This window comes from Beta vulgaris, chromosome 1 (assembly GCF_026745355.1).
Source record: "Beta vulgaris subsp. vulgaris cultivar EL10 chromosome 1, EL10.2, whole genome shotgun sequence".
Classification (NCBI taxonomy): domain Eukaryota; kingdom Viridiplantae; phylum Streptophyta; class Magnoliopsida; order Caryophyllales; family Amaranthaceae; genus Beta; species Beta vulgaris.
In genome coordinates, this window is record NC_079202.1 from 50,678,571 (window position 1) to 50,750,659 (window position 72,089).

Genomic DNA, 72,089 nt, shown 5'->3' on the forward strand with positions numbered 1-72,089 from the left:
CGTTTCGGATTGGGTCATCGTTCGGACTATTATTTCGGATCGGAATCGGACCGGACCAATTCAGATCCGACCGTTTTCGGATCAAGTTACATTCGGACCTGAACGGATCGTTTCAGATTGGGTTATCGTTCGGACTATTATTTCGGATCGGAATCGGAATATGGTGGAATGAATGGAATACTTATGCCAATGATATTTTTTTTATATAAAAAAACGGGTAAGTTTCGGGTATTTCGGATCAAAGCCAAATCGAAACCAATAATTTCGGATCGGTTTACCTTTGGGTCGGATCGGGTAAGATTATATCGGACCATTCGGATTTCGGATGCGTTTCGGATCGGGATTCGGACCGGATCGGGACCGTTTCGGATTCGGATCAAGGTTCAGACCGTCTCGTTCGGACCCAGATCGGACCACGGATCGGATATTTCGGACCGGATTTTCGGATCAGGACCAACTTTGACAGGTCTACGTGGGACATTAATTAACTTAAGAAATCTCAACATTTTCACACATCCATATCCACTTATGCATCTGTCATTGATGGTATAATATGCTATATATATATCTAAAACTCAAGGTAAAGAATGGTCATGATTTCACATGTACACCCCTCTTAAACAAATGACACATAGCAAAAATTAAGATAAGTGTGGAAAGACTCGGATCCATAGCCTTTCATTTGAATACAAAAACACTAACCAAACTAATGTACAATCTCATATTGGTCTTTGTAGGAAAAAAAAGTATTTGAAGACAGAATAACATACACCGCACATTTATTGTATTCAATAACTAATGAACAAATAGAAAACTCACAATTACATCACATTATCCCAAAATAACAATTTCATAACTTAAAACATTAAACCAGATAGTTTGAATACACATAAATTTAAGATGATTTTTTTTTAAAAAAAAAGTGTAATGACTCCTAATATTACTTGCATGAATATTGTTCTTTGACTATCAATCTTATATTTAGCTTTCATTATCATGTTTGATTGAAATTCAAATTGTATTTGCTAGATCGGTAATAACAAATGGATATAGTTTACGCTACAGTTGAGTTTTTAGTACTTTATCCTAGAGTTGGCAAAATGTTATCCAATTCGCCAATCCGATCCGAACCCAACCCATTAATAATGGGTTGGGTCAAAAATTTGAACCTGTTTAATTAAATGGGTCGACCTGACCCAACCCGTTTCATTAAATGGGTTGGATCGGGTTGAAAATTCCAACCTGATTTTGACCCACCTAACCCATTTATAAAAAAAAACAAGTTAAAAAAATTCCTAAAAAAATTGGAGTCAGTACACTAAGGTCGAACAATTGCTTACGAAGTTGTAATGATGTTAATTTTGAACAAAACTTATGTTGATTTTGAACAATATTATCATATGGTTATTTAATGACTTAATTTTAATTTGTTGCCTACTGTTATTTTCAAATAAATTATGTTGTTTTTATTTTATTTTTTCTAGAAAAAACACGAAAAAAAATTAAACGGGTCGACCTGAAGGTTGACCCGTTTATCATAAGGTTGGGTTGGGGTTGGTTGTAAATTTCAACCCGTTTAGGTTAACAGGTCGGGTTGGGTCAAGGGGTTCTCAACCCGCCAACCCAACCTGATCTTGACCAAACCCGACCCATTGCCAGCCCTACACTATCCGTCGCATAATATAATGTTTTGTTTCCTTTTTGCACGACCTCTAAAATATACACTTGACCTTCAATATATTCAATTCAGTATTAATAAAACAATATAAAAAGTTGGTATTATGAAAGTACACATAGGAGGAAAAGCTAACAGGATCCTACATGGGTATGTTTTTTTGTATATATTAATGAGAATAATTGGTCAATGATTCTAAAATTTGACTTCAAGAGAGAGAAACAATCATTATATTATGGGACGGAGGGAGTACAATTCTACAAGTGTGTATCAAATTGACTTATCGTTATTTTTATGTTATTGAAAGGTTTTAGTTTGGCTTTAACTATAAATAAATTAACAAAGGTTTTAGTTTGGTGATTGTCCCATAAAATCAGGATCCGATTTTTCTTAGTAAGAAGATAACTAATTGGTTCAAGTTAATCTATTACACTGCTATAATATTTAAGGATTCTTTTATAACGATGTAAATCTAATCTCACACATTAGTAAATAAAATGACCCAAGACATTGCCCAGGTTAATAATCAGTTGTATTATAACTATTAAAATTTACAAATGTATTACTTCCTCCATTTCATTTTAAATGCAATAAATGAATATTTTATATCTCATAGATAATACCCTTTTGTTGCATTTAAAACGAAATGGAGGAAGTATATGTTTTGGTAACGAGCCTGCTTATTGCCTTCCATATCCATGTGGGCCTGTAATTCTTGGAGGTTTACACGTCGGGCCCAAGTAACGAAGAAGAGAATTGTACGTAAATTGGTGTCGTCATGAGGGAGTTGGGCTTCAAGTATGCACTGTGTCACAAAGGCTTACATCAATAGTGGGCTTTATTATCCATTCAAACATTGATAAAAAGGAGATGGACAAAAATCTTATAATCATATTGTCATACCCCTCTACTACAGAAACAGCTGTAAGACCCAAAGTATAGCAACATATTTGACTTAAGAGTATATTTAATGGTTGTCCCAAAATAATTTATCATCAAATTTTCCTTTTCTTTTAGCATTTTTTTTTATCATGTTTTAAATTAATATGAACCCGGTGCACACTAATTAGTGTGCACTCGATCCATATCACGTGAGTTTAGGATAGTGTATATTGATATGATATAGTGTATGTTAAAATGATATAATGTATGTTAAGATGATATAGTGTACCTATGTATAATATAGTATATCTATTTTTGATATAGTGTATGTTTCTGTAATACGTTTAAGTAAATATTTTCCTATAGGATATAGTGTACCTAGTTATGATATAGTGTTCCTATAGGATATAGTGTACCTAGTTATGATATAGTGTACATCTGTATGATATAGTGTACGTAGTTATGATATAGTGTACGTAGTTATGATATAGTGTACCTATGTATCATATAGTTTATCTATTTTTGATATAGTGTATCTATTTTTTATATAGTGTATAAGTGAGTATTTCTTAACTGGTCACGTGCCTGGGCCTGGTCCACACTATTTTTAGTGTGAACCGGGTCCATGCAAGACGGATTGTTATCTCAATTCTTTACTTGATTCAGTTTTCTCTTTCTTTTATCGACGATCGTACACTTCAGCCTTGTTCTCTTCATTTTGGTCCATAACTATGCCCAACCGATCACACACTCTCCATATTTTGTTCTCTCTCCTCGATTTTTTTTTGATAAGTTTATGTTACCTTTTTCCATACCCATGATATGTGGGCAACGAGTCAACGGCTGGTCATGCTTTTACTAAGGTGTTTTAGAAGTTCCAACTTCTAAGAAAACGAGTCATGAACTATTTAAGTATCATTAAGATAGGAAACATTAAATCAAAGGTATAATGTTTTTTCCTTAACTTTTTAGTGTATAAAGAGTCTCAAAAGTTATTGTTTATGAATTTGATCCAAGTTCTTAGATATTACTATATTACAATAAGGGTATTATCAATTACACTAGTTGGTGTCTATTAGGTATTTTTTAACCAACAAAATTTAAAACATCAATCTAAAAAGACAAGATTACAAAAAATGAATTGTTTTCTCCAGCAATGTAGTTAATGAAAATCCCAACAATTATGACGTGAAAATAGGGATGAGCTCTTGTAATAGATACTCATGTAGTCATGTTTCTATCAGTTTATGTATTAGAGACCATAATTCCCTTTATCTGGTAGAGATTTATCTTTTCTCCGGATTCAAAATCTCAAAATTAACACAAACCAAAAAAAGTTATTTTTTTCGAAGAAAAAACTAAGTCAAATTTTATTTCTTCCTCACTAATATCCAAATTTTTGGTTGAAAATACCAAACAACTCATAACAATGTTCTATGAGGGGAAAGTAGTAATAAATCTCTAACAAGTAACAATAAGATGATAAGATTGTCTCTAACGCATAAATATATGCGGTGTTTATGGTTTGGTGTATCATATTTATGTTGATAATCTATAAGTATTTTAAAGTAGGGAAATACGAGAAGAATAATAAACACTATGAAAGTGTTGGAACATTTGTAGTTATATAGGGATGTGTAAATACTAGATATGGATGTGTCATATGTGTTATAAAGGTGGGAAACCATTTCCACGGTACTTGCTTCTAATTTTCCTAAACAAGATCAAACTACAAACTCTTGTTGTGATTGTTTCTTGTTAACAATCCAGATTTAATGGTTTCTTCTTCGTATCTCATAAGTATTACTGTGATGCTCCGTTGTTCTTAGTGGGTCAGTCAATAACTTATAAAAAGGCATATTAGTACGTGCTTGGGAGATCATTAATTTGGTTACTTACTATTATATACATCTTGATGAAGTACAACACATTATCAACAGAAGCACTGTAATCTATCAAAGCATAAACAAACTGATCTGCTCTAAACCTTAATTCTTCACCAAGAGCAATTATTGCAAACTTCAACTGTAAAAGCAATGGCATGTTGTTAGTTTCATGAAAATAGTACGTAATAGTTCAGTAGTTCTTTTTGAAAAATAAAAAGTGTCTCATAAAGAATAATGGAAAATATTGTACTGTTGATTATTCATGGCCCATCATTGATGAGGAAAATCAGTTGGCCATTAACATTTTGGAGTATCTTCATAAGGTCATACGTTTTATAATTCTATTGGCCTGCTACAATGCTCCATGAACATAGGACACATGTAAATACAGTGGGCTAGGACTTCACCAACCACTCTTAAGTGACCATAAAAACTTGGTAAATTCGCCAAAATAATAAGAGACTCTTCAACAACGGTTTTTTTTTCCGATGAAACAAATATCAGTTGCTAATAAATGACTGTCCATGTCCACACGTTAGTCCCTCATTAGCTACCCACAACCCTTTAATAAGTTTTTTACATCAACAAAATATGCAATAATTAAAATCTTAATTACAAACTAAAAAAAGACCACATAAACGATAAACTGAAATGGACCAAATGTTGAATATATGATGTATAACCATAACACATGTGAATGTCTCACATTAATAAAAGAAGAGAGATAAGTTCATTTTATAATACAAGGATTTACTGCTCTTATTTTCATATGGTTTTAAGTCATGGACCCTCTCTTTTTATGATGGGTGTTGCTCAAGCTCATATCTAACATGGTCAGCGTGTGCTGCATCCACACCTTAAATCCAAAGGGCTATTGCATTATAGGGTATAATACTATTTTTTGAGCCTCAATCATCAACTTAAGTTGATGGTTGAGTTGGTCATTTGACATGATATCAGAGTTGGGACCGTTAATTTACTTTGGGCCAATTTTGTAGAGAAACCATCCTACATTAAAAGGGTGTATCATACTTGATGGAAGTGGTGGAAGAAGCAGATTCTATTTATGATCCAGGCAACTAAACTAAGAGCGAAATCTGCATCTCATCGCATGAGCAATTCTAATGATCATCTGTCACGTGGAATTCTTGACTCAAGATTCTTTGAAGAGTCACATTCCTTTTGGCTCAATACTTTGTTGAGAGAGTATTCCTGGTTTGACCTTTTGGTAGGAGAATCACATTTGAGTTGACGCCATGTTGATGGGTTTTAAAATATACCACAAGTGCACGGTCTCTGTTTAGCAGAAACTGACAAATATGGGTCGAGCCACAGGGAGAGGAGTTCTATAGATTATGGTCAATTATTTAACTACTTCAAGAGAGAAAATCGATTGAAGAATTAATAACTAAACTAGAGTAAACTAGAACACCAAATGATATAAATTTATCAAATAATTAAAAACCTAGGGCAATTGATCGGTCCACCATGCTTATACCAATCTAATCACTATAATATAGTTCAACAATACTTGGATTGAGGTTCGAATAAATAAAGTATTTTGTTAATCCTTTATTAGGTATTAACAACTCTTAGATTAACCTATGTCAGTACGGTCACTCAACATAATCAAACTACATATTGTAACAAGCCTCTAATGAATACGATCTTTCGATTCTAATTCTTATTAGCTAAACATAACTCATGATATTGCGCCATTACATGAATTAAACAAGCATAGCAAATCAACAGGAATTATTCTAATTCAATCCAAATGAAGAATATCAAACTACAATAAAAAAAGTATAAACATGGCTTCCCTCTCTAAGCCCTAGAAATATACTACTCACTCATGATAATAATAAACTCAATAAACATAATCAACGAAAAAGAATTCATTAAATTAAAGAAAGTAAAGAGGAATACCGAATGATTGAAGAACAATGAAAAGGAAATCAACGATCTCTATAATCTTCAAAGGTAAAAGTTCATACAAAATTAGAGAGAGAAAAACTAAGTTTAGCCCTAAAAACGTAGAAAATAAGATAGTCTAATCGAAAATACTAAAAATTTATTTATACTTTTTACAAAACCGGCTAAAAAAGGCGAAAAAAACCGTCCCGAGAAACCGCCTGGTCGGGCGACGATGATTGACAAGTTACAACGAATCAGCAAATCCTCCTGGTCGAGCGACGATGATTCAACTTCTGCGACAAAAAGAAAAATCTGCCCGGTCGGGCGCGCAAGCGATTTTGGCTCCTTTCTGGCCTGGTTGACCGTGCTAATATGCCTTGCATCCTGGTGAAAATTTCATTTCACCCGGTCGGGCGAAACCGCCCGGTCGACCGGGCGAGAAAACTGCGATATTTGCATCAACTTGCGAAGGTTGTATCTCTCAAACCAGAAGTGGATTGGGGCGTGTGACCTATCATTGGAAATCCCTTGAAGTCTAGTTTCCAACATAGGTTGCATTTTTTTATTATCAATTTTCTATAAAAAGTTATGATCAAAATAGTGAACAGGTGTCAGTTTTGGCACATCTTTCACTAACTCTTTGCTTCATTCTAACTCGAAATTATCTCGAACGGATGCATTGTGATCCTTGTGCATGTTATCTTCATCTTCAATGATTAATAGGCTCGATCTTAGATAATCATAATCAATTTGCATCAAAGTAACATGAAAATCATCAAAACACGCAAACAAGGAGTAGTAGAGCACAACTTACGTAATTCATGCCATTATGCACCTAAATGCTCTAAAGGGAGTCTAAATGCAATCAAAATGCATCTAAAAACTATGTATAAATGTGAGATATCAAACTCCCCCAAGTTAAACCTTTGCTTGTCCTCAAGCAAACAAGACATGAACACATGGAAACAATTGCCTTACCCCTCAGATAGGAAAATCACAGTTCAAGATATTTTCGTGACTAAGAACCATTCAAGCAGACAAAATTCAAGTTCACCTATTCAGATTACTCTAACTACCAATCGCTGAAGCAAGCAATCAAATGCGGCTGCCTTATATGACATGCAAAATCTTGAAAGGGCACTCACTAGGGTGTCACTCCTCTCAACATTTTTGTGGCAAACAATAGATGTGCCCGATCACTCACCATCTCAACCATAAAAACCCTTCCCACTCACACTCTCATGTGTTTAGAAAGGTAATTATAATTAATGCTACTCATCCTAATCATGTCGACTCAAGTAGCGAACGTGCTCTTTAACCTTGACAAACTGACTCCACATCAATCCAATAAACAATGTAAACACAAGCTCAAGAGGAATTTTTCAGGGTTTTAATGGAGCTTAGGTAAGGGTAGGGAATATGTATAGGAAATGTGGTGGGAAAACCTAGAGTGGGGGAGCAAAAGTCACTAGAAGCACCAACTAAAACACAGCCAATAACAATGTCCCAATTCTATGAATCAACAAATTTCAATAAATCTATCCTTGAAGCAATATAATAGTGGAAAAAAAAAACGGAAGGGTTACGGTTAAAACAGGCCTAAGGGCTGCGTTTTTGGCCAGCAGCCCTTTCAGTAGCAGCCCTTCACTAAAACTGAACGGCTGCGTTTTTAAACCACAGCCCTTCACAACGAAGGGTTGCGGTTGAGGCCCAATAACGCAGCCCTTCCACTTTGGAAGGGCTGCGGTTTTGGGCCTCAACTGCAGCCCTTCTTTGTATAAAGGGTTGCGATTTTAACCATAACCGCAGCCCTTTTGACCCAAAAAAAAAAAAAATTGTTTGCCTTTTTTTTAAATCATTCGTGTTATTGTTGATATCCCTCAAACCACTTTCATTCGAAAAAGGAACAGATGAAACAGGACTAACAGATTCCAATAAACCAAAAACACTATAAACTCAAATAAAAAGAATCTGCATTACAAAAAATAGAACTTTCCACAAACTCCCATTTCACTATCTCCAAAAACACTATACTTACCCTAAACTCAAATAAAAAAAACTTTCCACAAATCTGCATTCACGAACGAAAATGAAAAAAAAAAGGGGAACGAAAATGAAAAAAAAATGAATGAAAATGAATAAAAATGAACAAAAATGAAAAAAAAACGAACGAAAATACAAAAGAGAAAAATTATAGATCTGAAATTACATGAATTCATCAAAACAAAGATCAAGAAATTATAGATCTGCAAAACGAAAAATCTATCACTTGTTGTTGTCGTTGCCGGAGTTCGACCCGGAGAAGACGAACGGAGAAGGGCGTTGTTTCTGTAAAGGCCCAAAAACCTACCCCTTTCATATCTACAAGCAATTCAATGAAAGTATGTATACTTTTTGCTAAGAGTTTCAGATTCTTGAGAATTAGGGTTAGAATCCATTGACAAATTAGTGACAGATTTTGCAGCATCATCGGCAGAATTCTACATGTTTGATGGAGAAAAAGAAGAAGAAGAAAGAGAGCGGAGGAGAGAGAAAGAATGTTGTTGACGAAGAAGAACGACGTTGAGAGTGGTGGAGTGAGACAGAGAAGGTGTTAGGGGTTTGGGTCATCATCACTGTTGACGCCCTAAACCCACCGCTCATCTTCACAAACCCCTCTTCCAACGATGAGAGAACGAACGAACAAGCAACTGCGCTAATTCAATGGAATCAAGCGACGAAAATCAATCTTAGGGTTAGAATAAAGTCGGCGAAGCTAAGTGAAGGGCTGGGCTGCGGCGTGGTGTTGAGAGAAGGGAGGATGGTGAGAGAGAAGAGGGATAACGTGAGATTGAGTTTTTTGTTAGAAACCCTTAAAGCCCTAGCAATTCCTTTTAAATTAAAGTTATTTAAAAAAAAAACAATAAAGGGCTGCGTTTTTTTGACAAGCACAACCCTTCACTTTAAAGGGTTGCGCTTGTCAAAAAAACGCAGCCCTTCTTACAGTAAGAAGGGCTGCGTTTTTTAGTCAAGCGCAGCCCTAAAAAACGCCGCCCTTTATATGTAAGAAGGGCTGCGTTTTTTAGTCAAGAGCATCCCTTCTTGTAAAGGACTGCGGTTTTCTGTAAAACTACAACCCTACAAGAAAGAAGGGTTGCGCTTTGAAGAAAACGCAATCTTTCCAGCGTAGCCCTTCCGATCCTTTTTTTCCCCCTAGTGTAATGAATTTTTCTTTGCAAGCAAATGTGAAGGAAAGAATTTTGAACCCTTTGTTTATTTTATTATTTTCAATCTTTCTTTTCTTTTTCTGTGCATCTTCTCGATCCAACAATCACATTTATTTCACTTTGTTTATTCTTTTCTTTTTCTCAAACTTTGAACCTTACAAAATACAATCATCTCCATCCAAAGCAATTCATAAAAACCATCTCAGATAATAACTTAGACCGATGCTCCCCCAAGCTAGGCTTGGGATTAATATCAAAATAAGGGTCATGGGCATATAATGAGGTTTAGTAACATGAAATAGTCATTAGGCTCAACGGGGCTAAGGAGGATAATAGCATATAAAAAAATTCACTTTGAGTCTCAAATATCAGACAAAAGGACGCCTCTATCATAGCAATTGCCACAAGTCATCAGATATCAATAAGTACGTTGTCAAACTCAAGATCAGTCAGCTAATGAGGAATTAACACACAAGAAACAGAATGGTTATAAAAATAAATTCATTGGCCAGAATGAATCCTCACAGTCTAACCAATTCAAGTATGAAGTCAAGATAAGCGCGTTACCATCAAAACTCACTTGAGGTTAAAGTATTTAAAGTTCACATTCCAGCATCACCATCTCAAGTGCCCAACTATCAAGATAAAAAGCCCAAATACACTTTCAAAGAACATCATGGGGAAAAGGGAATCAATCACACCAATCCGGTCAATATTTGGTTTTTTTAAAAGCAAATAATTCTAGCCTAAGAAAAAAAAATCTACACTAAAAGGCAATAAAAGAGAGAGAAAATACATTAAAAAAAAATCCTCTCCCAAGCTAAATGTGGCAATGTCCTCAGTGCCGCAAGATGAACTATAGGACGATGCTCAGAGGAAAAATTAATGTTAGTACGCTACTGCCCTCTCACTCTCTAAAAGAGAAAAAATAAAAATAAATAAAAAAAGAGATAAGAAAAAAAAACTATGGGTTTGCCTCCCGCTTAGCGCTGGTTTATAAAGGTCCCACACAACCATATTACCTCCTTAATCTCATATTGGAGGGGCTTGGCAATGGGTGCCCCCCTCATCAAACATTTTCCTCCTTATAAGACTGCAACTCTGGCTTGCAGTCAGGCAAGTTACCTCAGGTGCATAGGTAGAATGCACATTTTTCATAACCACCGATCTTTTTCCCTTTTCAACCTGAGATCCCTCCAAATCGATAACGCGGGCATCGACTTCAGCATCGATGCCTGGGGAAACATCCATAGTAAGTGCAACCTCTAGAGGGTCAGCAGAAAGCATGTGGGGTTTTGCAGATAGAACGGTCTCCTCAAGAATATCCATCCTGCAACAAGTTTGCTCAAACATAGGAGACTTAACAACATTAGTTAGTTTAAAAGTGACATTATCATCACCAACACTCAAAGTTGTATAGCAAATTAGCCAAGCAACATATGTTTTTGTTTTTGTTTAGATGAGCGACTAAGCGCAGTAATATAGACGGGATTCGATTTCAACAACATATATGAGTATTCCACATTGATAAAAAAAGAGAGATGATCTCTTTGTAAAGCTAAAGGGCTACCCCCTTATTTCCATATGATTTTAAAATGAAACCTCATTTGGTCTTGTAGAGTAGAATGTCTCTTCAACTGATGAGTATATAGTCCATGTCTATATTTAACAAGTCTTTTTTCACCTTTTTATAATTTTAAGGATCTTGCTAATGTACGTTGCGAATGTTAGATAAGCACTAAATATATTTTTATGATTGATATAAATCTTGAAATGAATTTCAAAATCAAACGTCAATTGATATAATTAATGTTTAAATTCATATAATATTTTTTTTTTAATTAACTTATCTAACGTCCACTTGTTAAATTTTTTTTTTCTCTTTTTATATGTTTCTAGGGGTTGCATGATTTTTAGCTTTTCACTCTATTCCTTTACATCCTTTTATTTTCGGCACGTGCATGACAACATTACAAGTTTACAACCCCTCCAAACTCATTATAAATACAACTACTTTCTGCCCTCAAAATACCAAGGCAGTTGCTACAACTACCTTAACTTCTCCTCTGTCTCTTTCCCTCATTTCACTTTGCATTTATTCATATTTGTTTTTGCTAAATGTTGTTGCTAGATAAGTTCTATAATTGTCTCTTCTCCTAAATATTCCACTTGCCAATTGCATTATTTCTAAAATACATAAACATTAAGTAACTAAAAAACTGAAAATGAATTCTGACATGATCAACCATAATGGTTACAATGGCTACCACAACCTCACACAAGCAACATCTCTAGACAAAGATGAACAATTAGCCGGTTTCGCAGTGACTTTAGCAAATGCTGCTGCTTTACCAATGATCCTCAAATCTGCCTTTGAGCTTAAAATTCTTGACATAATTTTAGATGCAGGAGAAGGCGCGTGGATCTCAACTCGCGAAATCGCGAAGGAAATTGGGGCTAAGAACCCTAATGCCCCGATCTTGTTGGACCGGATGCTCAGGCTCCTAGCAAGCCACTCAGTCTTAACTTGCAAGCTTCAAAAGGGTGAAAATGGTGTATTTCAAAGGGTTTATGGACCAGCACCCCTTTGTAAGTACCTTGCTAGTAATGATGGTGAAGGCTCTCTTGGCCCATTGCTTGTTTTACACCATGACAAGGTCATGATGGAAAGTTGGTATGATAAATCTCTTATTTTCTTCATTTTGTAACTATTTTTTGCCTTTCATTTTGTTAGATTAGCCCAATGGAATATTTTTGATTTGTATGTTTTCAGGTCATCGAGGAAATAAGCAAGCATGGCTCATATATTGGCTCATAATGCATGAATGAATAACGTAGAAAGGGACATAAATAATGATGGACCTTTGTCTCTTTTTTGAATCATTTCTAAATTACCACAACTCTAGAAGCAGCTTATACTATTGGCCTATTAGGAAATGAAAAGTTAGTCCATCATCATCAACTTTTATCTCCAAGTATAAAATAACTAAAATTGGAATATACGAATGGACTATTATGTAAATTCATTGGATCAGATTTAGAACTCATTATATTTTCTATTTCATATTTAGATATCTAATAATATGATGTTTAGTCTTTCTCGAGTTTTAAATACATGAACTTGTCACTAGATTACTTTTAATCAAAGTAATGTGGACGTAGTGAGTTATATAAGTTATATACTTCCTCCGTTTCTTTTTACTCGCTACACTTTCTATTATGGGAAGTTTCATATTACTTGCTACACTTTTTTTTTGGGCAATAAACTCTCTCTATCTCTCTCCTCCCACATGGGTTCCTTTTCTTTTTACACTCTACATCTCTCTTCTCCAAAAATTGCCTAAGAGTCCGTGAAATGAGAAGTGTAGCGAGTAAAAAGAAACGGAGGAAGTAATCACTAAGTCGCTAGCTGCACGTGCACTACTAGCTTCCACCACATCACCTCAATTAATTTGAGGCTGCTCAACAGAGGCAACTTTTATGGTATACATTAAAGGCTAATTTTCTATCCATTGCTAATTTTAGACGGTGTAAAATTACCAAAAAATAGTAAGTACAAATGTGGATAATGAGCCAAGAAAAAATAAAGGTGACTAAGAAAGACAATGTTTATTATACCTGAGGACTAAGTGTGCGGTGGATATTTTAGCTAAGAAATGTTTCATAATCAAATTTATGTGCCTTTTCTTGTATGCTGTAAAAAAGATTCATTAATCAATTAGTTAGGAAGGTCAGATCAGATCAAAATAATGAGCTAATCTATTATGAATTTAATATTCTTTAATTGGAATCAAATATATTGAAGAACACTCTAAAGGGAAAGAAAGATAAAATTAGTGATTGGGACAACTTTAAACTTACAATTTTTATTTGAAGGGTAAATATTAACATTGTCAATTTCCCACCTCCTACGTGAGGATATTGTTGGAATGACTTCTGCTAGACTTGTTACCTAGGTATTTTTTGTTTTTATTTGAATAAAATGGGTACCTCCCTTCATTTGCACCAAAAAAAAATTTAACTTAGAAAATTTGCTAAATTATATTTTAGAAAAACTGCATCAGTATGACACTTTCGATGCCAAGAGTATAACGTTCCTACTAACGTTTTCTCAATGTTTTTGTGACTAACTTAAAATGTTTTAGTTTCTTGCCTTATACTCGTCTAATTTAGTTCTTTCCAATAGTGAAATTTGAGGTGGTGAATTAGATCTTGCATTTAGTTGGTAGTTTGCATTTAGTTTACTTTTACATTTTGGCAATTGGCCTTGCGCCTAGTGCAAAGGATACAATTTGTATTGCTAAATGCTAACTAATAATGTGTAATATGTAGGTTTCACTTGAATGATTACATAAAAGAAGGTGGTGTTCCATTTAAAAGGGCTCATGGGTTGATCCAATTTGACTACACTGGAACAGATGCAAGGTTCAACCATGTCTTCAACCAAGGAATGGCACATCACACCATCTTAGTCATGAAAAAACTCCTTCAAAAGTACAAGGGCTTTGATGATGTTAAGGTTTTGGTTGATGTGGGTGGTAATATTGGGGTTAATGTCAGTATAATTGTTGCTAAGCACCCTCACATTAAGGGCCTTAACTATGATTTGCCTCATGTTATTGCTGATGCTCCTTCATATCCTGGTAACATTCATTATTTACTCTAATTAATTATATCTCTCCCTTAATCATGGAAATTGAAAATAGAAAATAGAAATTGATGTTTTATTTGGTGTATTTTTTGTGTTCTTAATAGGTGTGGAGCATGTTGGTGGTGACATGTTTGAGAGTGTTCCACATGCGGACGCTATCTTCATGAAGGTAGTAGAAGAGACCTCATAATCGTACAATTTGTATTATTATATAGTCGGGTGTACTTCTATATGATGATGTGATGTATTGATTGTATAAATTAAAGAGATCAATAATCACTGAAAGTCAAAAGACTTAAAGTTAAAAGAAGGTACAAAAGTACTTTTAGTAACATGATCGCATGAATATACTCTAATACATGATTTTAATATTTTGTTAGGATCAGAACACATGACAAATAAGATAACTTCATTAGTTGAGAACGCTAACATGACATCAAACTATCATATTATCGTAATATAAAATAATTTGAAGTAACATCATCCAACCCAATTTTTTTGAAACACTAATTGAGAAATTTTGTTGATGGGTGACTTTTTTTCTATGACAGTGGGTGTTACACGATTGGAGCGACGAGCATTGCTTAAAAATACTCAAGAATTGTTACCAAGCTCTACCAAAGGGAGGGAAAATCATCCTTGTGGAATCACTAATACCAGTAATTCCAGAAGACAATCTAGAATCACACATGGTATTTAGCTTGGATTCACACACTTTGGTGCATAACCAAGGTGGTAAAGAAAGATCCAAAGAAGATTTTGAGTCTTTGTTTACTCAAACTGGCTTTTCTGAGATTAATGTCATTTGCTGTGCTTACGACACTTGGGTTATGGAGATCTTCAAGAATTAATCTTCAATTAATTACCAATCTTAATTCCTGTATTAGCTAGCAAATATATAGTAATTGAAGTTTGTTGGTTGATATTTTGAGTTTGTATTATGTTTCTTTTGCTAGCTAGCTTCACTTAGCTAGCTAAGTCAGTGGATTGCCAATTCGTCCAGGATGATAATAGCTACAATTTTTTGTGGCTAGAATTACCAAGTGATGTATAATGTTTGTGGTTTGTATAAATAAGGCATCCAATTGTATTTCTTCAATCCTTGCTATGTGAATTGTCTTTTGTTTTCCTTTATTAACTTTTGATCACTGAAGTTTGAGGATTTTAATGTTAAGTTAAAAGCCAAAATAGAAATAAGGCATGCAGATAACAAGGGAGTTTTGTAATCAAACTAAATCAATACCATATGATACAAGTTTCACCCAGAGTTAGACAAAAATTGACATGACACGACAACACGACACGACCAGATATGAGAGTAATGGGTTGGTGCTAAGGATTTCCAAACCTTTTAGTTAAACAAGCCGGGCAATCGACACGACACGGCATGTTTTACTAAATGGCTTGGGTTAGTATTGAGGTTTTCACCATGAACTGTCACGCTTGAACCCAATTCACACATTTACTACACAAATATAGGATATTAATATAGAAAACTCATTAAAAATTACCAATTAGTAGCTTAACACGATAACATGATACGAACCAGCTATGAAATAGTGGGCTAGTGCTGAGATATCTCAACATGCTTAATTAAACCGGTCAACACGACATATCACATTTTTTAAATGGGTTGGATTAGTGTCAAGGGTTTTCGAACTCGTTTATATGTGATAGGAACATGGATACGACATAAGCACGACCTTTCACCAACTCTAATTCTGTTTCTTTTCAAAATTGATTTAAACGTATGTGATATTTTTGCATGCATAAGCCATTATTGAAGATAGTAGAAAAAAGTATTGAACGATCACTTAAAACTAACTTATTCAGAGACAAGTACCTAGCTACAAATTAATAAATACAAACATCTCTAAAATATATATGATCACCTCAATATGACAATATCACAATTAGAGACTTTGTGTTGAAGGTGTAGCACTTCCAACTTGAGCTAACTACGCCTCTAGGCCGTAAGTCATTAGTTCGTACCATCACGGTGACGACAGTGTGGTAGCTAGACAAATTTGGGGGAGGATGCATGGAGATTAAAGAAGAAACAAGATGGAATATTCTTAATAGAAAGAGAGAGGTTAAGCACTTAAGAATTCATCTGGCAAGGGTAATTATTTTTTAGTGTTCGTAATATTGCAAGAGAAGTCTTATTTTAGTATTCGGGGTAATCAAAGGTTATATCTTATCATTTGTTTTTTATTAAGAAAAATTCAGAATAGTAATAGAAGGTAATGAACTTCCGTAAGATATAAGAGATGTTTGGAGATGGATAAATATTACTATGGACATTGGCATGGAATAAGTATTTCTAAGCATCCTCTAAAAAGAAGTGGAATGAGTAAAGATGAAAAGGAAAGGCGTATATAGGTTTCTAAAGTGGAAAGAGTCGATGTTTATAGTTTGAGTGCTTCTTCGATGTATAACATGTTACATCATAAATTATTGTGTACCATGCATAAGGACATGGACTTTAACAAGAACAAGATGGGTTATACAAATAATGACATGAATCTCATGTCATTTTATTATTTATTTTACATGTAGTTTGAGTTTTAGCTTATTGTTTATGTTCATCATTTCTCCATATTTATAGGCAGATTTGTTAATTAAGGTTTTTAAAGCTTGGAGTTCATGAAATATGAAAGATCATTCTATGCGCTTCAAAGTTGATTCAATCCTAGATTAGACTCATAAGAGACAGTGTGACAAAAGAAAGTGAAAAAGACATTATACCAAAGGAATCTTTATACCACAAATCATGGTCTAGTTACAATGATCTTTCAAAGACTTTTATAGTTATAACAAAACAAAAGTAATTAATAAACCTATGGTTGCACGATTTCTGTGTACATCATTTATTTGCCCTATAAAAAAATCTTAACAAATTTTGGACAAAATTTTAATATAATTAGTTTTTAGGTCCAGGTTATGTCCTGGATAATTATAATATTTATTTATTAACATTTTACTTTATAAGTTTAACACCAAACATTATTTGGTTTGGTGGTTGAGACTTTAGTATATAAGTTTGAGGTCATGAGATCAAATTTTATAAGATGCATTTTCTATTTTTTTTATTATATGCTAAGGGATAGCACCATGTGGCATAGTTCCTTGCTTACGAACGTCTTTTAATATATTAGTATAGATGAAAAATTGCGCAATTTTACATAACTTTATCTTGGATCTTTAATTTTAAAAAATCCCAACATTTAGCTTTTGTGATATGTGACTTCATCAATAGAATATTTAACAATATTGTTATATGTTATTGTTCTAAAATAAACTGTTGAAATACGACTTGAGATATCTAGTGCTAAGATAAACCAAGCATGTGGTCTAGCTTAGGTTAATTAGAAGGATAGGAGTACTATATAAACCTTCTAATTATCTCTTGTCCCCATTATTCTGTAATTCGTACAATCTCTCATAAAGATAATATAAATCGTTTTTCCTATGTCTTTGGACAACTAACATATTGTAAGTGAACCGTGTTAAATCTTTGTGTTGTTCTTCATTAATTATTATTTGTTCGTTAATTGCATCTGTGACAACATAGACATTAACTAGCTATTAGTGGTTACATCTTTTTCTACCAACAGAAAAAAGAACATAAATGATCTCAAACAAAATCAAAATGAATTTTTTAATTTTATAACAAAAATTAACAATAATAATTGAACTTGCTCACTTAGTTAAGGATGTATTCTATATTCCTAAACTTCTATTGACTTATTTGAACTCATTTAAAACTTATTTTTACGCTTATATTATGTTGTTAATTAGTCTCAACTTATTATGGAAACCTATAATTAAAACCTCTTCTAAGGCTTATACTAAAGTCCTAAACTCAAGTTATATATAAAGTCAAAAGAAGCTAAAAATAACACTAACTTATTATACTTCCTATACCTTAATTATTAGTTTGTTACCGACATCATTTTATAGTATACGACATTGAACAAGAAGATTCTAATTTGACAAAAAGATTCAAGTCTAACCACCCATGCATCAACAACTTTAAGTAGAATATATCAACAAAACTGTCAATTAAAAAATTCCAATCAATGAAAGTTTGAACCAAAGCCATATTAACCAAACATGTCTTGTCAATTGTTATAATGTTATCTCCCTTGAATGTACTATCTGTTTTGTGTCTCCACGTGTACCTATAAAATCAGTAACACATTAAGGTAATAGACTAATAGTACTTTTTTGTGCTTTTTGTGGGTAGTTGGGAGGTAATTAGGACATGACAAGTGGGGGTAATATTTTCAATTTATCATGTGCTTGCTTGTGTCGTCTACTTTTCATTGTGTCTTGTTGTCCATATATTGATCAATCGTACTCTTTCAATTGTTATCCTTGCATTAACTTAATGGCTTTTAACATGTGAGAAGTCTCGAGAAATAAAAGGACTTGCAAAGAACAAAGATCAATCATATTCATTTTAGTGATGTTGAGGGTGATTGCTTTCTCAAATCAAGAAGGGAAGATGAACAACATATGTTGATATACATAAATTATTATAATAGACAGTCTAATTTTAATATAAAATTAAATAATTTAATCTTATATTTTTCTAATAAATCAATTCCATTTCTTTCTAATCCAACACTATTTCTAAGTATCATGCATCATTTTAGTCGTCTATTTTATTCTCTCCTTCCTTTATTTCTTTTTGAATCTTGAATTACAACAAACAATTTTTAAAAATAGTCGGGCCGTCTTACGAAATGGATTAAACTAGCTAGTCACTAAATGAATTAAAGAATGTGATTACTGAATAAATTAAATTGGTCACTGAATAGATTAAAATGATCACTAAGTTGATTAAACTAGTCACTATGTTCAGAAAGGTGGTCCATTCTCTTCTTAATATTGAACTTGGACTGCGCATACTTTTAAGTTAAAAGTAGATGGTCTTTTACAATACTATACTGATATACACAAAGCATTAATCCTTAGTCTTTATAACAAGTAAATCTACTAAGCTAATAAATGCTTTCTTGCTAAAAAAACCTCTAAACACAACTGTACATTATGATAATGACGTTGGTGCATGGCTAGGTATTGTAAAATATCTTGACATATATTTTTTTGGGTTTTTTTAAACGCAATTTACCTTTTTGGTTAGACTATTGGAAAAATTGTTGCGTCTTAAAAAAAATTATTATCAATTTTTTTATACATGTCGTTCCATATTACATATAATCAACTTATTTGTCTTCTTGATGAGTACAATAGCATTATTCATTATATATCATTTTCCATTGATAGTACTCATTCAAATTATATCTTTGCTAATGGTGCGTGCCTAATAGCTTACAAAATGTGAAGGTCCCAACAGAAATTTTTTTTTAAAATGGAATGAATTTAAAATTTTCGAGCATGTTAGGTCTTGTTCATTATCGTTTTTTGTTTTCAGTTTTTAGTTTTTTTGAAAACTAAAAACCAAAAACAGGAAACCAGAAAAAGTGATTTTCACTTTTTAGTTGTCAGTTTTCAAAATCATCATGTTCGCAATAAGTTTGACTAATTTTTTGTTTATTATAGGCCGTATATCATATGACTTTGAAAATCAAAAAATCAAAAAAACAGAAAACCACAGTAATACCGAACGGGCCCTTAGCTAATAGCTGGTGATGTGATTTATCATGTTGGCTTTACATTTTTAGAGTGTTAATGCCATAGGAAATCATATGATTAATGTGGTAGAAAATCACATAGATGAGTAACTTTAAGGTTGATGAACGAAGTTATGTCGCTACTTTAATTTGCTTTGATCTCTAAGCGACTTTAATTATTAAACTTGCAAATGGTATGTGTAAATATAGAACATTTTATACATCCTTTATGCAAACATATCAGAAGTTTCCTGATATGAACTGATAATCTCTACTATATAAGAAAAAGAGAGAGAGTTATAGTGTCTCCGTTTGAAGAGATTGTTTTACCCTCATTTTCTTTCTAAATTACAAAATCAATTTCTACTAAAATGAGACTTCAAAAAAAACTGCCGGAAATACAATTATAACAATCAATGACAAGTTAACTCAAAACAATAAAATTGCATAATTCACGTTACAAATCACTCAAATGAGTAAACTTTACAAAGACAGGATAATTTAATTACAAACTATAACCCATTAGTAATTACATACTCCCTCAATAAGCCATTAGTAATTACATACTCCCTCTGTTTTTTTTATCATTCTCACTTTCCTATGCATGTCTTCCGATGCACGCACGTTTTAAACTTATATATCTTTCATTATATATTAGCAAAAATTATAACGATTGAATATTAATAAAGTACTAATTGAGACAAATCAAACTAGACCCCACATGACTATATTTTTCTTATAAATTGAGAACATCTGAGAAGATTCTTTCTAAGCGTGAATAGTATCAAGATTCCAAGTGAGAAAGATTAAAAAAAAAAAAAACAGAGGGAGTAGTCCGTTCCCAAGAACCATTTACAATTACACTACAATGTCAATACAAATTACAGACTAAGAAAAACATACGATTTCAAATGGGAGTTCACATTTATCCATTGACGATTTGCGAACTTCTAAAAAAATGCATAATTCTTTTCAATCTTGCGAGTTATTTCAAATTAGTTGAAAAAAAAGATTACAACTCTCATACATGAATAATTTAACTCTGTATTGTATGGTATAAATTTCAAAATAATTATTTAAAAAATCAGTACATGTTTGTAACAAAAAAAGACACTATAAAATATAAATCAATTTTGAATACAATAAAAATGACACAAAAATCAAACTAAAAATAAAATTGCACTTATTTGTCAAAACAAATAAGTAGTGAAATAAAAAACCGATGAAAATGATTGATTTTATTGGAATTTCTTATGAATAATTTAAAACCCAGAAAAAGGAATAGAAGAAGTATGAACAAATAAAAACCCAAAAGAAAGATTAGCAGAAGTATGAATAACTAAAAACTCGGAAAAAGAAGTAGAAGAAGTCTTGAAAAAACAAAAGAAAAGAAAAAGGAAAAGCGGATGATCAAAAACTTTGGCGACAAATTCCTTTAAAAAATCATCTTCAGAAATACAATTCTACTGGCCTACGCTACTTCAAGTCTCCATTTAAGCCAATTGATTTTGAAATGAAATTCAATTACTCTTGTACATAGTCACACTTTTCTGTGAAGTTCACCTATGAGGTTGCTATGAGTGTAAGCCATAATTGTTAGGACTTAGGAGAATGAACTTAAGCATACTTATTGGTGCTCTGGACCATATTATTAGAGTTAAATAAGCTTGCCATGTTTTTATAAGGATTTTTTAACAAGAGTAATACTTTCTCCGTTCTGTTTTAAATGAAACGTTTGCTTTTTCACGCAACCCAATACGCTTCTTTAATCATTAATATCTTGAGAACGTATTGTGTCGGACGACTTTCAGGTGGTTCCAATTTTTTTTCAGGTAGTCTTCATTTTTTTTCAGGTGGTTCCAATTTTTTTTCAGGTAGTCTTCATTTTGTTTTCAGTTAGTCTTCTTTGTTTTTCAGTGGGTTTTTGTGCTTCAGTAAGATTTACTTGGGTTTCAGTTGGTCTTTATTCTTTTTCAGGTAGTCTATATTTTTCTTCAGGTAGTCTTCATTTTGTTTCAGTTAGTCCATTATTTCTTTCAGTTGGCCCATTATTTCTTTCAGTTGGTCCAACTGAAAGAAAAGAAAGTCTAACTGAAAGAAAAGAAAGTCTAACTGAAAGAAAAGAAAGTCCAACTGAAAGAAAAGAAAGTCCAACTGAAAGAACACAAAGTCTAACTGAAAGAAAACGAAGTCCAACTGAAAGAAAAGAAAGTCCAACTGAAAAGAAAACTAACCTGAAAACAATCATCCTTCGAATTGATAAAAACAACCATGGCATTGTTATAAGCAAGGAATCACCACTCACCACATTCTCACAATCTCACCATCCTTCGAATTGAAAGTAAACCAAATTCGAATTGTCTGATATCAACATTCTTCTCCTAAGTCGGGTGCTTTTCAAGTAATAATGCGGCAAAATTTCATCAACTTCAATCAAATTTCTAGGACCTCCACCCTTTTTTCTTCTTGCTGCACCTTTCTTTCCTTTACCACCTGCTGTATCCATTGTTGTTTTTTCTCTCTCCTAAATGAAGTTTATATTTTCTGGAAAAATTGTATGTATGTATGTGTAAGAATTTTGAGTGTGATGGAAGATGAATGAAAATGGATGATGATGAATGGTTGTGCTCAGTTTTGGTTTTTCACCGGCGGCAACGGAGGAAGAAGATGAAGAAGGAGAAGCGGTGCCGTTCTCGCGGCTTCGTCCGATGGAAAATGTTAGGTCAGACGGTCTGACCCAATACTTTCACTAATATCTTTAGTTGTGCACACGTAAAAAATACTTCCTCCGTTTCAAAATAGATGGTACATTGTGATTAAAACGGACTCCTAGGCAAAATTTCATAAGTATGTTTAAGTAGTATAAAGGGAGGTAGATTAATTCTAGTGGTCCCATGTGAAAAGGAGGGAGAAAGAAAAAATTGGGGACCACATGAATTAATTAAGTAAAATGGTAAAAGTGTAAGGCAAAAGTTACTAAATAAGGAAAAAAAAAAAACAATGTATCATCTATTTTGAAACACCCATAAATAGACAATGTATCATCTATTTTGAAACGGAGGAAGTATAAAAAAACTATAATTTGATAGTATGCATCGAGACGAATCTAACAAGATCCCACTTGACTATGTTTTTCTTTATATAATGGCGATAAATTGGAGTCAAAATTGATCAAGGAATAGTGTCATTTTGCACAATGTTTCATTTAAAACAGAACGGATGAAGTATAAACTTTTACCCGTTCTTTCGTAATAATACAAACTTTTGATTAATTTTTAATAATACAAACTTTTGATCAAAATTCCTCCAGTAGGGCAATATCGTTGTTAGCTTGTTGTAGGAGGTAACAAGGTGAGGTGGTTCAGGTGGGTCCGGGGTTGGGGGAGGAGAAAGAAAGAAGAAAGATCATTTTGTAATTTTTTTTGACCTGTTTTACCCATTACAAGTCAACTTGACCAACTGGAGGAATTTTGATTCAAAGTTTGTATTATTAATTATTAAAAAAAAATAAAAAATTTATACTATTATGAGAAAACGGGCAAAAGTTTATATTATTATAGTTAAAAAATCCTTTTTATAATTGCACAGTGGACATATACAGTAATCAATCATGCATTTGTCTGAAATCGAATAACTCGAAATTAAAATACAGGATATTTTAAAAGGGGGTTGCTAAATGCAACATTTATTTACCATGTACAACCCATCTAAATTCCAAAATTACCCTTATTCACTCACAACTCATTTCTCCCTCTTCCTCTCCTCTCTCATCACCCTCTTCCTCTTCGAAGATTTTTGGTTCACGAAATTTCACAAATTCGTCCACCATTATACCCCAAATTCGTTTCCAAGCTCTTCAATCTTTTAGAAAATGCTGGAAAATTGATAAATGACTAGATCTTATACACATTTCGGGTTCAATATCAAGCGAATAAGTTTTTTGAATTTCGTCCAACTTTCTTTCAGAATTTCGAAGGGAATACTGGTATTTCGTGCAAGGTGCACGAAACGGATCCAATTGTTTCGTGCAGATTGCACGAAACAGAATCATCTGTTTCGTGTAGTCCACACGAAACAGAATCAATTGTTTCGTGTAATCTACACGAAACGGAATCATCTGTTTCGTGTAGTCTACACGAAACAGACATTACGAAAAAAAAATTACAACTTGAATCTGCGAAAAAAAATTCACAACCTGCATCATAATTACGAAAAAAAATTCACAACTTACATCAGATTGAAATTCGATTGGGTCAAAATTATGGTCCATTGAATATCAAATTAAAATTTGTAGATCTTCGATGAAGTTTTTTATATCTAACAGTTAGAGAGGAGGAGAGAATATTTTTAGAGAGAAAAAGGGTTTTTTAGAAAGAATATGATAATAAGGGTTTTTTGGGGTTTTTTTAAGGCTGCGTTAGTAAAGTAAGGCTGCGTTTAGCAACCATGTTTTAAAAAGTTCACAATGAACCACATCGGCCCAAGTGCTTGAGCCCTCATAAGCCCAAACACAACTACTGAAAAACAAAGAAATAGGGCTTCAAATCTGGTATCATATGTACCTCTTAACAAAGATCCGGCCCATTACTGGAATGATCTATGCACGTCAATTTATAGGCCCATAATGCTAGTCCTCAAAGGATCAAAATGTTTTGTAATTTTCTAACAATATGAATTTGTCGCCATATCTATTCATAATTGCAACTAAAGGGAAAAGGGCAAAAAGAACTAATATTGAAAATGCGTATATACTACTATATTTTGAATTTCATATGCATTGCTAATCTTTCTAGCTAACTACCTGTAAAACTCCTAGCAAATTCATTATAACAAACTTCATTTGGTTTCCTTTTGGTGACAAGAAGTTAGATTTAGTACGGAATTTAGACTCCTACATAAATAAAATAAAGTTTTTGTGAGTTCATTAGTACAAGATAACTAGCCATTTCCATGAGAATAAAATTTGTGTGTTGCAAATGATTTTTTGAAACTTTACGTTTTTCAACAACTACTTTTAAAATAGTGTTTAGCAGTTGGACCAACACAATACTCTGCTATAAAAGGTAAAAATAGTGCTAAGTTATGGAGTAGTGTTTTTGCTTAATTTTTAGTGATGATGTGTAGTGTTTTGAAAAAAAAAAAAAAACAATTAGCTTATCAAGTAGAGACTGCTTTCAATGTAAGTTTAAAAAGTAGAATGTAGGTTTTTCTTTATTTATTAGTATACAAATTACTAGTTTTACCAAACTCTTATTGTTTCAAAAACTATTTTAACACTAACAGATATTCTTACTTCCTTCTAATATCAAGCACAACAACCAAATTGTATTGTGGCGTGGAAAGATTACTATTGTGAAGAGAAAATAAGAAATTCCTTGGAAGATCACATAAGTTCTAACCTTTTGCACCAGAAGTTGGAAGTAACACTGGCACGATGCACGAGCTAATTTTGGTTGGCAAAAAACAGATGGTTAAGTGTGTTCATGCAAGCTAAGACATGATCAGAAAGATGGGATAATTTCCTGAAGCATAGACCATGCATCTGGTTTATTAGTGAAGAATATAATATATACTCCATATATATCCCATAATTCATAGGGTGCTCAACTATCAGTATGACAATATATATATATATATATATATAGGGAGCAGGATCTAGACAGAGAAGCAATAAGCCAATTAGCTTAGAAAGGGTGTGATGTTGTTCTCCCATGTACTTGGAAGATGTCATCAAAAATACAGAATCTTACTCATCTATGAGTAGGATTGGGACCCATTTTGTGGTGTTTGGATAATACTTCAAACCATTTTTTTTTCTTCAAAATCTTTAACCCTTTTTCCATTTTGTATCTAATTGTGTACTCTCGACGGAAATGGTTGGCAAGCGACTAGTGGCGGATCTTGAAATTTTTTTTATCAGGGGTCAATTACTTACTTTAGATTTATCAGTTGATATCTATACTACATGGACAAAGTTACAAGTACATAATATGGGCATGAATCCGAGTACCGATGCGACAAATCTAAAAATTACATATATGGAAACATCGTTCTAAAGTTGGATACGAATACAGTGTGTAGTGTTTTTCTTTTTAGATATATGATATTCATTTAATTATTAAATAATTTTTCAGATTTCTAAAAAGATGAAATAGGAAATCTAAAAGTCTAAAACTTTTAATAACATAAAATAAAATACATATATAAGAAAAAATTGATGAAGTAAAAGAAATCAATAATAAATAAGAAAGGCTTACAGAAAAACAAAAAAATGAGTCACAATTCACAACACGTGAGTACAAGGAGAATGGAAAAAACATCATCATTACATTACTGACACTTCAGTTTGTGGTCCCTATTTTCTCCTTATAACTCACGTCTCATGGAGACACAAACTAGGTAATACTGAATTGCGCTTTTTTTTTGGGCGAAGTTAAACAATAAAGCGGTAGAACTTTCCCAAAATCTTTTAAGGGACCCCATCCCGCCCCTTAAAAGATCCGCCTCTAGATGTGACTTAGAATTTAAGGGTTGAAAGTACATGGTCTCTCAAGTAGTTCATGTGTGTTAGTCTATGTATTAATTATTCATTAGTGATTTGTTATTTTATTTCATGTAATTTGTTGCAGCTTAAAAGAAGTTAATCCCTTGTGTGGTTCCTTTAATTTGGTGGTATGTTTCCAGCTTTAAGTGTATCACTTGCTAACAATTGACAAGTTTTTATCATGAGTGGTAATCATATTTTTCTCAGAGTTTATTTAGGATTGTAGTTTATACTACCTCCGTACTTTTTTAGTTGCACCATTTGGTTTGGTGACACTATTCATCAATCAACTTTGTTAAGTTATCTCGCATTATTATATAAGAAAAAACATAGTCAAGTGGGGTCTTGTTAGATTCGTCTCAATGCGAGGATTCCAAATATCAAATTTTTATATTTTTTACTTGCACCCAATAAGAGATATTAACGTTCAAAGAATCGTCTCGGCAAATGTGAAAAAGCAAATGGTGCAACTAAAAAAATACAGAGGTAGTATATAACAAGTTTAAAATCAAGTGAAAGTATTGTGTCAGACCGTCTGACCTTAAGAATTGGTCTGATGGCCTGCCACTTCAATTTTTTCACAAAGCTAATACAAAGTATCTGATGCTGCTCATCTCCAGTTCGTATACTCTGTTTGACACATCATTATATATTTATCATTATCCATTCATTATCGACATCTCGTTCTCTTCTAGATTCTCCTCGTCACCGGATTTCGTCGGCGACACCGTCCTCAGCGCGGCAACCGGAGGCGCGCAGCCACCGTAACAGGTGTCGGCGTAAATGAAAGGATATACTAGTACTACTATGTAACAAAAATCCCACATTATAATCATCTGAATATAGAATATATATGTAGAAATATATGTAGTAATCCAAATTATTTCCGACTCTTCTTTAGTTGGTTGATCATTTCGCATTTGGGATGGCACAACATCCTGTAGAAGTCCATCATCTCTAACCTGGTTCATGGAGGAAGAACGAGGAGGACGCGACATGTTTCTCTGAAGAGCAATCGTGTTAGGTTGTTGGCCGCCACCATTAGTACCATCACCACCGCTAGTAAGATGAAGAGTAATTCTATTAAATGAAGTAAGTTATTTTCATTTAGAGGTAAGTTGCTTTCATTTAGAGGTAAGTTGCTTTCATTTACTTAAGTTTTGTTTTCAGTGAATAAAACACGTAAATGAAACAATAAGATAAGTAACTGAACTTAAAAGACATCCAACTGAAAAAAATTTCAAACCAACTGAACAAAAATTGAAACCAACTGAAAAAAAGTTGGAACCAACTGAACAAAAATTGAAACCAACTAAAATTTTTTTGAAACCAACTGAAAAAAATTGAAACCAACTGAAAGTCGTCCGACCAAATATTATAGTCGGACGGTCTGACACAATACCTTCTCTAAAATCAATTACATAATTCTACATACTAACAATACTTAGTATCACAAGTTCTATTTATAAAATTTGAAAATTGATTCCCCAATCAAAAACCTATATTAATTTGAAAATTGAACAATTAGCTTAAACCTCAATATCTTACATATGTTATTTAGAAGTTTAGAGAGGTGAATTTTTATTAAAGAGATCTTTGGAATTCAAAGAACATCTTGGAGAATTATGAAATATTAAAAAAGGAGATGAAATTTAATAAGGAAAATAGAGGAGTGAGGCCCTCCGACGTAATTTAATGTATGAACGATAATCCTTAGCTGGTAATGCTAGTAGCATAAGTCAATGCCATCTTTAGTTAGTACTCCCTCCGTCCCATAATATAAGTCCTGATTCTGTTTTTACGCGGGAATTAAGGTTAAATGGAATCTTGTTTTATTTGAATAAAAAAAATTATTTTTATTGAGAAACACTTACATTGCTTTTTTCTTTTTAACAAAAAATAAAAACTGTCATTTAATGTTGCATGGTTTGATGTGTAGAGGAGTTTAATGAGGTAAAAGATTCCATTTTGTCATTAATAAGGTGCATTGGAAGTTGAAATTATGATGACATTTTGGGAATTAAACTATTTTCATGAGGGTATTTTGGGTATAATTATTGATTGAAAATAGAAATAAGACTTATATTTTGGGACACCTTATAAGGAAACAGGACTTATATTATGGGACGGAGGGAGTATTAAAAGTTGATATTATATACTTCATCCGTTTCATAATAAGTGAAATATAGGGATTGGGCACAAGATTTGATAAACATCACTTTCAAAAGCCAAAAAGTCATAAAATACCCTTCTTATTATCAAAAGGAGGAGAGAGAAAAGCAAACCACACTAGTTTGTGATGGTTATTCTTGTCATTTTATAACTTTCTTTTTTCCATTTAAGGTATGTTTCACTTATTTTGAAAAGTTCTAAAATAGTAAGTGTTTGCTTTTTATTGAACGGAGGAAGTATGTACATATTGTGGTGAATCCAATAAGACTGCATATGAGCATGTAATTTTATACTTCATCCGTTTAAAAATAGTTGCACCGTCTCATGTTTTCACGCTTGTCGATGTATGATTTGAATGTTAATATCGTCAATTATTAATTAGTAAAATTATAAAAAGTTAATAATAAAAAATTATATATACATCGAGACGAATCTAACAAAATTTCATATGGCTCTGTTTTTTCCTAAAGTATAAATCACCAAAGATAATTAAAGTATAAGATGAATATATATATTAGTGACCGTATTAATCAAAATTATTAAAGTTTGACTGTCAAAATAAAAACATAAACTAGCTTTTGGAACGAATAAAGTATAAAATGAAAAGCTTGTTTTATAGACCAGTAATATTAAGCCGGACATAAAATGGTATAGAAAAGTGCAAAATTTGAACTCATGACAATGGTATTTTTGTAAATTCTATAAAGTATCTAGAGTCAAACTTTTCTAAACAAGCTTATTTTTGTGCATATTTTTTGCAGCCGCATAATATATATATATATATATATATGTATATATATATATATATATATATGTATGTATATATATATATATATATGTATATGTATATATGTATATATATATGTATATATGTATGTATATATGTATATATATATGTATATATGTATGTATATATGTATATATATGTATATATATATATGTATATGTATATATGTATATATGTATATATGTATATATGTATATGTATATATATATATGTATATATGTATATATATATATGTATATATGTATATATATATGTATATGTATATATGTATATATATATGTATATGTACATATACATATATATATGTATATATGTATATTTTTTTTTTTTTGAAAGAGAAATTTCATTAATTGAAGGCCAAACGGCATCTACAATAGGTATTAAAGTAAAACAAGATACAATTAAACAAGACTAAATCAAATTCGTCTTCGAAGAAACTACAATGAACCAGATCGAACAATACAGCACTGCCCTCTTGTATTTGCTGAATCAAGCAGCTATTGATGAGGAAGTCTATCATTCTGATATAGTTTGGGAAGAACATTCTTGATTGAATCAGGTTGACCGCATCTGAGATTCCAATACCTTCATGTTGAGTCTCGAACTTCAACGAATGAGAATATATATATGTACATATGTATATGTACATATGTACATATGTATATATATATATATATATATATATATATATATATATATATATATATATAACTTTTATATTTTTTAGTTACATCATTTGATTTTGTGACACTATTAATTAGTCAATTTTATTAAATTATTTCGTATTATTATATAAAAAAACATAGGTAAGTACAGTCATATTAGACTCGTCTCGATGCGAGGATTTTAAATATTAAATTTTTATAAATGTACTTATACTTCCTTGTATTTTTTTTTTTTTTTATTTTTCTCACTTATAATCTTGACACTATTCACTATTAGAGAGAATCTTTAGATTTTTCTCAACATAGAAGAAAAAAATATAGTCATGTGAGGTATTGTTTGATTCATCTCAATGAGTATTTTATTAATATTGAATTATTATAATTCTTACTAATATGTAATGAAAGATATTTAATGTAGAATAAATGCATTGGTAAACGTGCAAAGTCAAAGTAGGAAAGATAAAAATAAATACAGAGCGAGTACTCAATAAAAGATCTTAATATTCAAAGTATAATTTCGACAAATGTGAAAAAATAAATGTTGCAACTAATAGAATATATACTCCATCCGCTTTTATTTATTTGCTACGTTTTGGTTTACACAAGAATTTACGAGATGTCATTTTCATTCTTTTTTAGTGTACTTTTTGACTTTTTTAACATTAAATTGAGTGGGAAAAGGGAAAAAAAGTAGTACTTTTTGGTAGAAAAAGTGAGAAACAAATATAATACTATTACTTTTGGTGGTCCAAGTCTCCTAATAAGAAAATATAGCAAATAAAAAAAAACACAACCCTTTTTGGAAAATGTAACAAATAAATAAAAGCAAAGAGAGTATATAATAAGGCCTTGTTTGGTTGACAAAATAAATCATGAGAAGTGCAAATTCCTAGGAAGTAGAAGTATATGAAGTTGTTTGGTTGGCAAAATCATGGGAATTTGCACTTCCTAGGAAATTCTACTTCCCACACAATGGGGGAAGTTGCTTACCTAGTTCTCCTAGGTAAGTGCCACTTCCCATGGGAATTCTATCTTCCCATAGCCTAGCAAACAATTTTCTTTACTTCCTAGGAAGTGAAATTTCATGGGAAGTAAAAAATCAAGGGAAGATCAACTTCCCAAGTGCAACTAAACGATACCTAAGAATAATAATCTCATGCCACAATAACTAATTTTTTATTTAAAAATAAAAATTAGGTAAATTGATTTCAGTGAAAGAAGTGGGAGAAAAATATGACCATAAAGATTTTCTTACCTGAGTAATATACCAGAATTGCTTTTTAATATTTCATGTTGTATGGTTTTTATGATAATAGTTCTATAAAGTTGTATGTATGACATGTGCAGGTATGCAATAATGAACTATATAGCAAAAATGAAGAAATTGGCGGTGCGAGTGTTGGAAATGATGGCGGAAGGGCTAAATGTGAAAGGAGAAGACAAGAATGTGCTAAGTAAGTTAATAAAGAAGGATGAAAGCGACTCATATTTCAGGCTAAATCATTATCCACCAAAGCCTGATGCATTTGAAGCGTTAAGTGGTACAAATTTGGTTGGTTTTGGAGAGCACACAGATCCTCAGATAATCTCTGTACTCCGATCAAATAATACAGCTGGCTTTCAAATTTCTCTCAAAAATGGAAATTGGGTTTCTGTTCCACCGATGATAACTCCTTTTTCATACTTGTTGGTGACTCTTTGCAGGTAAACCTTCCCTTTTTTTTTTCTGATTTTAAGTAATAATTGATTGAAGTGAGACTGAATTTTTCTAATGGTTACAAGTAACACACTAAAACATTACATATTTCTCATATTTTCGAAAACCAATTGAGTGACTTATGGGTTGCTAATATCAAAGATGTCTTGGTCTAGTGGTTAAAATTGAGATATCGTGGATAATAGATCACAAGTTTGAATCATCCTTTCATTTCTTTGTATTTTGTATTGCAACCGTGATTCATATGGATAAAAAAAACTAAAGGTTGTCAATCCTTATAGACACGATTGTAATAGAATATTGTAATATATATGTAATAAATTAGAGAGAAAATTATCACTAAACTAAAATTTTAATGTATGCGTGGCCAATGAAATTTCAATAATTAAAGGGTTGGTTAACTTTCGAAATAGAAGAAATAGAGGGTGAACCAATAAAAGACAACTTGAAAAGAAAAGTGAAACCAACATATTCAATGCGGTCATATATTTGCCAAAGTTAAATTAAATTCTAAATTTTTTGTTTGAAGCTGGGAGCTCTGAAAAAACAAAAAACAAAACATTTATTGATTATTTTTCATTAATTTCCAAATTTAAACCGATTCAAAGAATTAGACTTTGGATTTATGATAAATTTCTTGATTTGACAACTACTCCCTCCGTTCCATAATATAAGTCCTGATTCTATTTTTACGCGAGAATTAAGGTAAAGTGGAATCTTGTTTTATTTTGGATAAAAATATTCATTTTTATTGGGAAACACTTACATTATTATATCTTTGTAACAAAAATAAAAACTGAACATTAATGTTGCATGGTTTAATGTGTAGAGGAGTTTAATAGGGTAGAAGATTCCAATTTGTCATTAATTATAGTGTATTGGAAGCTCAAATTATGAGGGCATTTTGAGAATAAAATTATTTTCATGAGGGTATTTTGGGCATAATTATTGATTGAAAATAGAAATAGGACTTATATTTTGGGACACCTTATAAGGAAACATGACTTATATTATGGGACGGAGGGAGTAGAATCTTATGAGTGCGGTATATAAGAGCAGGGATGAAATCTCATACAGTTGGTCTTGTAAGAGACCATCTACTTTTAATTTAAAAGTAGGCGCGGCCCAAACCCAATATTAAGAAGAGAATAGATCATATTTCTTAATATAGTGACTACTTTAATCTATTTAGTGACCATTTTAATCTATTTAATGACCAGTTTAATCTATTAATTAATAACATTCTTTAATTCATTTAGTGACTGATTTAATCCATTGACTAGCTTAATCCATTTTGTAAGACTGACGGACTATTTTTAAAAATTGTTTGTTCTGATTCGAAATTTAGAAGGGAAATAAAAGAAGGAGAAGAGAATGGACGACTAGGATGGTGCAAGATACCTAAAAATAGTGTTAGGTTAGAGAGAAATTGAATGGACTTCTTAGGAGAACGTAAGTTTGCATTGTCTAATTTTATATTAAAATTAGACCGTCTATTATAATAATTTGTGAATCTCATATAGTATATAAATGCATTTAGTCGCTCTCTAGAAAAAAAAAGGTTGCTAGTCGGACAAAGGGCTTGTGCATCAATAGTTTTGAAATAGTTTTTAGTGTGCAAACTAAGTCAAAATTCTAATAATGCTAAAAAATAGTGTTTGGTAAAGTAGTTTGAAGGTAACTTTTTAAGAATTTTTTTTTTAAAGAGAAATCTCATTGATTGAAGGTCAAACGACATCTACAATAGATATTAAAGAAAAACAAGATACAATTAAACAAGGTTAAATCAAATTCGTCTTTGAAGAAACTATAATGAACCAGGTCGAGCAATACAAGGCAACTCCCTTGTATTTGCTGAATCAAACAGCTATTGATGAGGAAGTCTATCATTCTGACATAGTTTGGGAAGAACATTCTTGATCGAGCCAGGTTAACCGCATCCAAGATTCCAATACTTTCATGTTGTGTCTTGAACTTCAACCAATAAGAACAATTTCTCATACCTAAAAAAAAACCACACTCGCACCTCCCATAGGCGGAATGAGATCTCCACAACAGATACTAAAAACCCCTTAACAGGGTTTGAAGAATTTAAATCTCATAAAGAGATACTAATTTATTCAACAAAACAAAAAAATAAACAAATAACTGAAAATAAAAGGGAAAAGGGGGCTTACCATAGATGAAATCATCTATGGCAGCCCCCTAACTAATGAAGGAGTAGGGGAGGCTAGGGGTTTAGAGAGAAAAAAGAGAGAGGGAGAGGCTAGGGTTTTTTTTAGAAGAGTTTCATAGGTAGCTTTTGAAGATTAAATTTTGTTTAATTTTGTTATTTTTCTGAACTTACATCTAGTTTTATCGAACACTAATTATCCTAAAAGCAACTTTATATTTAAACTCTAATAGCTAATAGCTAATATCTAATAGCTGGCAACTACTGCTAGTCTGTTACAACTAACCACTACTGCAACATCAACTTTTACCAAGCATGGCCAAAAACTCGTAAACAGATAAGGTGCTTTTGAAAGAAAAAAAAAATCATTATTTCTAAAACTCGATAACAAAGTAAAAAAAAAAAAAAAACTTATATGGACTTGGTTTACACTGAATGAATATGGACCTAATGCAAATACAGGTAATTTATGAAAAAAAGATCACTATATATATAAAAAAAAAGATATAAAAAAGGAGTAAATATAAATTGTAAAGAATGTCATAAAGTGAAACATTTGTCATGGAAAACTAATGTAAGAGAAGGTGACAAGTTCCAAAAAAAAATTGTCGCTATGTTAGATAATAACAAATTAATGTAATTTATGATTTTAAAAGATTACCATATAAAAAGGAGGGTCACTATATCATTTAAGTGAATTTGATCCACAATAATATCAGTGGAGACCAGGTAGAACCGTACTAACTCGATAACAAATAGGTAGTTATTTACTAAATTTCTTACAAAATTCTATTACAAATACAGTGAGAATTTCAGCTAAAAAAAAAATTAAAATTAGCTAGTACGAAAATTGGAATGCAATATAATGAAATTTTTTCCTGCAAAATAGGAGTAATAAAAAACTCAGGTGGATTTTATGTTTGGCGGCGTAGCATCAAATATGAACCGAGTATAGAGCAAAATGGTGAATTTACAACCCCCTAAAACACCTTATCTTCTTCCTTTCCTTTTTCTCCTAAAAATTTCCCACATCAAGGGAAAAATATATCGATCAACCCCAAGTTTTAAATTAAACAAAAAAGCATGGCTTCAGGTATGAATTTCCTCTTCCCTTTCATTTCATTATTTTCATTGCAATTTTGTTCCTTTAAGAACAATCATTTTTTTTCATTAATTAAAAAAAAACCCTCTTTTTTTTTTGGTTCTAATTCATCATGAATTTGATCATATTAATTAATTCCTCCATATGGGTATCTCTCAGAAAACATAATTACCTCAGATTTGTAAACTTTGAGCTTAATATTTTAGTCAATTACAATCAAAATTGGAAATACAAATTGTAAATTGATGGGGTTTTTTTGTGTATTTGCAGATTTAAATTCGACAGTTGTGGCAGAATTAGAGGCTGCTTACCATTGGAGGACTTCCCAATTCTTCATTACTCAAAGACCCTGGCTTGGTAATAGATTCGGTTATTAGTAGTTAGTACTTGAATATAATTAGGTGTTGATGATGTTAGACTCTCATTGTTTGAGTTGTTTGTTTTAATGTGTTCATCATATAGATCTTTATGGGGTCAGGATTAATCCAGTGGCAGCATATGGAAGTGTTAGTAACACGCCTTCTAATGATCCTGCACTTATTCACCGTATGTTGCCTGACGAGTTGCTTCATGAGGTAACAAGTCGAATTTGCCAATTCGTGTTGTCAATGACTCAATGTGTCATGTTCCTGTTTAAATCCATGTTGGTTTCTATCTTGATTATATATTTATATGACCATTGATCGAACCACCCTGGACCAAGATTGTTCAACTAACTTAGCGAATCGCCATTGCCATGTCTTGGTTGAGTTTCAAAGAACAGCATTAGCTTGCGTATGTTGAGTATGCCTTAGACTGAGATTATTCGCCCCAACTTAGTAAATCTTTATAGCCATGTCTTGAGTTTCAAAGAACGATATTAGCTTGTGTATGTTGAGCATGTCAGGCTAGTTTTAATTCTGATTATTAGTGGAAAATAAGGCACCCTATTTTCTATGAACCTTCATCATGTTTTATTTCTATGGAGCCATCTGGTGATATTGTCTACTTGTCTAGTTGGGGAGTTTCTGGCTGGTTTCTGAGTTTTTGACAATACTAGGCTCTTTGTATAGTGAAGAAGTTTCACTGGTTCAGTTTATGAAAAATCTTAATATGTCGAGTCATATGGTATGCTGGAATAAGCTTTTGCTGAGCCTCGTATGTTAAGTGCACATGTAAGTTGTCCAACATTGGAAGGGGAGAGGATATAACCACGTCATCTTTGGAGGTTATTGTTAGTTATGCAAGCCCATTTAATCCAACTAAGTGGCCCAAAAACATGTGTTAAAGAGAAGAGCTATGTTTCTAATAATTTTCTACACGAGAGGTATTTTTGTATTTTTATGTGGAAACTTTAGAATCGACCTACAGTAATATTAAGTGAACCAACACAACCATACCTTTCAAGGTCTGCAAAGTTTGAAAGTAGAAGTCAATATTACATGTCCAGAACTTGGCTGAACAGTTTTGCATCAGAATATAGATGTTATCTTGCATAGAAACATTTTACCCAGTTATCATTTGGTGCCTTTATCTCCCTCCTTTTTCTAAAGTTCTACTCACTTGGAATCTCTAGTCTCTAATGCACTTCCTTTGACATTTTTAGTTGCAATGCTTTGATTTTGCACTATTTTTTTAGTAACTTTCACCGGAAATTTTTGGGTGATCTATAAATTGAATTTTACTATGTAAGATGATGTTGAGTTCATCTCAATTTATATTTGCAAAATATCTGAAGGAGATTTCTAATCATATAATAGTGTATAATACCATGTAACTCCATGAAACATATATGGTGAAATTGCCTAAAAACGTACCTTGAGTTTCCATAGCAGTCAAGAGAGAAATTCTGATTCTACCTTTGCAAATACCCATACAGTGCCCAGAAAAACCTTCCAGTGCAGTGATTTCTTTATTTGTGTTTGAATTTGCGTGTTTCACCTCGAGTCTCCAATGATGGGATATAAAGACCCAAGAATGCCCCCATTTCCATTTTTCCCTTTCCCCATCCCTCCCAAAACAGAAACAAGAAAAATGAAATTGAAAATTGGATTTTTGGCAGATCTTTGCAAGAATGCCTTCTTATTACTTGGGAAGAGCATCTTGCGTTTGTCGCAAATGGAGATACACCGTCCGTAATCCTGTATTTTGGCGCAATGCATGCTTGAAAGCTTGGCAGGTTCAGTTCCTTGATTTTGTTCTCTCTACTCAAGTTTGACTTGTTCATATTTACATCATTTGAGACTGCTTTTCTTGCTGAAGCTTTTTGGAGTGGTGGACAATTACAAACTTTTGCATTCAAAATATGAAGGGTCATGGAGGAAGATGTGGCTCTTGAGACCAAGAGCGCGAACTGATGGTAAACATCTTTACTTAATCTATTTCTTTTAGACAAGAAAATTTTCAATACTAGTTTTTCCTTCTCTTAAGAAAATAATAGTGAAGAAATGAGACAAGGGGGGACCTGAAGTTCTCTAAAGGTGAGAATGTATAGGACTGAAACAATACATTCCTCATCTTAATTTTTTGAACACTAGGGAGAGGTTGGCAATCAATAATTTTGTTTGTGGATATTGCTATGACTAACCAGCAAAAAGTAAGGGTTGATCCCACAAATTTACAGTGAAATGTGTTGCTCTTAACTCATTTGAAGTTTCGATGTACTTGACCATGTCAAATAGATAAGCAGAAGATATGTTTTGTATGAGAAGGTGGTTGTTGGCTGTTTGTAGAAGCTGCAAAACAATCATGATGCTTGCCTTGAGTCTCTAATAATGTGAACGTGTAGCAACTAGCAACTCAAATGACTTTTTATTTATTTTTTTGTTTGCGCATGAGTGAAAAAACTCGCAATTATGACGATTTTGCCGTTGTACAATTGTAGCTTGAAATCAGGATGATTTTTGAACTTTTTTGTTTATGTCCTTATACAAAATACAGGCATTTAAATGTTAAAAGGAATTAAAGGTTGATATTGCTGCATGCAGGCATTTATGTGAGTAGGAATACTTATATACGTGCTGGAATTGCAGAATGGAAAGTTTCAAACCCAGTACATTTGGTAAGTCGCTTCTTATAGTGTTATTAGAGCATAGACTCAAATTTCAAGCAGTAGAGCAGAATAAGAAAGGGTGTCCATACTCCTTCCCGTAGACTCACTTAGTTTCAGTAGGATGAACTGGAAGGGATAGGGAAACAAGGGAATCTTATCCTGAACTTGGATTGGATGCCCTGATAATTGCATATGAATAATGATACTTGTAATCGAGAACAACGTAACATGTTTCTCCAACAGTTCTTGTTTTTTACAGAAAAATTATTATGCTAATGCCCATAAACTTGATACTTGTAATGGAAACAGAAATGCATTATGTGCCTCATTTCGCTAGAGCAAAAATATCAACTTCATATCTGAAAGCCCCTATTATCTTTTTTCTTCTCTCGTGTTTTAATTGATGATAAAACTGAAACTTGGTGTTCTTGTTGTAAACTTGTAACTTCTATTCTGGTTCAGGTTCATAGAGTTTGGTACTTCGGTTATGACAGTTAGTCAGTTATCAGTTGAGGATATTCTGGTTAGAAGTCTAATAGTTTGGTGCTGTCGTTATGTCAGTCTAATTGTTAGAAGCCCTCAGCTAAAAATTGTCTTCTAAATCGTCCCGAGACTGCACTCTAAATGTTTCAGGAGGTTCAGACAACTGGATCAAAGAGCAGACAGTCTTTGACCTTGTTGCTTACTTTCCTGTCTAATCTTCTTTCTCTTTTGCAGGTGTGCTATTACAGATACATCAAGTTCTATCCCTCTGGAAGATTTTTGTACAAGGTTTGGTGATCTATCTGACTAAATTCTTCGAACATGCGCCTATCCTGTCTTTTGTTGTATTATCTTTGTATGATAGCTAATTTACCTTCTTTTTAAATGGCCAGAATTCTTCTCAGAAACTTAAAGATGTTGCAAAGTTCATGAACTTTCGACAATCTAAAGCAGAGTGTGTATATCGTGGACAATACACATTGTCTGATGACAAGGTTCATATTTTCTGTTCCTGTTTATGTATGTGTGTGCATGTCAACATTGAAACCTCCCATGCACCTGGGAAGGGTAAATATTGGGGTGGGCATGGAAACAATTAATCTTTTGGTGCACTTTCTAACTTAGAGTATGCTCCTCCATTTCTTTCAGGTTGAAGCTGCACTTTTGTACCCAGGCACGAGGCCGACTGTATTGAGAATTCGGTTAAGGTATTTCATATAATGGCTTGTCTATGCTGCTGCAGATGATTCATTTGTGAAATTTTGAGTGATTGTGTAAATATGAATACATACAAATCGTACCTTTGAGCGTATGTTTTAACTTCAAATTCTGCATAGCTGTTTGTGCTTGGGTCCAACCGTTCAAGCATATACCGTGACAGGTTTTATGTTGGGGCTGTTAAAGAACATACATTAGAGCTCATATTGTCGTAGATGCCTCTATTTTTTGCATTCTTTGGAAAATAAATTAGCTTTTTAACAATGAATATGGTTATCCTGGTGGTATTTGGATTCTCATGAATAATATTCCTATAGCTAATGCATGATCATTGAGGTTATCATTAGCAATAGAGTTGTTATCCAAGTTTGCTCTTTAAGTGTGTGTGTGTTTCTTTTGTTAGTTTGTTTTCTTTTCTTCTTTTTTTTTTTCATTTATTGAACTGGCAATAATTCATGCAACAAAGTGCATATATATATATATATATATATATATTTATATATATATATGATCTACTCAAAAAGTATAAAATTCCCAAAATTTTGGCATGACCTTAAGCAAATGAGAGCTTAGAAATTTATGATCTACTCAATGATAGCTTAGTTTGAACCTATAATTTCTGAAGCCGTTAATGCATGGTAAGTGATTACTTGTTATAACAAGATCTTCCGTTGGACCAATCCTTGACTTGCTTTGTTTCAGGTTGAGAGGGACAACAGCAGGAGCTAATAACAGAATGGATTTGGTTTCACTTGTCACTAGTGGTGTTAATGATAATGAGGCGAATAACGAGGAAGACATGCTTGATATTGTTGAAGGATGGCAAGATGATGAGACACACAATCCTGATGTGCCTGCTGTCTCGCACACCAGGGGCTTGACTCCTTTCATCTTTGTTCCATTTGAAGAGGTATCATTCTCTTTTTTTAGGATTGATTGCACCCAAGGAAATTTCCTCTGTTTATGATAATAGCAGTTCGAGAGACTAGTCATACGCTTAAACTTATTTGGTTCCATAAAAAGAGCACTTTTTAAAATTATGCACAAAAATCATTGACATTCTTTTTTGCCTTCGAAACCAGTGTGATTCATGGGGCCATCTTTGAATTTCAGATATGCATTTCAATACTTGGGTTCTGCAGACTACATAAGCGGTCTTTTTAAATGAAAAGTCTCTGAGATTAGATATGAATTTGTCCATCTCTGGAATGCCGCTATCATAAGTCATAAACCCGATGAAGAGGTGTTTATGGGTTTTTTTGGGGGGCGGGAGATCATCCGTTTCCAAATTTTTGAGATGAGATTGTAAATTAACATGGTGTTATGTTATCGACCTGTTGTGTAGGTGGAAACGTCAGTTCTGAATCTTCCAGTGGAGAAGATGGATTACTTTGTGCCTGGCTGATATTCAGTTGGAAATCTGTTGTTTGCCTCATCAATGTATGGCCACAATAAATTCCAGCCTCCGCTCTTGTTTGTGTTATAAACTTATAATGTTGATTGTTGTATATATTTGTCATAAACTCTCTCTTTTTTCTTGAGAAATTATGGCTGTCATAAGGTTAGTATTAGATTCTGTTGTAATATCATATGAAAGCTACCAATATTTGTTGCATCCAGTTCTAACATTGTATCACCGAACCTTCACTGTTTAGTGACTGCGAAGAAATGAAAAAGAACCAGCAAACTTCATTTTGACTCTCTTGTATTATTTATACTTTATGAAAAAATTTAGTTATGCAAATCTCGTTGAATTCATCTCGACAAGTATTTCAAGGATATTAATATTTTATAATTTTTATATGCCTAAGATAAAAAAAAGTACTTTGGGTACAGTTAAGAGGAAATGAAGGAGGTACATGTTTACTACTTACTTCATTTTTTTTAGTTGCTATATTTACTTTAGCACACAGATCAAGAAGATATGTGCGAATCATTGAAAAGTAGAGCAATATAACATAAATTAGTTGTCTTTTTTGTGTGATGAAGACAAAAATAAGGGTATACAAGTAAATAATATGTGGATATTATATACTAAAAGTAGAAATATTTAACAAATGTAGCAACTAAAAAGAGATTTATCTAAATAGTAAAATGTAGTAACTAAAAAAGACGGATGGAGTATTGCAATATCATGATACAGTAGCAGCACATAGCAGCTAGTACTTCAATTTGAGAAGTTCACATGCTAGATTTAACATCTCCCTTGTACACTAACGACGTCCACGACGGGTTCCTGGGTAGAAATGTGTCCTGCCACAATCAAAAACATAATATGCACTTTGTAAGTAATTTCTATTTCATACACATACTCTTGTCATTCATCGCTACGAAAATATGCAAGTGTGCAACTACTAGTTCCGTTTTTCAGCTACTAATGATCTTTGGTTGATAGTAAATTCGCAATAACACTATTTCTTCTGTTTCATAATACTCGTTACATGATCCATTACTTGCTGTACTTTTATTTTTGGATAATAAACTATCTCTATCTATCTCCTCTCTCTCACATGAGTCTCTTTTCTTTTTACTCTCTAGGAGTCCATGAATTGAGAAGTGTAACGAGTAATATAAGACGGAAGAAGTAGTCCGTAACAATGATGGACAATTTCTATCCGTATCATATTCTCAATTAGACATTAAATAAGAAAACTGCAGGTGCATATCAGTTCAATAAATATCGTAATTCTATATTGAAATCAAAATTTGACAATCTTATACAACTAAGAGGAGCTCATTAACAGAAATTTCTCATAAAACCTAATCAAAATCATAATTGATTTATCTTCAAATGAAATTTTATAATCCACAAGAATGACAATGAAAACCCTAGAAAAAAGCAGGAATAGAACTTACAGAGACATAGGAGCAAGAAGGAATGACGGTGAAAGAGTTGGAAGAAGCATGGTTGAAAGCGGCGACGCAGAGATGAGAAGCTAAACCAAGGCCTCTTTTGGAAGGAGGAACGAAGGTGTGAAGGATATCCATTATTTGAGAATCGCCATTGTTGATCAGATGATACTCTAAATAAGCTTTCTTATCTTCACTTTCGAATCTCCCTTCATTTTCGTTCCATATTATCCTGGGTTTTTCTACTCCTCCTTTCTCATTCGCCATTTCTTTCTAATTCTGGATGTCCCCAATCCTCAAAGCCTTCAAGTATAAGGACGAAGAACAAAGACCAATTTTTTTATTTGCTAAAGACGAATTCTTGTAATGAGACGAATTTAATGAAATTTTACTTAATTGATTATATTTTTTCTTAGAGCATTGTCAATAGTGAATAAAAAGTTCACCAATTTTTTCTTTTTACTCATATTTTGTTTATTTCATGAACAAAAATATCACCTCAATTCCACTCATGAACAAATATATCATCACTATACCTCATATCATTTAAAAAGAAAATATTTCGAAATATGTTAATATAGGTATCATTTTATAGAGGGAAATAAATTATGAATTTTGGTATGTATATATAAATTTTTTTATAAAGGAATTTTCCGAGGAATTTCATGGAAATTTCTAACAAAATTTCCCAAAGTTACCCATGACATGTGGCAACTTGTCATTAGTTTGTTTTGTGTAGTTTAGGATGAATAATATATTCACATGGTGTACAATGATCATTTTTTTTTTTGAAAGAGAAATTTCATTAATTGAAGGTCAAACGGCATCTACAATAGATATTAAAGAAAAACAAGATATAATTAAACAAGGTTAAATCAAATTCGTCTTCGGAAAAACTATAATGAACCAGATCGAGCAATACAGCGCAGCCCCCTTGTATTTCCTGAATCAAACCGCTATTGATGAGGAAGTCTATCATTCTGACATAGTTTGGGAAGAACATTATTGATCGAGCCATGTTAACCGCATCCGAGATTCCAATACCTTCATGTAGTGTCTTGAACGTCAACCAATAAGAACAATTTCTCATACCTAAAAACAAAACATCCACACTCACAACTCCCATAGGGGAGAAGGAGATCTCCACAATAGAGACTAAAAACCCCATAACAGGGTTTGAATAAATCTCATAGAGAGATACTAATTTATTCAAAAAAACAAGAAAATAAATTAAAAACTGAAAATAAAAGGAAAAAGGATTTTTGGAATATGTGCCGAGGGATATGGTGACTCGCGATGTTCGTGAGCAAGAACGAGATGACGATAGGCTTTCATGGTTGGGACGTGTATTTGCCGGTTTTGAAAACCGTAGGTGTATTCGAGGGCTCAACTTGTGTGGCTCTCCTTTTAGCTTGGCATTGATCTTCATGGTCTTTGCCTTGAAAACTTTCAAATCTGCAGGCGACATCTCAGTTGCATCTGGGGGTTTACAACACGCTCACTCATCGGTGTTTCTCTTTCATCAAGGAGAAGCCTCACATACTCTCGCTCAAGAGTAGTGAGTCATATTGGAATGTGACTCCTCACATGGTCCTGAGTTCAGAATCCTGAGTGATGACAGATCATTGGGATTGCTCATACGGCGAGACTTGATGCTCGCCGTTGGTTGTTCGTTGTCCAAATCGTGATCGTCAATCGCTTCATCAACCACTTCCATCCGCCATCCGAGGTTTGCGTCCACCATCATCATCACTGACCAGCAACGCGCCCCTTTCTACTCGCTTTTGTTTCGTTTTTATTTACTTATGTATTAGGTGGAATAATGTACGAGCTCTTAAGGCTCCTTTAGGTTTGTGTATTTGTTTTAGTTTGGATTGTATTAACATTAGGCTATACTTCCTCTTTTAATTAATGTACGATTTTGCAATGTAAAAAAAAAACTATTTGTAGTTCTACAAAATTATACAATAAGAGTCCAGCAATAAAATCAATGCAAATTACAAGCAAACAACATAAAATAAAATAATAGTCAGAGGAACAAGGAAACATAAGAAACAACTACTATTATAAGGCCTGGGGTGGAGGAGATTGCGCCTTCATGGGCAACTCAAGCACTGTGAGTGTTTTAGTCAAAAGAAAGATTTTACTGAAATTGACTTTCGGGGAAACCATTGATTTGCATAATGTTTTTGCATGTCCCTGACATCAGCAGAAATCTCATTTCCGGTTCTCTTTAAAACAAAGCTGAGATTAAGTTAGCTTTTGAATCTAATAAACTTGTATTAATCAGAAATGGCGTTTTTGTGGGTAAAGGCTTTTGTAATGATGAACTTTTTATTTTGGATGTTGCTATTGATAATAAAGTTTCTACTACTTCCATTTATATTACTGAGTCTGTTTCTTTATGACATTCTAGACTAGGTCATGTGAATGTTGCATCTATTAAAAAGCTAAAATAACTTAGTTTTATTTCTGACTTTAGCAATACTTCTTTTGATAAATGTAAAGTGTATGTAGAACCTAAGCACCCTAAGAAAGCATTCAACAAAAATGTGTCCCGTTCCTCTACTTTATTAGAGAAGGTCCATAGTGACTTGGGTGACTTTCGAAATTCCATGAGTAGGGGAGGAAATAAATATTATATTACATTTGTTGATGACTTCTTACGTTATACTAAGGTTTATTTAATGAGTTCCAAGGATAAGGCTTAAGAAAAATTTCTAATCTATAAAGCCAAAGTTGAAAACCAATTAAACTTTAAGATAAAGAGAGTGATATCAGATAAGGGTGGAGAATATTATGGAGTTTCTCTTAAGAAATTTTGTGTCTCTAATGGAATTATTCATGAGGTTACAACTCCTTGTACACCCGAACAAAATGGAATAGCTTAGCAGAAAAACAAGACTCTTAATGATATGATGAATGACATGCTTATTAGTTCAGGTTTGCCTTCTAACATGTGGAGTGAGGCTATTCTTCCTGTTTGCTATATTCTTAACCGAGCTCCACATAAGAAGTTAGATAAAACTTCCTATGAATTGTGGAAAGGTTATAAGCCTAATTTGGATTACCTGAAAGTGTGGGGGTGTTTGGGTAAAATAGGATTTCTTGACTTTTAAAGGAGTAACATTGGACCTAAGACGGTAGATGGTATCTTTATTGGTTATGCTTATAACGGTGTTGCATATAGACCCATTCTTAAGGATGCGTCTGGTTTTGGTTCTATTAGAGAGTCAAGGGATGTTGAATTCTTTTAGCATGATTTTCCTATGAAATTTAGTGGACAAGCATGTACGCCTACTGCATCTTCTTCTACTTTGCATCGTGACATTGCATCATCTAGTGATACCTCATAACCTAGAAGGAGTAAAAGAGCTAGAATCGAGTCTAGTTTCGGACATGACTTTATTACTACCTTTCTAGCTGAGAAAGAGTGTTTAGATGAGCAAGATGTCGATGCGTTTGTATTGAAAGAGAACCCTAGAACCTATGCAGATGCCATGAGATCTGTAGACTTAAGTTTTTGGTTAGAGCCTATTAACAGTGAAATAGAGCCTATTATGAGTAATAATACTTGGATTTTGTATGTTAGGCCTTCCTAGAGGTTGTAAGACCCTAAGTAGTAGGCGGATCTTTACAAAGATATGCAAGCCTGATGGGTCCTTACTCCTTAGATAAGTATAAGGCTAGACTTGTAGTTGGACGGCATCGCCAAAAGAAAGATTTAGACTTCTTTGATACCTATTCTCTGGTGACCAAGGTAGCCATCATTAGAGCATTAATTGCACTTGCATCTATTCATGATTTGATTGTGCATCGAATGTATATGAAAACTGCATTTTTGAATGGTGAGTTAAATGATGAGATCTATATGAAGCAACCTAAAGGATGTGAGGTTCTTGGTTAAGAGGAGAAGGTATGCAAGCTTATTGATCTTTGTATGGTTTAAAACAAGCACTAAAACAATGGTATGATAAATTTCATCAAACTATTACTGTAAATGATTTTTTGGTAAATGATTCTGATGCTTGTGTTTATTCCAAAATTGATGAGCTTGGTTGTGTTTTCATATGTCTATATGTGGATGATATGTTAATCTTTGGGACCAATATAGACGTAGTAAATGCAACTAAGAGTTTTTCCTAAATTCTTGTTTTGAAATGAAGGATCTAGGAGAGACTGATGTTATTCTTGGAATAAATATTACTAGAACGTCATGTGGGATATCTTTAAATGAATCTCATTATATTGAGAAAATATTGAAGAAGTTTGATCAATTTGATTGCATTTTCGTGAACACCCCATATGATTCTAGTATTCATTTGAAAAAGAATAAGAGCGATAGTATATCACAAGAACAATATGCAAAATAAAATAATTGGTAGTGTAATGTTCTTGATGAATTATACTAGACTTGATATAGCTTATGCTGTTATAGGAGATTGAGCAGATATACTCACAATCCTAACCGGGAGCATTGAGTTGCCTTGATTAGATTGTTGAAGTATTTAAAAGGCACTATCAATTTGGGTCTCCATAGGACACCTTGTGTCCTTTGAGGATATTGTGATGCCAATTGGGTGTCAAATAATGATGAAATTCTAGCGGTTATGTTTTTACTCTTGCTGGAGGATCTATATCATGGAAATCACAAAGCAAACATGTATTGCCAAATCTACAATGGAATCTGAGTTTATTGCTTTAGAATTGACAGGTCAAAAAGCTGAATGGATAAGGAGTTTCCTTGTTGATATTCCATTATGGGGGCAAGCAGAAATTGGGATAATGAATAATCAAGCCTATAATGGAAAGAGAGAGAGCATATTCGTTTAAGGAATACCATAGTTAGAAATTCTATTAAAAATAATGTGTCGTCACTTAAGTATAGTCAGAGAGGAACTTTGTTGATTCTCTCACCAAAGGCCTTTGTAGAAAAATGGTGTTGGAGTCAGCAGAAATGGGGTTAAAACCTATTGTGATGGATATCCTTCTTAGAAATTCCTAAGTTCAAAGGGTTAAACGAAAACACAAAAGAAATTCCTAAGTATACTACTACTATTCCTATTAATAAAAGTGTTGTAATATTTTATTTTATTCTACTATTATATGTGTAAGGTTGAGAATAGATAAGTTCATAGCCTTACTTAAGGTGGTTTGTGATAGTACAAACTTGATGAACTTACCTATGTGAATGTGGGGATTATGCCCAATCCCTTATGAGAGTTAGATGTATTAGACTCTCTAGAGCATTCATGACAATCCAGGTTATTTGTGGGGCACCGAAGTACAATTTTGCGAGAAAGTTTCTTGATTTGAAAAAGGTTGAGTGCGCAACTATGCTTTGCTAACTTCGTGAAAGGTTCAAAGAGAAATCTACCTATTATGACAGTAAGACATATTTGTAAGTGTCAATTCAAGTCCATAAGACATGATACTTCAAAACCTAGTATCTATTGCCCATATCATCTTTTCCCAGCCCTGTTTCGTTCTAATTCTTTTGAATTATGTAGGGGATTGTTGGAGTTTATAAGTAAAAATTTTAAGTTTGCTTCAAAAGAATATGAAGTGTCTTTTTTAATTTTGTCCCACATTGAAAGAACAGAAGGGAAGAATAAGGTTTATAACCATTATTCTTCCTCTACCCTTTGAGTTGAGTAGCAATGGGACTTTTAGTAGGTACGTGGTGATATGTGGTTATCACATGCGTGCCGCCGGCCCAGTCTGTGGCTTGGGGAATAAACTTAACTTAACTATCTTTTTGGTTCAATTATTTGTCAGCACTTAATGATCGTTTTTAATCAGTAATTAAGTTGCCGTTTTTTCCTAATCTTTCTCTTAAAGTTATTGTTTTCCCTAATTTCTCTCCTGATCTGCTGTCATTAACTTCCACATTTACTGCCCGATTTTTCCCACGTTATCAGCAATGATCTAATCACGTTTGATTTTCCATTTCCCCTATAAATACCAGTGTTCTAGTATTCCTTGAGGACACAGAAAAAACACAAAATACATCTCCTTCTTCTTTCCCATTTCCCTTTTTATGGGCAATATTCAAGAACATTCTCAATATGCTTTTCTGCAACACTGAAAAAGTAGAAGATGTGTATCCCTGGAGGTTAATTGATGTGAGCCCATGTGTTGTTGCGCGGTAAATTTAACTTTATGACAGTGATAATTTCACGCCACACGGTTGTCAGATAAGTTTGTTTAAGTTGTTACCAGTTTACGTTCCTACAAATCAAACCATAAAATTTATCCAAATCTACAATTCTATGTTCTAATTACCTTGATTTCCAAATGATAACTCTACAATAACAAGATTAGCCATATCACATCCCAGATCTGATGAAATAGGATGAATTGAGACGTTTTGTAAATACTTAATTTTCCTGAAGATATTAACTATTTCTTTATTTTCCGATCACTTATAAAAGTATATGAATATGGATTACAAGTCAATGAATGTAGCCATTAAATATCAGCAAAAAAATCTTTAAGATTCAAGTTAATTACTAATAATTAAGACAAACTAAACATGATTAAACTTTTTGACCCAATAAAAAACAACAAAGTTGTGTCTTGCTCTCACTGGATAATAATATATCCCCCTCCACGGCTCCACCAAAAACTGAAAAAAAAAAAACCAACTTTAGATGAAAAATTTAAAAACATATAAAAAACGGGCAAAAGATGTATGAAAGTGTTCTGGGTCTCTCTCCTCAGCAACAACCACAGTCAGAAAGACAAAAAATGGTGGATACAAAAGTAGAAACCATCTCAAGATTAGCTCAATGGAGGATCGACAATTTTGGTCCTTGTTCTTACAAAAAATCTGATTCTTTTAAACTTGGTCTTTGGAATTGGTTAGTTTTTTTTTGTTTCTTCTTTGCTCTTTTATCTTTACTTTCTTTCACCCAGAAAAAGTTGCAAACTTTCTTGGTTAATATATTTGATTGTTGCAATATTTTTCAGGCATTTGGCAATTGAAAAAAATCGATATTTGTATGTAAGATTGTTTCCAGAACCATCTAGAGTGTCGAAGGATCATCCCCCAATTGCTCGGTTTATTCTTAGAGTATCTAATCTTGGTCTTAGTCGCAGACCCTATATTTCTCCCAGTAAAATTCTATCTTTCTCTATTTTCAATTTCCTTTTTTAGTTCATGAAGTGGGTTGTTTCTATTTGTTGTGAAATTTAACTGCTTTTTTTTTATTATTATTATGATCAATGATTGAAGGGTTTATTTATTTATTTATTTTTAATACTCTATTATTGTTACTGTGGTTGAAATGAGCATCTTATAGTTGGTGGGCTTATGTCTGTTCTTGGAAGTTAAGCTCTAGTTAAATTTCTGTGATTAATTTTTCTTTTTGTCATATTTTGTTGGGAGTTAGACTATTAGTATGCTTTAGAATCCAGAGGTTAGTTGCTATTACTCTAAGGTTTGTAGATACTGATCTTGCACAAAAGCATACTACTTGAGTACTTGATGGCTATGTTACTCAGCCTTGGCTACACTTGCCCACTTCGATATGGTGTCCAGGGTGTCGGACTCGGCTATTTCATAGCAAACCGTCAAGATTTTGGTTTGAAGCGAATTGTATGGGTCCAACATGGGCGCATGAGGAAATTAGAAGAGTCGGTGTAACATAGCTTGATATGAAGTTGTTTGATCCTACATAGTTATCTGAATTACTACTGTTTTGGATGTTTCATTTTTAGTTGTCTAATTTCCCTTTGTAGTAAAGTTTTGTTCTTAGGTTTATCATATCTTACTCTCTAGGCTAAGCACCATCCAAGATATCAAAATAATTTCAAAGACAGTCTGTTTTGTGTACTTTGTGCTCAATTCTATTTTCGACATGTATTATGGAAGCAATGAATGAGGGATGTGCGTCATTACTTCACTACTCCATCATTGTTAATCTTCTTTGCTACTTAGTGCTTGAATGTATTGTTAACTCTAAAGTCTCCTAGTTTATGCTGAATTACCTTTGAAGGCTTATATAACGTATGAGGTTACTTAAAGGAAGATAATTCAACAAGGAAGGAAGGGTTAGAAGAGAATAGTATCTACATATTTTTCGGATTTCTAGTTCGTTGGTGTGATTTTTCTAGCATTCTATTCACTTTGTATTTATGGTAATGTGTAATTAGAGTCTTAGAGGTTGCTAGTTGTATAAGCAATGGTACTTTATCTGGATCTCCTTTCAGTTATAATATTCATGTGGGGGCATGTAATCTTAAGATTTAGGGAAGTGACCAAGATATCATCGATCTTGAGCTATGAGTTCAAAAAATGTACTCCCTTATGTCCAAAATGTATATTGTTAAATTAATTTATTTTCATTCAAAAGTTTTGTCACTCTACATTATCAAATTAACATTAGATGCCTCTTTATTATAAGACTAAGCTATCTGCTAATATCAATGCAATATTAAAAGTTTACAATACCTATGCTATTTCAATCGCTTTTGACTAATACGTTAATAGAAGTATGTTAGAAGTGGTCAAAGTGACAAATATTTTGGACTAGAGGGAGTATTACAGTACCAATGCTATTCCAATTACATCTGAACTTGTGGTCTTTGTTATATGCCCACTAGCCATCAGTTCTCACTTCTCAGCTCATGACTCGGATGAATAGCAATTACCCATCTTGATTAAAATCAATATCTGAAAGAGAATCTCGTGGTTACTTTCTCGAGATTTATTGGCAAATATGCTTAATTAGTTATTCATGATATTGGATGGCCAATACTTATAAAGCAGGACATCCTCAAATCTCACATTCAAGGAGGGCAAGAGGGAGGTTGGGGGGGAGCTGCGCTGACATCCAAGTCCTTAACTGATTGAAACATGAGAATGTGGAAACTAGTGTGCTTGCCTTCCCTTACTCGATAGAAATAAATGTTTCTAACATCTTTTATTGCCTTTCTGCAGTTCATGAGCGACTGCTGCGTAACAGTGATGACTTTGTCTGGCCTGTGGACACCACGTTTTATGGCCGCTTTGTCATTGATGTGGAATTTCTGGACTTGAAGATCTGTCCAGCGAGTGTGAGTCCCAGAATTATCTTCATCTATCAACAGTTTCACTATGTGTTTGCCTGCTATCTGAACCATTCATTTGAATATTAAGCTTTCATCTGGCCTTCTTTCAATCGATGCATTGGATAAAATTGTCATTATATTTTTGTGATGTTTCCAAAAGCTTCAAGTGCCTACCACACTAAATGAAACTCTATGGTTATAAATGAAATTAGTCAATTGAAGTCCATTTTCTAGAGCTAATTTCCATTTCAATGTCCTAACCTTTGAGGCTAACCATATTGAAGGACTTGTAGGCGTTATGATTTTCTTTATTGTATCTTGTCTAGGAATGTATAATTACAAATGCCATGTTTGAAGATACCTTATGAGAAGCTTGATATGTCAAGTCAGTGTGGTCTATCGCCTAGTTAAGTCTATCATTTTATCCATAGAAATTAACCCTACTACTGCTCCAACAATTGTTCAGACCTCCAGGGTAGTGAATAATTGCTAGGCATCAATCGAGTAAAGACTCTTTCAAGTTAAACTGAATCCTACAAAGTAACTTTTGTTTTGTTTTTTTACCCAACCTCTTTAATTTCATAGGGAGGACAACCGAATTCTATATGGCCAGCACAAGAAACCATGCAATCTTTGACCACTCAAGGTGCCCTCCGAACAATGTCTCGCATGCTTTACGAGAGCATCCATACTGATGTTACCATCAACACAGCCGATGGAACCCTGAGGGCCCACAAAGCAATCCTTTCAGCAAGCTCTCCCGTGTTCCAAAGTATGTTCCTCCATGATCTAAGAGAAAAAGAATCTTCCACCATCGAGATAGACGACATGTCATTGGAATCTTGCATGGCCCTTCTCACCTACGTGTATGGAACCATAAAACCCGAGGATTTCTGGAAACACAGGCTTGCTCTTCTGGCAGCTGCAAACAAATATGACATGACAGATCTTAAAGATGCTTGTGAAGAAAGCCTCTTGGAGGACATCAACTCGGGGAATGTTCTAGAGAGGCTGCAGGAGGCATGGCTTTACCAACTTGATACACTAAAGAAAGGGTGCTTAAAGTACTTGTTTGAATTTGGAAAGATATATGACATCAAGGATGATATAAGCAACTTTTTTCAAACTACTGATAGGGATTTACTGGCAGAGATGTTTCATGAGGTTCTTACAGTATGGAAACCAGCTTAAATAGCCATGAAGCGTGTCATTGGTAACATGTAAATAATCGCTAAGCTTCTCTCTTTTGCGCCTTAACCTTTCGAATTCTTCCTTCCCTGTGTTCACCTTTTCTTCTTACGTGGGTGGGGTTGGGAATGTATATCATATTTGTACTGTAATAGTACATGGTAACTTGGTAAGATTTGTTGTGTTAAGAATTAAGATGTATGTATTGATTTTATGGAGCACACCGCTAGATGCAGGTAACCACAATTATTGTGTAATGAATCTGATGATGATAGACTTCAAATGAAGTTTTCTGTTATAATATGCTTGTGAAGGAAATCAGGAATTCATATAAAGAATTGTGTTCTGCTACTCAGATTTAGGTACTCGTATAAAAAACCGATACTTGTCCAAGCATCGGTCTCGAAAATTTTCCTTATTTTTGGTGCAAATAGATTATCAAGGCTAACCATGTTGTCGAGGAGAGTAATGTAGTCTCTTTTGTTTTTTACAACTCAGTTGTTGCTTAGCTTGGGTAGCTCATTTTGTTATAGTTTCATGGTACTTGACTAATTCTGCATCAAGTTTCGAGGGAAGAATACATTTTGTAAAATGTAAGGTATATGACGTTTTTATATGAACTAATTTAGTCAATGTGAATGTGCATACTATGGATCCCCTGTTTTTTCTGTTCCATCTGAATTAGGGATGAGGAGTAAGCATATTCAAATGATAATCCAACTTCTTCTGTCCTAAAATAATGAGGATTCCAACAATTTTTTTTTTTTTTTGAAAATAGAAATAAGTTTGCCAAAATTTAAACTTATAAGTCATTAAAATAATCCAGAAAATATATAAATTTGTCCTTTCAAAAAAAAAATATAAATTTAATTAATTTAAAAATTATACTAATTGAGCTTATTTATTTTTTTACCATCTAGTTAAAGTAAGGATGTTGATTTTTTTAGGGGATGATTGATCCGAAAATTTGGATCATCGATTACTTTAATATTTCCTCTTTCTTTCACCTCATTTCACTTATGATTTATCATTAGTTTTTGTGGTTTTTTTAATCTCAGTAGATGATTTACAATTTTGGTCTTTTCAACCATTTGATTGCTTTTCTTGATGCCATTAGATTGTTGCCAATTCATTATGCATGGAGCCTATCATTATTCTCTTTTATCAGTTTTGTCTATGATCCAACTATGATCAGATCATTGGAATGATATAATCATCATTCTCTCTCCTTTTTTTTTTCTCTCTTCTAGTTCTTTATTATAATTTTCTTGCTCTCTCCTTATGATCTAAGTTATAAATCATCCAACGGGTTTACTCTAAGGCCTTATTTGGTTGTATATGGGAAATCATACTTCCTAGGAAGTTATTTTTTCCATGTATTTGAAATTCCTAAAAAGTGTAAAATTATGTTTGGTTGATAATGGTAAGTAGAACTTCCTATGGGAAACTCTACTTACCTAAGGGGACCTGGGTAAGAAACTTTCTCCATTTTGGAGGAAATATAACTTCCTAAGAAGTGCAAATTCCCATGATTTTGCCAACCAAAAAACTTCATATATTTCTACTTCTTAAAAATTTACACTTCCCATAATTTATTTTGCCAACCAAACAAGACCTAAGAATTATAACTCGTCTCAAGGCAAGCATAATATAATGATATAATTTTATTTATCTGTATGGTTTAAAAAGTGTAGCAATAAGGCAATACTCAAATATTTTAACAAATGTTAAAGTTTGTTAAAAACACTGCAACATTTTTCTAGACGGGATGATTAAAGTTGGTCTGACTTTTGACCTTTCACATACTTCTTCCATTTTGTAGATGATCCGTTCTGACTTTTGACACTATCTGGCGTATTGCACCGACTCGTAGAACGTTCCCACAAGTTCTAAAACGGACATCCATCCAAAATAAATCTGCCTTCTCAACACCCAAAAATCACACACTCTCTAAAATCTAAATACATCCTAATTATTACTTACAAGTTACCAACAGAAAACAAAGTAGAAAAATGTTTTTCTTCTTTGTGGGAGGAGTAGATCAGAAGGTTGGTCAAGTCCTTAAAACCGGAGTTAGCCGGTGCATCAACTGTAATTCGAAAGCTGATCTAGTCAAATACGACAACGTTTTGAAGGTATTCTTTGTTCCTGTTTGGAAATGGCCTGGTAAAAAGCCTCTTCTTCATTGTAATACTTGCAATCTGTTTTTTCCAGAATCTCTCTCCAAAACGACGTCGTCATCTTTGCCTTCTCATAATGATGTTCTGCGTTGCCACTCTTGTGCTCGCCTTGTTGATGCTGATTACCGCTTTTGCCCCTTTTGTGGTGTTTCTTTGTAATAAACTTTAGCTTTTTTTAATGGGATTTTAGGGTTCTTGTTTGTGTTTTTTATACTTCTATATATAATTGCATAGTTACATGTACTTGTACTTTGGATATTTTTAAATTTTAATCTAGTCAAACACTTGGATCATGACCACTATCGGTTTCGGGCCGTACCAACGGGACGGGTTCTGAAAGAAGCGATATGTTACTGAACTACCTTATTCGGAAAAACGAGAGCATCTTTGAAGCTCATGTAATTAACTAGTTTATTGCTACTCTATGTAATTATTATTTTATTGATTCGTTTGGTAGTTGGTTATAAATGGTGGTAATGGATTTTTTGAATTTTCATTCTCATTAATACCACCTTGTAGGTGGTAATAAGGGCCTGTTTTCCCCAGTTTATTTTCAGTTCAGTTTAGTTTAATTCAGTTCAGATCAGTTCAGTTCAGTTCAGACCAGTTCAGTTCAGTTCAGCTCTTGACAATACTTTTACTCTCACATATCACTATTCATTTCAGTTCAATTCAGTTCAGTTCAGTTCAGTTCAAATCAGTTCAGTTCAATTCAATTCAATTCAGTTCAGTTCAGTTTAGCTGTTTTATGCCGAAGAGAACAGGTCCTAAGTGGTAATGAAAATTGCTTTCACTTGAAGACAAAAACATAAGTTTATGGATGAGATTGTTTATCCATGGGGAAATAAAATATTTCTCCATGAAGATTTTGAGGATGTTTCCTTAATAAAATTATACTTAGAATTAATCTTATTAACGAGTAACAAACGAATCATATCAATTTTATAAGTTAGTCTATAAATATTAGTTAACTTTATCTGTATTAGTTTTGTTTCAACGAACGTAGCTCATCCGAATTCGTTTTGGCAGATATAATCATAAATCATTTCTATCCTAGGAGTGCTAATGATTTTTTAAGATCAAAATACTATATCATGACCAAGTATTTGGGAGTGTATCATATTAAGTTGCTAGTTAGAAGTTGGCAATTCGGGTTTATCACTGTTGGCATTCAAGATTGATGTATAATATTGGTCCATCATGTTCATCCTGAAATTTCTTCACAAAAATTACATTTCAAAGAGAAAAAAAAGAGGGGGTTAATATACATACATTCATCTATCCTAAAGAGTGCAAAATTACAGTCACTCGGACATATAATTGGCTTCCAAATTAGGGTAGCCGAAAGGGCGGTGAAGAGGGGGGAAAGAAAATGAATTATTGAATTTAGCACTGAAACTGTACATCTCGCAGAATAAACAAACATGCTATAGACTTTGCCTCACATTGTTGACAATTTCCACTTTTCCGAGGTTGAAAAACCTCAAATCCTCAACCCACGCTTTACGATAGTCAATCGATCATTTTTCCGAGCACTGGAAAGGGGAGGCCAGTGTTTTGTTTTTTAATGGAAGAGTAAAGTCGAGCCGTCAGTATGTTACGTTGGAGTATCCTCCCGAGTACTTCAATCGGTGAAGGGGAGACGTTTTTCTCCTCGGTCGACTGCTTCTCTCCATTGCCTATATCTGACACCGAGTTTGTCATAGGGTACAGGCCAGTTCCAGATGTTGGCTCCATTGATCATGCGTTCTTGTTGTCCGAGCACAAGTCTTAAATCTTCGTTCAATACCTGCATCAGTCGTAGTGTCGTAAGAAACAAGGCTTTGGCATAAAAGAGTGGCTATTTTGACTAAATTTAGTTTGCTAATTTTTGGTCTCATGACTCTAGTAAGGGTAATTTATCCAGGTCCACCAAGTCTTTTATCTCATGTTTAGCTAATTTTTCTTTTAGTCCAATGGAGTTAATCTTCACAAAAACAGGAGGGCCACTTTTTATGTCTACACAATTGGGATAGTTCTTTAAAGTCACTGGCCCTTGTATGTGAAATAGAGAAACCAAAAACTGAAAACTACAAAAGAAGGTTTGTAAACGCAGGTTATTAGTTTTTCAGACTTCAGAAGAATTTCAAGCTGAAAACTCGCAGATATACTAAATTAGAAGTATTGAAAAAGATGATAAGTAAAAGAGTGTACCTTCTCTGCAAAGTGCCTCCATAGATGTTGCATGAAGGGAACATGCTTCAATATTGGAGCGAAATCTAGTGACATTCTATAAAGCAATCTTGTTTTCTGTTTTGATGAAGGTAAACACACGTGAAGCTGATGAAGATGCGTTGCACATTGCTTGGTACTTTGTCCTTCCAGTTTTCCTGGCTTAGATATACCAATTGTAGAAAGCACCATACAAGGTGGTCTAAACTCCATATCTATGGGATAAGGGTCCCAGTAGCCTTGAAGTCCAGATGATGGCGTCAAGAATTTCACCAAGCTGCAAAAAAATGACAACACCAATAATTAAGATCGGTGGTATGTCCAATTACTTTCACGTTTTTGGAGGCACGATCCATGACTAACTTTGACTAATAATTCATTGACATGGACAATAATGATCTGTGACTCGCATATTGTGAAGGTATGGGAATTCAGTTAAGAGCGTTCAAAGTTATGACACGAGTACATGACATTGTTTCTTGAGTACGAATAGCAAATTATTAGTTTCCATATCTTTGGCCGGAATTGAAGTGTCCATACACTTTTGGGATGTAAAATGCTGATTCCAATAGCATGTACACTTTTGGGATGTCAAAAAACTGATCCCAATAGCATGTAAGGTTTTAGAAAATCACATGCTGGAATAACCATGAATGTGATAGTTATATTTTTCATTTACTTCTGTCTTCACAGCTCAAGACGAATGATGAAATGCAAACCTTGGAACACTCCATCCTTTGGCAAATGTGGAAGTATGCGTGAAGGGAGCATGTGCAAGGTCCAGAAGATTATCCAGAAGTAGTCCATGTTCAACTGGAAGTTCCATCACGATCTGCATGCTTCAAAAGAACAGATTAAAAGATAGTACAGATAAAATTTGTTTTAGGTTTGTAACTGCTAGTGTAAGAAGAGTATACCTCTGCATGGATTACAAACCCTTGAGGAGGTAAGAGTGAAGGAAGGGAGGCAGTAGGAGCGTCATTGCCAGGCCAAATCCAAATCATTCCTTCCTGCTCAGAACAAGGCAATGATTTTATCCTAACATCCAGTAACTTGGTAGATGGCATTTTCACGCATTTTCCGTCTGTTGAGTATTCCCACCCTGTAATACATCCATGATTGCAACCAAATCATTAGCATAATATAAAATTAAGCATCCTCAAGTCGCCTATACTTTTGCAAAAGGTTAATTTAGTTTTAGTAAGTATTCTTACCATGATATGGACACTGAATGCGACCCTCATTTACAGATCCTAAATCAAGAGGGCACGCTCTGTGTGCACAGGTGTTCCTAACACAACCAGGTTTGCCATCTTTCCCCCGGAAAATGACCCATGGTTCTTCAAAGCAGTCCATTGGGATCTGAAAAAGGAGAAAGCCAAGTATCTCTTTAGTCTGTATATGTTTACAGTCATGAATAGAAGGAGAAGAAATGTATGATTTAAGCTCTCAATAGTTATACCATAGTGCCATCCTTCAAGTCTGCAGAAAAGGCAACAGGGTGAAATTCTTCAGGCTGGGATGATAAGATTTGACAGGACCTGATACATCTAAGGTTTTACGAGACGGCTTCCTCTTAGTTGGTTGCAGGGGCTGTATGGAGGTACTTGTCGAAGCAGGTGGTTGATTGATTTCAGTCGTGGTTCTGTCTTGTAACAACCTATCATTAACCAGTTCCTCCATGTAAGCTAGTTTACCTAAAGCTGCTGACACCCGTGCTTCAGAAATATGAACCTGTTATTGTCACAGATACGTATAAGGATACATTGTTCATCACTTTTAGATATTGGTCACCGGTTGTTAGTTAGATTCTAGAAAATCAAGCAAATTGAGATAACAGACTCAAGAGTCTAGTCTCATAAACTATAAGATGTTTTACCTTTTTATGAGCCTGTTCAAGCTCATCTTGCAACCCTGCTAGCTCTTTTCTCAATGTGCCAACGGACTTGTACTCACGAGCAAGAGGGTTTAGTACCTCAACAACCTAAATATAAATGTATTTAAAAGTGAGAAATGCTGCCTTATAACAAAAAAATTTAGAACATAGCTGAACTCATATTTCAACTCAAATGTTACAAAAGTGACCTCATTGTGGAAAGTATTAGCCTTCTGGGGAAGTAAAGAAAGGCAAATGAATGGCATATGCAAACATGCAACAGAATTTGCAAAACCCGAGTGGGAATTTTCAGCTTCTGATGCTACTGGGCTAAATCATTAACTCCAATTATTCAGATAACTTTCTACTAACTCTTGATTATCACCAAGTAGCCATCAGTTGCTACCTTCAAAATCAAGAGCCATGTAGGTACTCATATACTGACATACATAATCTTCATGACTATTATAATTGAAAGTCTATTGAGAGACGCAGGATTTACTATACAGAATCTTAACGTGTAGAAGAGATTTTCATATTCCTCGTACATATAATATATGTTACTGATTAATCTTTCTTCTAATTATTGCATGTGTAAATAGCCATGATGGTCTACAACTGGCAATTCGGTAGACTGGCCGTGTTTGTATTTGTGTCTGGGCTTTGTGAATTTCGGGTTGTTCTTAATAAACATTAAATATATAAGATTTGGGATAAGTACTTAATATGGCAGAAGGATGAAAAGGAGTTGTGCTTGTCTAGTGTTTCTCTCGGTTACTTTGTGCTTGCATCATGCCTGTGTCAGTCGTGTCAAGTTAAAGATTGCCTATGATGTCCACGGTTGAAATAAGTATGATCTTTATCGGAATATCATCTCAAGCAATAACCAGACCTGTTCTCAGATTCTTTTTCTTTCTCCTTTCTACTTTTCCTACTTTGCTTCTTGCCAGTTCCGGTGGGGAGAACTAATCTATCTTGGTGAAGATTGAAACTTTCTTTTAAAAGTTATCATATACTACTAGAATTCAGGACATAATGACAGATAACTACAGACCTTTTCGTGTAGCAGCATTATTGCAAGGACATCCTGCCGAGCTCGCCAATCCAAATATTGGATATCAAATCTTGCCACTTCCAACGCTTGATTCACATCCAATATTTTTCCTTTATATAGTGGTGCTTTAGTTCTTGGATCCTCCACATTGAAGAGTGTCCCCCATGTACTCTTTTTGTCTACAGATTCTCCATCCTCCCGAAAAACAGCAAACACTCCAATGCTGCCTTTTACCTGGATTTGTTTCCCCAGCCATTAGCAAATAGAACAAACTCAGCGACTACAGAGTATCCCATATAATGGTAAATAATCGAAACAACCAGAATGGATCCCTTTTCGAGGTCCACATTCCAGAATATCAATCTTACCCACTATTTAGTTAAGATTAGTAGAGGAGATACAATCTCCAAAGACCCATGAAAGAGAAGTTGAAAAACATTATTAAAGAACTGGGAACATCTTTTTCCTTCGATTGCAATGAATATAGGCCATATAGGAGATAGGACCACAACAACTCCTTATCCTATTTTGTGTCCATTTAATGTCTCTGTGTCTCATACTCCTTGTTAATAGCGTATCACCAACTTCGATAGATCAATTATTTGACTCGAAATGTGAATATCTTACAACTCGTAAGGTGGAAAAATCAGGAGAGATTGAGATACAAGACCTCTCTCGCGGAAATTCACCCTAAAGCATTGCCAACTACGTGGCTTCAGGCTTGAACTTCTAATACTTAAATTACTATCCCAAAATCACCATGCCCAATGGTCAAATCAAACCCTAAGACAATCACTAATCAATTACATACAATATGACTCCTAATACTTAGAAAGACAAAAAAAATATAGAAATTTAACTTTTAAGAAGCCAGCTTCTAATCTCAAACACTACCATCCAATATTCCAATTCCAATCTCCTTTGCCAAATTCAAGCAGCATCAATCGTCTTCAACTCATCCTAATTACAAAAAATAATAGACTAGTCTACCCATTTTCATACGTGCTAAAGAGTATAATCAATCTTGCCCTCTCTCTAATCTATGCAGCACGGGTACTACTTCTAAGTCACGTACTCGTACCTGTACCCATGCCAGATACGATACGTATCATGTATGGATATCGCGTACCCATTCCTAAAATTTCAAAATCTTGCCGTTTTCCGTCCCCGCACCCGTATTCGTCGTCTATGTGCAACCTAATCGCTAATTATGGCGCCCATATAACAACATTCAAATTACTCCTATCTTACAAGTAACCTTAAAGTGTTAAAAAGGCAACATATCCAGATACTTGAGTTCAATAAAAATAAAATCATCAACCAAAACTTAACCATTTACCCAGAAAAATTCACCAAATCAATACTCAATAGGTTAAAGATCATATTTTTAAGTCATTTACATAATCAAGGAGAAAAACACAGAAAGTTACAAATCAATATGATCAACTTCCACTAAAAAAAATTACTAACTAAACAACTACTATTAATACAAACTTAGAAACAAACCCAATAAAATGACATACCTTTTTAGGATTAAATTTAAAAGGGCGACTATGAAAAATAGGAAGAGAAAGTGCAGAAGCAGTAGCAACAGCATTCATGGCGTATATTTCTTTACTTGTATAAAAAAAATACCCCCAAAAAATATTTAGGGGGAAAAAATGTGAGAAAAAAAATTTGGTAGGAAAATTAGTGAGGATTTTTGAGAGAAGAGAGAGAAAGAAGTTATGTTGGATAAGAGGTTGATGCTGGACGCGATCTGAGTAGGCCTTCCATTGAATGCCATGTGGGATTTTATGTTGTACACGTGGAATTGTTTACTCCACATGACTTAAAATATTGAAAGTGAGTGTTTGTGTGTGTAACTATCAAATGCAAATGATGGGGCTTAAAAATCTAACTTATCTTGGCCAGCTAGGAAGTTGGATTCTCTAGATATAATTCTTTATCTTCTCTTCTTCTTACATGCATAATTAATTAATTAATATTAATAAGACAATACTATGATAATTTGATGGTCCAATTTGGCAACTACTTAGGAAAAGTATCCACATATGTTATAATTATGGACATTATTGTGATATGTAAGAATTGGGGTTGGCTCAAGTGGAATTGTAGAAAACTGAGGGAGTATATCTCTTCATTACTTTCCTCATTCACTTCTTGCTCATCTACATTTTCATCATCTTTACTCGTATATTTGTAGAGACCTGTTCTCATCTAAATTTTGTTTTTATATGTATTATCATAATTCATTCTCGTTTTTGCAGAAGCATGAATCGAAGTTTCTTCTCTGAATTTAGTTTATTAAATGCAAAGTATTCTACCTAGTCATAACACATTTCACAAGTTTGCCAATATAACTAAGGGTGCGTTCTCCTCAATTTAAAAAATTAAGTTCAAGGTCTAATAAGTTCAGATAAGTTGCAATAAGGTCCAATCAGGACAATAAGTTCCAATCAGGTCTAATAAGGTCTAATAAGTTCAATCAAATGTAATAAGTTCCAATCAGGTGCATAAGTTCCAATCAGGTCTAATAAGGTCCAATAAGTTCCAATCAGGTCTAATAAGGTCCAATAAGTTCCAATCAGGTCTAATAAGGTCCAATAAGGTCCAAATAGTTAATGTTCAAAAAACATTTGTATTGTTGTCCATTATTTTATTATTCATAATTTCATATCACTATTAGCTGATTATGTTATTATTATAATTTTAATTAAAGTACCATAATGATTATATAGTATTATACTTGTATTAGTGTCTATTATTTTATTAAATATTGTATTATTGTCTTTATTTTATTATTCATATTACTATTAGCTGATTATGTTATTATTAGAATTTTTTATTAAAGTACCACAATGTATAGTATTATACTTGTATTATTGTCTATTATTTGATTATTCATATTACTATTAGCTGATTATATTATTATTAAATAATATTATAATCATGGTCAAATAATTACGGTTAATAATAATAATCATTATAATTACAATATTTTGCAATTCGTCTTTAAATAAGTAGTTAATACATTCTACTACCTTCAAGTAAATGAAAGTGGAGTGAGAATTTTTCATATGTGTCAATTTTAACTTATTAGCAATAAATGTTAATCAACTTTTAATTTTCTACTAGTGCTTTATAAAATCAAAACAAGACTATTAGATATATTAGTGGTGAAAGTTATGTATAGGCAAATATATAAATGGTAAATTTTTTTTATTAAATTAATTATCATAAGAGTAATTAATAATAATTACTTTTTAAAAGAAAGAATTTTAATAATTATTACTTCGTAATAAAATTTGAGGGGTAGTATTTACATTAGGGGTAATATTTATGTTATTAATGGTCAATTTTTTTGTCTAATAAGGTAAAATAAGTTTCAATCAGGTCCAATAAGGTCTAATAAGTTTCAATCAGGTCTAATATTTCAATCAAGGCCTATAAGGTCTAATAAGTTTCAATAATGTCAATAAGTTCCAATCAGGTCCAATAAGTTCCAATCAAGTCCAGTAAGTTGATGAATCAGGTCCAATCAGGTTTAATAAGTTCCAATAAGTTCAGTTCAGATAAGCTCAGAGCCAATAAGTTGAAGAGAACGCACCCTTATTAGGTGAACAATTGTAAGAATTTGGATTTTTAGTAGTTATATGATCTTTTATGATCACAATTTATAAAGAGGCCACGGCTTGTTATTTATTAGCAAGAACGGTAGCTATTATATTATTTACCCATGTACTTTTTGTATAAGTCATGTGGACAAGGTAGTTCCCCTCGTAATAGACTCAGTAAGGAATACTAAACGGGGGTGTGCACACTTTAGGAAAGGTACCTAGGCAAGGAAAAAGGACTTTTATTAAAGTTATATACTTTATATTATACAAGTATCCAAGGAGTTTATACAAGTTATTTCAAGTATCCAAGGAAGGTTTATATGAGTATTTTGAATGTTTAGTAAAGTATTTAAATTTCCGCATATACATGTACTCAGTATTTTTACTGACACGCTTTTGTTTTGTTTTGTTTTATGGCTTTGTCCCTTGATGACCCTTTTGGTGAGCAGAATTTACAGGTTGATATGATGCATACTTCATATGGGGGAGCTAGTGAGGAGTCATAACTAGTCAAGGAGTTGTTATTTTATTTTCTTATTTCCATTGTTATATAGTTGTACAATAAAGTTTAAACTAATAAAGAGAAGTTATTTAAGTTATTTCCGCTGCATTAGTTTAAAGTTCAGTTAGTAGTTAGTATTAAAGCCTTTAACGTTATCACGTGGCGGTAATACTCTCAAGTTTCTCAAGTGTTTTATATTAAAATAAGTTTTCCAAAAGAGAGAAATTTGGGGGTGTTACACCAAAATTTTAGGTTCCGATTGGACCAGTTCCAATTTCGGATTTTTAATACCCACTGGGTTCGTGTTTGTGAAAATCTACCGGGTATCCGATTGTACTCACCCTTAGGGTATATAAGGAAGCAACCAGCTAATCTTAAAGGAATCTATCAAATGGTAGCAAAACTTAACTTTTGAGACATTGAATATATCATCTTAACACTTTTCAAAGTATGTTTGTGATCTGAAAAATCTAACATATAAAAGGTGTTTCATATAAAAGTTTTCATAAAGAAATACTCCCTCCATTTCCTAAAGATCTTCCCACTTACTGTTCCTACAGATACCAAGGAAAATCAAGTTGTGTGGGGCATGGTGTGAGTAAAGTAGGAGAGAGAAAGGGGTTAAGAGAAATAACAAATAAAAAGGAGTTAAAGTAGGAGAGAGAAAGGGAGTAAAATTGAATTAATAATGTAATGGTGGACCATATGATAGTGACATGAGAGGGTAAATAGGGAAATTTGTTTTGCCAAATAAGGAATAAAGCAAAAGAGGGAAGATCTTTTGGAAACACCCTTAAACGGAAAGAGGGAAGATCTTTAGGAAACGGAGGGAGTAATAAAAGTAGTATAAAGAGATTTTATTAGTTGCAAATTTGAAATCTTACAAGGTACTCTACTTGCTTAGTCGTAATAGGACATATAAATATCTTTATGACTAATTTTATAACTCAAAAGGAATCTTAATTAAGTAGTGTAAACGTGTAAAATATGTCCCCAAATATGATGAGGATGTGGATCCCCACTTGAAAACCCGGGATTTTTTAGAGTGTAAGTTATTCAGATAAAATTCAAAATCCAATCAAATTCAAACATAATCAATAGTTTAGATTAATATATAACTCAACATGAATTTTAACTGGCACAAATGTGTAAAATATGTCCTCAAATCTGACGAGGATGTGGATTCATGACTGGAAAAATATTGTTAGGGTGTAAGTTATTCAGATAAAATTCAAAATTCAATCTAATTCAAACATAATCAATAGTTTAGGTCAATATTTTTCAATTTGAAGTGAGTTCGAACTTAATTGTTGACAATCAAATTTTCTATTAAAATGTTGGATCTAAAAAAAAGGAAGAAATTGAAAGTTTATACACAAATTTTGTTGGTTAAATGTTCTGTAAAAAAAACTTAGATTTGAATATCTAATTTTCTGTAAAAATATGTCCTCAAATCTGACGAGGATGTGGATTCATGACTGGAAAAATATTGTTAGGGTGTAAGTTATTCAGATAAAATTCAAAATTCAATCTAATTCAAACATAATCAATAGTTTAGGTCAATATTTTTCAATTTGAAGTGAGTTCGAACTTAATTGTTGACAATCAAATTTTCTATTAAAATGTTGGATCTAAAAAAAAGGAAGAAATTGAAAGTTTATACACAAATTTTGTTGGTTAAATGTTCTGTAAAAAAAACTTAGATTTGAATATCTAATTTTCTTTGTTTATGAATAATTATATATGCTCTTTTGGAGATTTGAAAAATACTAGGAGTAATGCAAAAAGCAAGGTCCTACCGGGAGTCGAACCCAGGTCGCTGGATTCAAAGTCCAGAGTGCTAACCACTACACCATAGAACCTTGTTATATTTATAATCACAGCAAACATATTATATGAATTTACAAGTAGGTCTATGGAGATTCGTTCGGAATCGGCGACGTGTAAATATGTAATCATCATCTCCAGAATCAATGAAGCACATGTCTGTACGAAATGCAATCAAAAAAAGTATCAGCGTATGACCGTAATTAGGGCGTTCAAAACAGCTTAACTGTCTTTATAAGCAAGTAGGATTGGACAAATTGCCTCACAGAGTCACAGACTCACAAATTCACAATGGTTATTTCTATTTTCTAATAAGTTCTAAACTTCTAACAGCCAGCTTACAATGGGGCGTGTTAGAAATATGTGAGACGTTAAAATGACATCTCATACAAAAAAATAAAAAATTTGATATTAAAATTAAGTTAAAGTGGTACCAAAATAAGATCAGAGTATCAAAATGTAACCTCGATAACAAACTAAAAGTTGATACGTACCAAAATAGAGTTAGTACCAAAATATATATTTCATCCGTTTCATAATACTCACTACACTTTTTATTGTGGGAAGTTTCACATTACTTGTTACACTTCCTTTTTGGGCAATAAACTTTCTCTATCTCTCCCCTCTCACGTGGGTCCTTTTTCTTTTTACTCTCTACCTCTCTCTTCTCCAAAAATTGTCTAGGAGTCTGTAAATTGAGAAATGTCGCGAGTAAAATGAAACGGGGGAAGTATTGGTACCTCTTTGACTTAGCCTTGGTGCCAAAAAAATTTTGTCTTTTTGTATGAGTTGTCATTTCGGCATCTCACTATGAGACACAAATACTTTCTCGCTTACAATTATCATGTTGCCCCTCGATGCCATATAGTTCATCATTGCTCGATCATTAGGTTTGCTTGCTAATAAAAAGGAAAAAATCAATGTTATTTTTTATAGAAGATTATGAGGGGGCATCAGTTCATCTCAGAGATTAGAGATGGCCAACAGTACGGGATTATCTACCCCAGCCCGCCTCTCAGGTTGTGTGGGTTGAGCCTACGAAAAGCCCGGTCTTGTCAGACTTGAACCGTGAAATTAGTGGGTGGATCGTGGGCTAGATTTGTTGAGCCTAAGTGGTGTCAAAACGGGTTCTCAAACAGGTTTTGGGTATACCCACGGCGAACCAAGTCAGAATTGTGACAATCAGTGTTGCAAGTCGTGATTGGTCAGGTTTGAACGTCAATTCAACTTCGATTAACTCCTTGTCGAGACATTTTGATTTTCTTATGGATTTTGTAAACAAATCATATTATTAAAAGCATTGAGATCTACATATATATACATATATATGTATGTCCGATATAGATATATGGATGATAACAAAAAAAAAACACGATATTGTTTACTGTGATGTTTAGTGTATTTTCTTAGTCAACTATTATTTCGACTAATCAATTGCGTAAAACCACTCTAATGAGTAAAGGAATAGAATGACTTCATATGTTCTAATATTATATATTATAACCAGCGACAATAATAACGAGTAGACGATCAATTCTAAGTTCTATATAAATGATTTATTATTATAAGCATTATGATTGATATAAGTTTGTAAATAGCTATGATGATAATAATGAGACTAGTAATAATAATAATAAACATGAAGTGATGATAATAATAATATAAATAATAACAGTAATAGTAACAACGCTAACAATAATAATAATACAAATAAGAACAGGAATACTAACAATAACAATATAAATACTAATAATAGTAATAGTAGCAACCATGCTAATAATAACAATAACAATAACAAACATAATAGGATATATATGTACTATGTTGTGACTATATATGATAAAAACAAACTATTTTATCGATATGTTTAATCGTTTTAGTAGTACATTGGTATAAATATAATTGTAAAACCATTCTATTTTTCTAATACTATATTGATTACAAATTAGTCCACGACTCTTGATGTGTTATTATATTATAACAAATGACAATCATATATTTACAACAACGGTTCATATGAGGCCTATGTGATTATAACGAGAGTTAAATGTTGTACAATAATAAGAATAAACATAACAATAATTTAATTATATAAATGATAGTAAACATAAAAAACATAAGTCAATAAGTTAACAAGTACTTACTAGTTAGTAACGTGTTAGCAACCATATGTTAACTTAGCATTTAGTCAGTTACTTACTTAGAATCATAACAACTAAGTAACTCACTAGCTTGTTCCACGATAATCGAAAGAAGTTGTTACTAGGTAAAATTAATGAATGTATCAATATAGATTATAAGCTAATTCAAGAACAATACAATATTTTAGCTAATAGTCTTCATGTGAAATGCATTTCGAAACTAAAAACATGTATTTGGATTGAAACAAGCTGTTATTGGACGAGATCAATAAATATATCATTGTAAGTCGATAATCTATGTCAATGTAACACTACATGCATATAAGTTTACTGAACTAAATATAATTATACTATTACTTAATTGAGTAATGACTGATAGTTGTATAAGTAACGCTATAAGGAGTCTAATTAAAATTAAGACACTCTCATAACTCTAATTAAATAATAATAATAATAATCATGGTTATATTATGCTAATTAATAAATGTTAGTTATACTTAAACACTAATCATAATAAATTCAATAAAATAAACAAAATTTCAAATTAATAAAATAAACAAAATTTCAAATTAATAAAATAATTGACTAACACTAGTGGAAAAATGAAGAAGGGCTGCGCTTTTTGACAGCAGCCCTTTCAGTAGCAGCCCTTCACTTTTTAAGTAGGGCTGCGCTAGAAAAGCGCAGCCCTTAAGCTAGAAGGGCTGCGCTAGTTAGGAAAAAGCGCAGCCCTTCTAGCCCAGAAGGGCTGCGCTAGTTAGGAAAAAGCGCAGCCCTTCTGGGCTAGAAGGGCTGCGCTTTTTCCTAACTAGCGCAGCCCTTCCTACCAAAAAAAAAAAAAAAAAAATATTTTTTATTTTTTTTTGTCAGTTTTTTACTCATAATCTCACATTTTCTGAAATTAAACAGAAGAGAAGAGAAACGAAACGAAAATACTAAACCCAAAACAATAAAAAGAATGAAACGAAAACGAAAAAAAGGAACAAAAACTAATATACAAAGAGAAGTATACAATAAGTATACAAGAACATTAATCAAATAAACAAAGAGAAGTATACAAGAATAACATTAAACAAAATAAACAAAGAGAAGTATACATGAATAACATTCAAAACAAAGAGAAGTATACAAGAACATTAATCAAAACAAAGAGAAGTATACAAGCAAGAACATTAATCAAAACAAAGAGAAGTATACAAGAACATTAATCAAAACAAAGAGAAGTATACAAGAACATTATAGATCTGAAAAAATACAAGAACTACAACCTAATAATGTTTAAATACATAAAACAAAACCCAAATACATAATTTAAAGGAAAAAAAAATTTCGGAAAAACATAAAATGGGTATTTGGAGGCTTAAACGAACTCGGATGGCTTAAAAAGCCTAAACGTCACGACGTAGCTGTGAGTTTGACTCGTTGGCTCGTTCCGCTTCCGAAAAGGTATCACAATAGGCAATCGGACTCCGTCGTCATGTTTAGTGCAAATCGGAAAAACTTAAAATGGGTTTTTGAGACAAATGTTTATGGGAGTTTTTGAGAGAGAAGAGAGGATGAGAGAGAAGAGAGGGTGAGGAGGAAAGAAATAATGAGGGACGTGAGAGAGGAGAGAGAATGAGGGATAATATATTTGACGAATCCCCGCTCAATATTTCAAAGCGCGCGATTCCGAAATTTCAAAATTTTTCAAGAAAGGCTGCGCTTTTTTAAAAAAGCGCAGCCCTACTAAGCAGAAGGGTTGCGCTTTTTAAAAAAGCGCAGCCCTTCACTTAGTAGGGCTGCGCTTTTCAAAAAGGCGCAGCCCTTCTTACCTACAGAAGGGCTGCGCTTTTTTGAAAAAGCGCAGCCCCACTAGTGAAGGGCTGCGCCTTTTTTAAAAAGCGCATCCCTTCTTCTTAGTAGGGCTGCGCTTTTTAAAAAAAGCGCAACCCTTCACTAGTAGGGCTGCGCTTTTACGAAAAGCGCAGCCCTTCCTGCGCAGCCCTTTATGTTTTTTCCCCTAGTGTAATTATTAAAGTTAGAAGTTATTAAACCAAGACAAGAATTAGTAAGATTATATAAAATATAAGATTGTCAGTCATGTGATAAGTCATCAATCTATGTGTTAGGTCATTCTCTTTTTCTATTGACCAAAGATTAATATCATGGATCATGAATTAGAATTCTTGATTTGATAAGGATCAAAATCTAACAATCAATCTCTTAAAGACTCAAACCCATCTCCGATCCGATCTCCCATTTCCTTTCTCTCTCTCTTCCATCTCTCCTCTCTAAAACCTTAATCCCCATCCCCCTCTCATCCGCCCACCTCCCCTTCCTTCTGTCATTCTCTCTCCTCAGCCTACTATCCTCTCAACCACCCACTCCTCTCCCGCCATACTCCCAACCACCCCACCGCATTGCTCGTTGAGACTGCACCACCCCCCACATTGCTCGTTGAGACTGCACCACCCCTTCCCACTCCATCGCTCGTCGAAGGCTCAACCACCATCTTCGTCGAAGACTCAGACATCTTGTTCGTCTCAACCTAAAGTCGGTTTGTTTTCGCACCAACACCCTTTCCTCTTCGCCGTCGTTCAGCTACAAATTTTCAGAGCTTCGGTGAAGGTCGAAGCTGCAGTCAAGCTACAGTTTTGGATATCTAGTTTCATTTTTGTCTAATTTCGATTCTGGATTGGGTCAAGCTCACAGTCGATTGTTAATTTCTATATTTATAATCAATCGTTTTTTTTACTGTTAATTTCTTTTTAATTTTTTGATGTAATTTTTGTTTGTTTTTTTCTTCATTTTTCTGTAATTTTGACTTTAATTTGATATTTAATTAGTTAAAATGGGTTTTTGAGACAAATGTTTATGGGAGTTTTTGAGAGAGGAGAGATGAGAGAGAAGAGAGGGTGAGGAGGAAAGGAATAATGAGGGACGTGAGAGAGGAGAGAGAATGAGGGATAATATATTTGACGAATCCCCGCTCAATATTTCAAAGCGCGCGATTCCGAAATTTCAAAATTTTTCAAGAAGGGCTGCGCTTTTTTAAAAAAGCGCAGCCCTACTAAGCAGAAGGGCTGCGCTTTTCAAAAAGGCGCAGCCCTTCTTACCTACAGAAGGGCTGCGCTTTTTTGAAAAAGCGCAGCCCTACTAGTGAAGGGCTGCGCCTTTTTTAAAAAGCGCAGCCCTTCTTCTTAGTAGGGCTGCGCTTTTTTAAAAAAGCGCAGCCCTTCACTAGTAGGGCTGCGCTTTTACGAAAAGCGCAGCCCTTCCTGCGCAGCCCTTTATGTTTTTTCCCCTAGTGTAATTATTAAAGTTAGAAGTTATTAAACCAAGACAAGAATTAGTAAGATTATATAAAATATAAGATTGTCAGTCATGTGATAAGTCATCAATCTATGTGTTAGGTCATTCTCTTTTTCTATTGACCAAAGATTAATATCATGGATCATGAATTAGAATTCTTGATTTGATAAGGATCAAAATCTAACAATCAATCTCTTAAAGACTCAAACCCATCTCCGATCCGATCTCCCATTTCCTTTCTCTCTCTCTTCCATCTCTCCTCTCTAAAACCTTAATCCCCATCCCCCTCTCATCCGCCCACCTCCCCTTCCTTCTGTCATTCTCTCTCCTCAGCCTACTATCCTCTCAACCATAACCACCCCACCGCATTGCTCGTTGAGACTGCACCACTCCGCCACATTGCTCTTTGAGACTGCACCACCCCTTCCCACTCCATCGCTCGTCGAAGTCTCAACCACCATCTTCGTCGAAGACTCAGACATCTTGTTCGTCTCAACCTAAAGTCGGTTTGTTTTCGCACCAACACCCTTTCCTCTTCGCCGTCGTTCAGCTACAAATTTTCAGAGCTTCGGTGAAGGTCGAAGCTGCAGTCAAGCTACAGTTTTGGATATCTAGTTTCATTTTTGTCTAATTTCGATTCTGGATTGGGTCAAGCTCACAGTCGATTGTTAATTTCTATATTTATAATCAATCGTTTTTTTTACTGTTAATTTCTTTTTAATTTTTTGATGTAATTTTTGTTTGTTTTTTTCTTCTTATTTTTCTGTAATTTTGACTTTAATTTGATATTTAATTAGTTAAAATGGGTTTTTGAGACAAATGTTTATGGGAGTTTTTGAGAGAGAAGAGAGGATGAGAGAGAAGAGAGGGTGAGGAGGAAAGGAATAATGAGGACGTGAGAGAGGAGAGAGAATGAGGGATAATATATTTGACGAATCCCCGCTCAATATTTCAAAGCGCGCGATTCCGAAATTTCAAAATTTTTTAAAGGGCTGCGCTTTTTAAAAAAGCGCAGCCCTACTAAGCAGAAGGCTGCGCTTTTTAA

The 72,089-nt window shown here is 33.4% G+C and overlaps 5 protein-coding genes, 1 long non-coding RNA gene and 1 other non-coding gene across 7 annotated transcripts; 4 read left to right on the plus strand and 3 right to left on the minus strand.

The window, feature by feature from the left end:
- The first annotated feature begins 11,587 nt into the window (after nt 1–11,587).
- On the plus strand, nt 11,588–15,313 carry LOC104893230 (inositol 4-methyltransferase). The gene is made up of 4 exons (XM_010679335.4): nt 11,588–12,237; nt 13,896–14,206; nt 14,319–14,383; nt 14,766–15,313. The coding sequence occupies exons 1-4, from the start codon at nt 11,789–11,791 to the stop codon at nt 15,063–15,065; spliced, it is 1,125 nt and encodes a 374-aa protein (XP_010677637.2). The 5' UTR covers nt 11,588–11,788; the 3' UTR covers nt 15,066–15,313.
- A 19,506-nt stretch (nt 15,314–34,819) lies between these two features.
- LOC104893231 (F-box protein 7) lies at nt 34,820–40,945 on the plus strand. Its single transcript, XM_010679336.4, has 11 exons — nt 34,820–35,007; nt 35,287–35,373; nt 35,479–35,591; nt 37,058–37,174; nt 37,258–37,354; nt 37,983–38,056; nt 38,765–38,818; nt 38,923–39,024; nt 39,179–39,237; nt 39,950–40,157; nt 40,593–40,945. Exons 1-11 carry the CDS (start codon nt 34,998–35,000, stop codon nt 40,650–40,652), a joined length of 981 nt encoding a protein of 326 aa, XP_010677638.1. The 5' UTR covers nt 34,820–34,997; the 3' UTR covers nt 40,653–40,945.
- Nucleotides 40,946–41,251: 306 nt separating this feature from the next.
- LOC104893232 (acetyltransferase At1g77540) lies at nt 41,252–42,447 on the minus strand. The gene is made up of 2 exons (XM_010679337.4): nt 42,104–42,447; nt 41,252–41,500 (listed from the first exon to the last, which is right to left on the minus strand). The coding sequence occupies exons 1-2, from the start codon at nt 42,362–42,364 to the stop codon at nt 41,429–41,431; spliced, it is 333 nt and encodes a 110-aa protein (XP_010677639.2). The 5' UTR covers nt 42,365–42,447; the 3' UTR covers nt 41,252–41,428.
- Nucleotides 42,448–48,723: 6,276 nt separating this feature from the next.
- On the plus strand, nt 48,724–52,640 carry LOC104893233 (BTB/POZ domain-containing protein At1g21780). Its single transcript, XM_010679338.4, has 4 exons — nt 48,724–48,960; nt 49,070–49,215; nt 51,042–51,157; nt 51,737–52,640. Exons 1-4 carry the CDS (start codon nt 48,788–48,790, stop codon nt 52,340–52,342), a joined length of 1,041 nt encoding a protein of 346 aa, XP_010677640.1. The 5' UTR covers nt 48,724–48,787; the 3' UTR covers nt 52,343–52,640.
- Nucleotides 52,641–54,333: 1,693 nt separating this feature from the next.
- On the plus strand, nt 54,334–54,726 carry LOC130591209 (uncharacterized). Its single transcript, XR_008968950.1, has 2 exons — nt 54,334–54,474; nt 54,554–54,726. It is a non-coding gene; the product is annotated as an uncharacterized LOC130591209 (long non-coding RNA).
- A 970-nt stretch (nt 54,727–55,696) lies between these two features.
- Nucleotides 55,697–61,371, minus strand: LOC104893235 (chlorophyllide a oxygenase, chloroplastic). Its single transcript, XM_010679340.4, is given in 10 exon segments — nt 55,697–56,308; nt 56,713–57,007; nt 57,450–57,562; nt 57,648–57,832; nt 57,945–58,092; nt 58,193–58,233; nt 58,236–58,464; nt 58,610–58,714; nt 59,661–59,894; nt 61,184–61,371. Coding segments are annotated over 10 exon segments (1,593 nt in total). The 5' UTR covers nt 61,262–61,371; the 3' UTR covers nt 55,697–56,143.
- A 4,201-nt stretch (nt 61,372–65,572) lies between these two features.
- Nucleotides 65,573–65,644, minus strand: TRNAQ-UUG (transfer RNA glutamine (anticodon UUG)). Its single transcript has one exon. It is a non-coding gene; the product is annotated as a tRNA-Gln (tRNA).
- Nucleotides 65,645–72,089: the final 6,445 nt, after the last annotated feature.

Bases quoted from the DNA above. Each gene is read 5' to 3' on its own strand.
- LOC104893233 (XM_010679338.4), top strand. From the start codon at position 48,788: ATGTATGAAAGTGTTCTGGGTCTCTCTCCTCAGCAACAACCACAGTCA. The intron at 48,961-49,069 runs GTTAGTTTTTTT...AATATTTTTCAG, and splicing joins AAACTTGGTCTTTGGAATTG to GCATTTGGCAATTGAAAAAA. The intron at 49,216-51,041 runs GTAAAATTCTAT...GCCTTTCTGCAG, and splicing joins CAGACCCTATATTTCTCCCA to TTCATGAGCGACTGCTGCGT.
- LOC104893230 (XM_010679335.4), top strand. From the start codon at position 11,789: ATGAATTCTGACATGATCAACCATAATGGTTACAATGGCTACCACAAC. The intron at 12,238-13,895 runs GTATGATAAATC...TGTAATATGTAG, and splicing joins AAGGTCATGATGGAAAGTTG to GTTTCACTTGAATGATTACA. The intron at 14,207-14,318 runs GTAACATTCATT...TGTTCTTAATAG, and splicing joins TGATGCTCCTTCATATCCTG to GTGTGGAGCATGTTGGTGGT.
- LOC104893231 (XM_010679336.4), top strand. The intron at 35,592-37,057 runs GTAACAAGTCGA...GATTTTTGGCAG, and splicing joins CTGACGAGTTGCTTCATGAG to ATCTTTGCAAGAATGCCTTC. The intron at 39,238-39,949 runs GTATTTCATATA...GCTTTGTTTCAG, and splicing joins GTATTGAGAATTCGGTTAAG to GTTGAGAGGGACAACAGCAG.
- LOC104893232 (XM_010679337.4), bottom strand. From the start codon at position 42,364: ATGGCGAATGAGAAAGGAGGAGTAGAAAAACCCAGGATAATATGGAAC. The intron at 41,501-42,103 runs GTAAGTTCTATT...TGATTGTGGCAG, and splicing joins CTTCTTGCTCCTATGTCTCT to GACACATTTCTACCCAGGAA.